General features: G+C 37.2%; 1 pseudogene; it reads right to left on the reverse strand.

Annotated features, from left to right (window-relative positions):
* Nucleotides 1–10,158: 10,158 nt before the first annotated feature.
* LOC139721003 (uncharacterized) lies at nucleotides 10,159–50,097 on the reverse strand (annotated as a pseudogene).
* Nucleotides 50,098–55,902: the final 5,805 nt, after the last annotated feature.

Below are 55,902 nucleotides of genomic sequence, written 5' to 3' on the forward strand. Positions count from 1 at the left end.
ATATATATCGGATTTTAGATGTCTGCCTGACTCAAATGAGCCTCATTTGGTTTGATTCCACAAACAGTTACGATGGCTGGCGCACACTGATCATAGGAACCATTTTGAATGTGCCACATGGTTGCTCAGCTAAAGGATCAACAAATATTGCAGGATACAGTACATACATGGCAGGCAGCAGCTATGAGCAATGTAAGAACTTAAAAGACATTAAACACTAAAACTAACAATACTGCAGATATGTGACCTATTCATTGTATTTTTGTTCTACGATATTTAAGTACTATACGTATGGTTGTCCGTTTGTTCAGTTTTCCTGTTTTGCACATGAATACGCAGTTCTCTGTTAACTTTGTTCAAATCACGATAACTTTCATTCCATGATGCCATGGGAAGCTTTTTTATCTGCTGATAGAAAGGCATTTTTTGTTTCTCTTTAAATCTGGATTCTTGCACTATTTTGCAAACATCATATCGTCGGCTGAGAAAGATAAGGGCGTTCAGTTGCCACTAAACCCATAGTGTTCATGACCACTTAGCGCCCTTCTCATTCTCAACAGACGATATAGTGTAATACTGTACCAGATCTATATTTCTTCATTATCTTTCTTAATGGATGGATATCTGACAAATGACATTGAGTGTCTAAAAGCGAAAAACAATTTTCTACTTAACCCCAACTCCAAAAGTGAATGTTATAGTAAGACTTTTCTTTACGAAGTCATTCTCAGTAGACCAGAGGGAGTCTATGGTCCCAATTTACCTATACATTGTACAATATAAACCAACTAGAAGTTTAAAACTGAAATCTATTCTGTGGACTGAAACATGTACAAAAAAGGCATACCTTGGCTTTGCGTGGGGGGGGGGGGATACATGATGTGTCAGCACTAGTGCACGCTATTGCAAATCACATTTTGCATAATCCATAGAGTATGTAGATTTAAATGACCTTTGTAAATTCCAGTCTAGGAGTCTACCATTATCTCTCATTCAATCGAGTTCATGTATAGCCTAAGAAATACTCAACAAAAACACCCATTGGTGTATTAATGTCACCATCTTGATTATGCTAAACAGATAACACATTTAAGCTTAGTACTCTGGCCTTTACATACACAGAAGTACAACCTTTAAATTGATATTTCATGCTCCTACTGCATAAAACAATGCCACGCTCATCTTTTCTAGATGCTTCTAGTGGAATGAAGACATAAACTTGGAAGAGGCAAATGAAACGGAAGCTACAGTAACTTCACAAATCAGACTTTTGCACACTGACAGCCACAACAATCTGCTTACTATACTGCACTGCAAGGCTGACAATAATGCCAGGCAGTTCTTGATTTTATTTACTACACATTAATGCACACAAATGACTAGGTTGCCTTCAAGATGTTTGTTCATTCGTTTGTTTGTCACAAAAACTACATCATATCGCTTAATGTACATTGCCAAGTCTCAGTGGAGGTAAGTTGCTTCATGTTACTTTGCACTCTGATATGGGCCGAGCATTCAGAGAAAAATGTTAGTCTGAAACCGAGACTATTAATGCTTTACTGGTACCTAGAATTCTTAATAGCATCCCTTTGCTGGACCGCAGCCGATATCATCACAATGCAAAGTTACAAGCTCGGGCTGAAGTTGTTCTAAAATGTTCTCTTTCTACAACAAGAAATTCAAGGCCATAGTGCAGAGATGTATGTACATGTATATTCATGAACAAGGTTTCCAAGAGGCAGTATGTCTCAGCCTGAAACAAATTCCATTTTGTGAATTGATGGTAACAGACGGATGTATTACAGTCAAACCTGTGCATAACAGACACTCCGTGGAAACATTAAAGGTGTCCTTTATACACAGGTGGCTGTTGTACACAGCAGGACAGTCAGCTAGATTTTAACAATATCTGTATGTCACACATTATAGAGCAGAAGGTCTTGAGTGGCCACATACAAATTGTCTTTCCCAGAAACTGATGAGTGTGAGAAAAAAAAAAGAAGAGAAAATCTTAAACTTTTGCTCAATTACTGGTATTCGGATGACCCAAAACAAAGGTTATTTTGTTACATGTAAAATCTCTGGCAACAAGGATAGCATTTGCATGATTAGAGTAGTAACAGACGGGACTCAATTGGAAGTTTCTGGATACTAAACAGTCATGTTGGAGTACAGCTCACAGTAGGCAAATTAGGTGGCCACTGTATGTATTAAAGACTATTAGCACATGACTTCTTTCCAGAAGTTTCATAGTACTTTATACATAGAGCAGGTAAATGCCCAAGACAGGTGGCTACTAGAGGTTCGACCTCATTCAATTTACAGCTTTTACTACATCTAACATGCAAACAAACAACTGCTAATTTTGAGGTCATGTACCACAAGAAAAAACGAAAAGGCTCAATGTGCTTTTTTTATAGAAATTGGAGACTATCTTTAAGCAAAAACTGAAGACACAACTCTTTGCTTATCAAAACCTGCAGGCAGTGAAGATAAACTACATCTACTACAAATGTCTAAGCTGACGTCATCATGAAGCAAATCCATATGACACCCGTAAATGTGTCACATCACAGCAAGAGCCTTTTCACATCGTGAATCTAATCTACGGCAAAGTTGTTATTTTGGTCATCATACAAATATCAGGTACAATTTTTCCCCTCTACAGTATCACTTATGATGAAATAAAGTGGAATCATGACTTTTACAGGACAAGAAGACTCAATCAATCCACAACATATCTTCTTTTTTTAAGCATACTTACAGATATCTCTTCTTTTTTTTTCAGCTTTCAAAACTGTTTTTTTTAAAGCTTTTCAAGGACTTCTTTTCTACTAACTACTGGAACAAAATTAGTTTCCATGGTACCAATCAATGATACTAAAAGAGAGATTGTATAAAAATTTAAAATAAAGATTTTCTACATAAGCACTTTATAAAAACAACAAGCAGCCTCACACTCATACTTTCTTACACATGATTTGAACAAGGATGCATCTTTCAAGCATGATTTGTTTTTGTTTGTTTTTTACGAAAAGAGAAAGGTCACACCTCGCCTAGCAACCGTTTTATATTTTCTGTAGACTGGTGGACACAATTTATTCAAGTCGTTTAAACGATGCACACTTCTGAGAGATGTCATTGGTGATACTCTCATTAGAGTTGCACAGAAAGAAACTAAAACAAACTTCAAAGATTCTTTTTCTTTCTACTGCTACTTTTTTTGTCAAGGAATGCTTCGCACAATAACATGGCCCTTCCTTTAATACTAAAATTGTGTGTAATGAATGAACCTGGATTCATGAAAACTTTAAAATCTACAGGTGGATAATCTTCCTTCTAATATGAATGAAATATGCCTATTATTGATGACCCTTGACCAACCCGTTAACTAATGCAGCATTATAAATAAACTACTCAATGTGACCAATTCATCTGTACAGTAGTGACTCATACAATCGTCATGTACACATAGTTTGATTTCTGCTCTGCTGGCTATCTTCCTGACGGTTCTTCTGAAAAGAGAATAAAACCCAAATATATTATATTACATGGATTGAGTGAATACACTTATATTTAATAGTATAACATGTGAAGTTAGAAGAAAATTGAGTAGACTTCAACTTTTCATGATGTCACGCATGACAATACACAGAAAGTTTTCCTAGCATAATGAAAAAGCACTTGACTATGGGACCTCTTTCAGAAAACATGACTATGGAACCTCTTTCAGAAAGCAGGTGGAATTATGTTTCTCACACGATATGTCAGTACAAAGAGGAGGGAATGTGAACTTTTTCATTAAAAAAAAAAAAAATTTGTGGAATTCTCTTTACATATATTTTCTTCATATTGTTGTTTATGCGATACATCACAAAGTGTTGTAGTCTTCTCAATGGCAGCACAAAACATTAAAAATCCATAACTTTTGAATGTATCGTCTGATTTTTCCTGACACTTCATGTGTTCTATTAAATATTGCTGCAATAACTCAATCCACATAATATATTTGAGTTTCATTCTCCTTTAAATCCTGGTAAACAGAAATCTGCTAGAGGACATAACTTCGGACAGTTGATTCATTCATCCCACAGCATCGACAATCTGATATCATTTTGCTATATAATTGTACGACATGGGGGTAAAGCAATGCCGTAACAAATAACATTCTAATCTGGCAGCTAAGTCCAGTTCTGTGAAACAGAAATGTAACCATGGCTTTCCAAAACAACAAAATAGCCTAGAAAGTGGCTTGAACAATTTATAAATGAGCTTTTCCCTTAAAATTGATAGTTCTTTAAATGGCAGCGCAGGCAAGTACATCTTTTCCTTTTGGGGGGAGCTAAGGAGAAAACATTTACTAAACACACTATATAAATATGACAAAACTGTCTACATAAATCCAGAAATCAAACAACCACAGAGAAGACAAAATTTTGATTATTAAAAACAAATTCACTATGCATAGAAAAAAACAACCCAGAAATTTCCTGGCATCTATCGAATTAGTCTTCAATGATACCAGTTGCAGTGATTCCGCATCACAAATATTTCATAATTAGTCTGTACTGAATAGAGCTTCTCTTCCTACAAGAATATACTTCTACAATATTTCAAGCGATCATAAAATTTCCTACAACACACCACAGACCTTCCTGCTTAGATATGAAGAGACTACACTGTACTTTGTACCAAGATCACAAAAATGAGAAAAAAGATTAAGGCACAAACAACATAAGTAGAATGTCAGAAAAATGAAAAACGTATTTCAAACAAAAGAGAGAAAAGAAAAAACCTACGAAAATAGATAAATATTCCAGCATGTATGTGGTAGATTATCTCAACTGGATTTTCACAGAAATACAAAGAAAGTAAATCTCATTGTCAACATGGAGAATAGTCACACCACTCTTCCTGCCTTTATCAATTAAAATGTACATCCAGTGCCTTGGGTTAATTAGTAAAACGATGTTACACAGTCTCAGAAGTGTGAAAATGTTGAGGAAAAGAACAAAAAATCTTGCAGGTGATGTTGCCTCCCACTTGACCATTCTATTTTACACTCCCCCTCTATTTTTGTAAGATTCATCTGTAAATACCATTCCATTCCCTTTTGTCACAAACATTTTGCGACATGAGAAGAAACCATGGATCGACTTCCCTATAAGTCTCTTCTTTGTTGTGAAAGCAGAGTCTGGCTTTAGACTATAACACAGAATTTGTGGCAATAATAAGAGAAAAAAAGATGATAAACACCTGTGTGATACATCACTTTATACCTATACTTTAATATTTAAAGCACCCTCCAATACAATGCATGTATGAAAGATGCCTCTGTTTGCAGATGAAATTCCTCAGATGCATTTCAAGCTTTCATTTTCAAGATGACGTTCAACATCGATGGGTCGTTAGCTCCAAACGGATGAAGGTATTTATTGTGAGATAACATTATGACTATTTACAGATGACAAAGGGCCTAAAATTTCAGCTTGATGGATCAGGGGGGGCATTTCATGAAGGAACTTGTCGGATAAAGTATCTGACAAGTCAATTATATCAGACAAGTTCAGAGAAATCAGCCAATCAGACTAAAGAATTTCTCAAAACTTGTCGGACATAATTGACTTGTCAGATATTTTATCTGATATGTTCCTTCATGAAATGCCCCCCACATTTACATTCCCTCGTACATATTCCTCAAGGGTAGCAGTTGGGTCGCTGCTAAGTATCAAAGGCAAGCCTGTAACATATACTCTTTGGATGGAAAGAATAACCTCTGTGTTGACAAAATATGCTTTAGAATAGAATACACATAAATGATGACTAAGAAGACACTACTGACTGCCTCAGTAGCATTGTACGTCGTTGATAGATTTGGCCCAGGGCATGTGTATGCGCAAAACAGAAATTGACCCGTTCCATACAGGAACCTGAAAGCCTGTACATGAACTCTATGGGGTTTTCAGAATTCAGTATGGAACGGGTTCAAGGATGCAAAAACAAACCAAAACCTCTCTGTATTTTGTTCAACTCCGGGCTAAATGATGCATTTGGGAACTCAACTCAAATCTGACAATATTCTGAACTTTCCATCTGATGAAACACAAAATACATTCATGAAAAAGAGGTAATTGTCTCATTTCATTACTACAAAACTTGTTATTTCAACACTAATAGGATGGAAAATGAGACATCTTGACACACAGCATATATAGATCATTCAATTTATACTCTTACTACATTTTCATCAGTAAGATAAGAGGCAGCAAAGTAGATATTAAACTCTATTTATGTCACTGTGAATAGCGTTATGCTCTTCCAATGTAATACTCATCACCCACAGCTGTGACAAATCTGTTGTCGACTCTTTCCCGGCTCGTTACTCTTTGACGCTAAAGACATCTAAAATACCACTCCCTGCTCCATTTCACACATCTCATACAAAATACCGCAGAAGTGGAAATTTTGCGAGTAACTTTTTTTTTTGCACTCATACATATATGGGTAAATAAATTGCATGGAATCAAAGCCATAATTTAATATAATTGCATGTTACAAGCAAACATATTCAAACGCTTTTACTTCTGCACTACATTGTAGTTTGATGTCATGCAAAAAATACATCATGAAAATTTCCACTTTTATAGTAGGCCAATTTAAGCAAAGGAAGAGCCTCTGATTTCCTAAAGATTGATTTTGAAAAGGAGTCTAAAGATGTTTTGATTATATAGATCCCACTATGGGGTGTCATTTGTGCTTCCTTCTTTTTGTGTGTGACAAAATGGAATACATGGAGAATGATCTAGAATGTTCAGCCAACACTCTGCATATTCAATCAGCTAAGAATAGTGAACACACTCTTACAAACATGTATGTACTGTAAGAAACACAGCAGCCACAGGGCAGAATTTCCCTCACTGACAGTTATTACACTCAGTTTTGCTTAACCCTTCCTAAGCGAGGGACACTGCAAAGTGTGTACAATGCGACAGGGTTTTTTGTGACCATCGCAACTCAAAGCACGCAAAGGATTAAACAGCAACCATCTACATCACTGTCACATTATGAGCTTCCAAGCACAAAACACTTTGATTTCAATGTGATGTCCCATTGCAACAGTGCCCCACTTACTATAACACCACTCCATTTCATTAATTTTATAGAGGTTCTCAGTAAGATCTCTATGCAATATCTCACTGGCATCCATGGCCATCAGGTTTTCTAAACCAATAATTAGTCACCACATTTGCAAGGCAAGCAAGAACCAAGGTGCTTAATCTTCCAAGGACAGAATCACTTTGAAGCAAATTCTAAGTGCTGTATCATAGACAGTATTAAAGTTCCATTATTTGTTGATACCATACCAGGCCACTGTTTCATGAAAGTTGTCAGTCTCTGACAACCACCAAAGTAACAGTCAGTGACCAGAGCTTCTCAGCCAATCAAAACCAAGGATTTTACTGACACTGTAAGAGACTGACAACACGTCAGGGCTGACAACTTTCATGAAACGATGCCCAGGTGTTAATAATGATCAACAACATGTTTCTGCAGCATGAGAATCAAAGCAAACATCTGCCTTGACAGTGAGTTTGACCATGGTCATATCTCTTTTAACCAAGAAATATGAGAATCAGTTTTCCTGTCCTCCACCGCTTCCCTTCTGCAAAGAATCTCCCAAGTTTTCAAGGTGATACATGCCACCACATGAACTTAAAACAGCTTTAAGGTCTTTAAGGTTCACTTCAAACTTTTGGAAAGAAAAAAATGATTCCTTGAATTATCAGCAATAAGCAGAATGGTAACTGGAGTGAATACCTCTACACCTAGCAAAATATAGGAATCATAATTACTACCAGCATAAATGATTTCATAGCATCACATTAAGTCACTGTGGTACAGGACAAAAGAAGCACCAAAGTAAATACATAAACAAGATCTGGGGAAATTTGAAAAAACTATAGCAACCGTCTCTTTCTCCAGTTCCAAGTAGTACCAATTCAGTTAACTTTGGTTGTGTTTGAGCGCACAAAGAAAACCTACCATACCCATACTCATACCACAGCAGAATGGTTCACAATTTACTTTTGGACTCGATTCATATGACCCGGGGTCATATGTTGTATTAGCAAACCCAATCACTTTGCACGCCTAGGCTACATACAGGCATCGCTGATGAACAGAATCAAATCCTGGCATTACGATGTAGTGCGTGCACTCTTCTCATCCCGACTTTCGGTACGGTCCACTTTTAGACTAGTTTACGATTGAGCACCATCTGCCACAGTAAGGTTCAGTGCATGTATGCCATGCTTTTGGACCACATCTGGAAGTGATCCACTTTTGGACCGGTACAGTACGGGTCTGTTCGTTTGGGGAGTGTTGGAGCGATCCTCTGGCATGGGTATGATACGGTATGGTACACTTTAAATGAGCACTCAAAACACCCCCCTTGACAGAATCTTCGGTGGGTTTTATAAAGTGAGTAGGATCATGAAGGCAATAAATATTCTATTTCCCTCTATAACCCTTGTGACAACAATTCCCATCCTGCAGAAACAACACTACAAAAGTAGCTCTGCCTGAGATGTCTCAAAACAAAAATTGAAAAGAAATTAAAAAATCAGAAAGCATGATGTTTTGACAAGAGTTACATTTTTTTAACAGACATTAATAAAAAAAAAAATGTTATACATACTGTATGTAGGGAGAACACAAACAAATCCTAATAGGAGATAGTCACTGATTATTAATTTACATCATATCACATGATCAGCATGTACTTTGTATCCATGTCATCAGACACATAAAATTACTCTTAAAGATTCTTTCTTTAAACACGCTCCTGCCGGTATCCAAACTCTCTACACATCCAGTATTAAGAAGACTGAGGCATCTCATCTTAGACTAAATTGAGCATCCCACAAGGCAAGCTTATTTGGGTCAAACCTGCCCTCATACATCTTGATACCAGTTCACTGAATCATACATCTTGCCATGAAAGCAAGAAAAAAAAAGAGGCAGCATCTCTCTGTTTCTCCTGAGGGCTGAGCCTCAACACCAGGGCCTAGAGGACACAAGTCTTCAGTGCCTAAACCCAAGACCTTCATGATTCAGTAGTGTGGGGAAACATGGGTGGTCTGATTGAATCAGTTTTCATTCACTGCCCACCGGGGCACACATTCAAAACCAAGAAAAGCGCCCATCAGCCACGTGTCAGCGAATGTGTACATCGAAGTGCATGCTCGTTTGTAACGGCCGACAGCAGTTGAGATTCTTCGGCTGTGTGTGTACTTACATAGATCAGTGATAAAGCTGTACACAATTCATTACGGGAATTCTTCAATATATCCGGACTGGGCTCACCTTTCCCACTCCACGAGTCCCCACACTACAGGATCTTTAACCCGCTGAGGACGAGTCCCGAGTATACTCTGGCAGGTGTCTATGAGAAATGCGTGTTGTAGTAAAATCAGTCCGTCCTCAACGGGTTAATACTGCTCCTTCTTCATGGCTGGTATCATGGTGTGAATGCAAGACAAGATCACAAGAATATCCTCTTCCGGGTCATTGCTCTCTAGGGCAGTGACCTCTTCTTGATGCTGCTTTCAAATGTAGAGAGGACGACACGAAGAGAAGAGATGAAAAGATTCTCCTCAAGACGACGATCTAAAAAAATTGGGACTGGTCATTGAAGCCCTAGATAAAGACAGAATGCTCCTATTTGCATGCTATATTTGTGTGGCAGCTTCAAAAATTTTCCATGGATGAGAGCAGAGTAGAGTAACAGAGGGAAGAGCTGAAAGGAATCTTCTCAAGAAGACCAGAGCATCTCATAGATTGGACTGGTAGTTAAGCGCCGAGTAAAAACGGAATGCTCCAATTTCAACACTCCACTTTGTGTGTAGTAGCTTCAAACATTTTCCGTGGAGGAGAGAACAGAGAAGAACGAAGAGGGAGCCTTCCGGTGCTGGGTCCCTGGATCCATCATCTCGTTTCCTGGACAAAGTTTCCCTACTCCACAGTATTCCCCCTCTCTCTCACATGCATCGATTTAGACATCAGCGTTTCATTCTTAATCCCTTCTCATCCGTCGCAGCGGACGACATACAGGAAGATCACAGAAATATAAGAGTAGTTCACATACATTTTTGTAGGTTAAAGTCCAGATGGTGAAAGCACTTTGGGTCATATGTCTTGGTCCTGAGCATCATTCACTCTTTCCCCGTGCAGCTTGTCATAATTTTTATCCTGGTGGAGCAAAGAGAGAAGGGATGTAGAAAGAAAGATTGTGAATTGGAAGCAGGAATGGGTGGGCAGATGTGCAAAGTGTTTTGTGTATGGATGTAGAAAAAAATTTTGTCGAGTCACATTACAAATCTGGAACATTTCTGAGTAATTCACATACTGTTGACCACACAGTCAAAGACAAATTGCAGCAATATTAAACAATATTTCTATATGTAATCCACAAATGCAGAACATTCTTTTTTTCTTGCTCAAAGGGTGTAATGATTCAATTTACACCAGAGAACTACTCTACTGAGAGTTTTGCTCTAAAGTAACATTATAACCACAATCATGATTATGATTATCACTAGAATATCCATTACAAATCTAATTACTTGTATATGATTTATTATCTTCCACAGTACCACAGTACTTTGTGAGGTACTTCATTAGGCATTTTGCGAGGTATTTGTTTTCATATTACAGAACACAGCATGAAATACTGCCGTATTTCACCGTACATGTGAATGGGCCTATATCAATATCTTTAAACAAAAGAGGTAAATAAACTTGATGCGACTGCATGCACATACTATGCATTAGACACATGGCATAAACATGCAGGATCCCGCTTGAAGAAATGATAAAGTGGCAAGAGTGGTACGAACTGAAAATCAAGTCTTACATCACTATTAGCTTCATCATCTCCAGGATTTTGTAAAACTGGATTCACCTGAGACAGAGACAGAGACAAGTAGCAGAATGGGAAGGAAGAAAAAGAGATAAAATATGACGGTCATGCATTTTGTTATAGAGTTAGTGGTGCTTGTCCTCATCTTCATGAGCAGAATAGAATTGATGGAGTAAATGATAATTGTAATATGACATAATAAATGAGTTCTTTGGGTGAAAATGTCTATGATTTGATCAATGATCATTAATGTGACATCGAATGCTAGAATGAATATTTGTTTTCTTTTATTTAATGATGCCTACGGTGTTCCAAGAAATTGACGGAACCTTCCAGGAAAAATACAATCTCTTGAAACAAAAGACGGTTTTATGTCAGATATACTGCATGTTTTCGGCAGCAAAATTTCATTGTCTCATGAAATCAGCAGAAGTATGGCGAGCTCAAAACAAGTGTTTAGAGTTATAAATGTAACTGCTTCATGAAATATGATATGATGAGTATCAATGTACAAGTATGATGAGTGACATCTGCAGTGACATAGTGAAATTTGATGAGCAAAAGCTAATTAAAGTGTATGCTACATGTTGGGCATATATACTGCATGTGAATACATTGTGTACATGAAACCATGTTAGCGACTAAGCAATGACGAATACAACATTTCAAATTTCAGTTACTTTTTCTTGCTCTATCTTTTAATTCATCATCTCTAATTTACATCATCATCACCGAATGAGTCCTCACTGCACAAAATCACCTGAGAATAAGAAAGGTATCAAACTCTGATCAACTTTCTGGAAAAACATTGACCTTCTGCGATAATATGGAGTTAATATCCTCTGTGCAAATGTATGACAAATGGCAATTCATCGACGTAATTAAGCAATGACCGTTCAGTCTTTACTTGTAGCCATGATTAAAAAAAGAGGAAGCCGTGATTAAACCCTGAATAATTGGTGCTTATCAATACATCGATGAACGTCAAGTTGTTAATCAGTTCAAGCAAAAACAATTTGATGCAAGATTTCATTCATTTGAATATCCTCTGTAGGTAGTTGACGATAGAGTCCTAATGAGGAATTTGAGGGTCTTTTTTTTTAATCTAACCTTGAGATAGCAGCAAATAACATCTCCATGCACAGTTCATCAAGAACAAAAAAAGAAATTAGTGAATGCTACAATCATTGTGTGCAATACACAGATGTGCAGAGGTGATTAGAAAAGGATGCATCAAAGACATTTATGAAAACTCAGACAAACCATTAAAATCATATCAGTGACTCATTTCCACAAAGCCCAATGTGCATGCTCTTGTATTTAGGACTTCTCTTACACAAGAATTAGAACAAACACTAGATTTAGTCTCTCGTTGTTGCTATTCATCAGGTTTTTCTCCCTTTCTTTTTGTCCCTGATCATGCCGCATTTATGATATTAGGGTTATGAACGGATAAAATATATGGATGAAGTTACCTTGACCATGGATGAATTGACTGATGTGTTAAACTCTGTCCTCCTGGTTTCAGTTTTTATCATGACAGTTTGCTTAACATAATTAATGATGCAATGCAAATCAAAACATAAAATGATAATAATAAGGTGTAGAATGCCAAGCAAATTTGGATTATTACACAGAGAAGGAATGCCAGATATTAAACTCACTAGTTTGATGTTTTCTTCATTATCATTTTCCTCTTTCCCATCACCGGCCTCTTCGTCCTCGCCTTCGTCATCCTCTTCTGGCGCTCCTTCTCCGATATCTGTTAAGGTAGCCACAATGGGGTAGAATAGAGAACTATCTCATGACAACAAATCAATGCTTGCAACTGCTTGACAAATTGCCCTGTATTTATGTGCGTAAATAAGCACTGAATTGATCAGTGTTTTAGTAGTAGCCACGATAAAAAAAAAAATCATGGGCGTACATGCTCGAGTACGTACACCCATGATTTTTTTTTCACGGCTACTACTAAAACACTGATCAATTCAGTGCTTATTTACGACGATGCATGGCAATTTGTCAATCAGTTGCAATGAGAACATCTCGAAGGAAGAATTTCATGAATTTGGAAAATCAATGCTTTCCTTTGATGAGAGTTAGCAGTAGAGGCCAAACTTCACAAACTAAGATGTTTTGCACCAAACCTTGAGCACATTAATCAGCAGACATCTGCTAGTGGAGTGAATATCACCACCGAGTGTAACAAAATTAAGACAGAGCTGGGTTTCAGCAAACAGTCAATAAATGTCAAAGGTTTTCCATGTTTTTGCAGCCATCTGCCAGTGAATGGTATTGGTTGGCTTGGTCTCCATCAAATTTTGTGCTGGTTTAAAACAGTCTCTCAGTGGTCTATGAGGGAAGGGGGTTTTGATAGAAAACTTGGCTATCCCTCAATGGTCTCACTAGTCTTTACGTGGTCTCTAAGCGATCTGTCAACAAATGCAACCTTTATGTGTTTTTGGTGATGCTGCTTTCCCCCAAAAATGTGATGGAGATGTCAGTGAGAGATCACGGAGAGTGTAGTGAATAACTAAAAGGAAAACACTAGACTCTTTATGTGCCATGGTGTAAACCCCCTGTATGCCACATAATTCTGAGACATCAATGTATTCATGCTTTGGGGAAACCTTCTTTCTTTTTCAAATCTATGTAACTTTTGATAGATTTTTGTTACTATGGACATGTAATGAGCTTTGCTTTGATGCAAACTGCGTGACAAATCTATGATTGTTTTTCTTTCAAATGACCAGTAGCTACATTATTGTAGAGCCATGACTTCTGCACACAAAATAGTGACAGAAACTTAGATTTTACTAGCAAATCCACTAGGGAACAGTGCTTGATAATCAATGTGAATCACCACATAAAATGCAAGCTACATGTAACAGGATTGGAATCGCGAGAAACATTTTCAACACACTGAGGCATTTAGCGATTTATCGATCTGTTTGGGCGGGTTTGTGCGTTTGAGCAGAATATGAGAACTTGGCACGCCTTCGACTGAGTCGGGTGTGCAAACATGGCACATAAAGAGTTGAATGCTGTTGTGAAGCTAGCCAAGGTATCATCTGGACACGGTACTCCGCATGATAGAATCTTGCTTGCCAAGTTTTGGTCACTCAGTGGTCACTCAACAATCTCCATTTCATGGTAAGGGGCTCCTACAAAACATTTTGCTCATTGTAAGTCAAGTGGAAACATGTTTTATAAATACGAAATGAGGGATGACACTCTTTCCAAGCATTAAAATCTCACCATTGGGATTCGGCATCTGGACTTGAGCATCTCCACCGTTCTCTGCATTTTCTCCATTTCCTATATTGTTATCAGCACCTTGCATGCCAAAGTTCCTGGAAGGAGAGCATGAAGGTGGTGGGTATGTAATTTCAGTCAATGAATTGTTTGTAAAACAGCAGTTAATCATTCATTTATTTAGTAATGCAGTGCAGAATAATGTATCACCTAGACTTTTCCATGAATCAAAATACCTGCCACTGTCAACGAAACTTTATTGTGTGGGTACAAAGCATACCATACATGACATTGGCAAGTTTTTCAAAGAATGAATATTATCATATTCAAGCTGCACATAGATATATTATGACTAGAAGAACAAGGGAGATTCATATATCAAAGACAATGATACGATATAATAAAGATAACTAGCAGATTCCAACCTAATTCTTCTTTGATAAGAATGGTGCAAAACACAAGGCCTAAGATTTATCACATGTGCAAGTTGCTTCAGCAATCACTGAAAAACACTGCCAGAAACAAGGCACGGACAACCAAGGAATCCCTACTGCATGTCCGCTTTAAGGTTTTCGAAATGGCATGTATCAATTGCCCAGAATTACAAACCTATCAATCAAACCAGAAGAGATTGTAATGTGCAGAATATCTCTGTCTATAAAAGACATTTCAACAGTTTCAAATACACCTAATGCAGCACAACAGCAGAGATTGCCCAGTTTTGGTACCAAATATGGAAGCAAAGAAATCTATCCTGTCAATGATGATTTGAATGAGAAAGAGAGAAAGGAAAAAATTAAGGGAAAAAGTGACATCTAAAATCAGTCATGAATTCTCACCTGCCTTCTCCCTGCTGGTTTCCTCTGTTTTCACCTTCTTGCTGTAATCTGAACTGAGCAACCTTGAGTGAAAAAAAAAAGTGCAGGAAAGAAAACACGGACAGTGAAACACAAGAAATAAAGACAGACAGAGGATAATCAAGATAGGAGGGTCAAAGAAGGAGCCCAAAATAATTTCATAATGTCATAATCAAAAAAAAAAATATGATCAAACTAATAAATATCAGCACAAGTACCACTTCTGGTACTAGTGTTCCTTCTCCAATTGTGCTTAAACAGGTTATTTAATGTAAACATGATTTATCAAAAAAAAGAAGTACATATTATGTTATACATGTTCACTCCTATTTCACAACATTTGCTGATACAATATTTAAATGAAGCCTAAAGAAATATATTTTTCATAGGTGACGGGTAAACAAACACCCAGTCACAATGAATAACAAAATGTACTGCACACAGTGTGCCTAAGGCTTTGGTTAGAGGATTTAAATCCTCCTGGTATAAAATGCCAGCAAGTAATATTTGTTTGTGGCCATCATTCGATTTTCTTCTCCTTACCTGTTCTTCCTTGTGCATTCTCTCTTGCTCCTGTATCTGCCTTTCCACGTCGTTTGCTATAAACATTCCTCCATCTGATAGGAAAATAAGAAATGCAGTGATCAGAAAATCACTAATTAACAGGTTTGTTAATCAATCAATCACAAGCATGCACACAGTTTCTACCGGAGGCAATAGGCCTACAACACAACATTAGACTCTTGTTCATATCCTCATTCACTTGATACAGTAGGTCATGTCACAGTTATCAAGGAGTGACAAAGTCATGGAAGGACTCTTTGGTATGTCAAACCAAGTATTAATTAAGCTCCTTTGCATTTTTTTTTTTTTTTTTTGGGGGGTATATTTCATTCTTTTGCTAGACAGTCACATACATGTACAGCACAGAGCCATTTTACTGTTGCCACAAGAAGTGGAAACACAGTCGACCTTGGGTACGTCAGAAAATTGGTTACGTCGAAGAAAAATTCTACATGGCTGAATATAAATATTTGTTGATTGTATTGTGCAAGTCAAAGGATTTTTTTCTGGTCCATTTGGATTCGACCTCCACTCAATGCAAATATCTTTACATGGCAAATATCTTCCCAGGGTGACAATTTTTTTTTCTTTGCATTCAAAATTGATTTAGGAGGCTTTGAGTACATGCCATCTGAAATACGAGGTCCTCTCACCTACTATTAGTGGAAAATTCTCACCTACTATTAGTGGAAAATTGAGCAAAGAAAATGGAATTCCATTGGGATTCAAACCCAAAACCTCCAGATGCTAGCCCGGTGCTCTACCGTCTGAGCTATAGAAAGCCCTAGTTCAGTGTTCGTCCAAGAATCCCTAAATTATCGATGCTCGAATGGTCAGAAGCTATAGCAGTGTGTTTGTGCGTGACACACACGTACACACTTGAACCTGGCATAAACCCGAAGGATAATTCAACTTGTGGATAAATGCGAGGGATCATCGAAGTGATGCAGCTTTTTGGGTATGTAACAAACGAAAGCAGAAAAACTGACTAGAATGAATATCATTTATCAGTGGAAAATTGAGCAAAGAAAATGGGATTCCATCAGGATTCAATTAACATAATTATGGATATAATTATGTTAATTAATTGGAAGCAAGTATCTAGTAAGTACTTTAGTGTCTATTTTTAAATTTCTGCACCACCTGAGATGACAGGGCATATCAATGTGCATGCAAACTTACAATAGGAATCGTTGCATTTTATACCGTAAAAGTGGAAATTTCGGGGTGTAGATATTGTTAGCCATGTCGTGCAACCAGAAAGTAACCAGAAAATAAAAGCATGCAAATATTTTTGCTCGCCGTATGTCCCAGTAATTGATGTCTTGAGTCTGCCGAATTAAAACAGGCAAAATACATCTCACCCAACCGAGTGCAAAAATTATGTGCACGAAACTATCCACTTTTAGAGCATCTAGTGTTTTCGGTCACCTTGAGGTTGATCAAACTGGTTGGCCCCTCCCATCTCCTCGTCCTGTTTCCTCCTCTCCTCTTCATCAATGGAATCTCTGTCCGCCTCCTGTCCCGCATCTCCATCATCAGCATCACCACCATGGGCGTCGCCGTTGCCGCCGTTCCGGCCCCGCCCGGCGACGTCGACGTCAAATGCATGTTGGCCCCGTATCCGCCTCAGCTCCTCTTCCTCCGCCTGCCGCTCCTGCGCCATCCTCCGGGCCTCAATCTCCTCCAGCTGCCTCCCCTCCCCTGCGCCCTCCTCCTCGTCCTCCTCTTCCCGCTGGTCCTGCTCCTGGTCTCGACGCTGTTCCTGCTCTATCCTCCTCTGCTCCTGCTCCTCCTGGTTGCGCTGCATCTGCTCGGCAAAGTTCTGTCCGTCCTCCCCGTCCCGCCCCTGCAGATGGTCATCTGGCCTCTGCGGCTGGAGACCCTCGATCTGGCCATACCTCATGTCCCTCCTGTAGAATAATCATTCATGTGAACAAACCCACCCATACTATGAATCTCAAACTCGTGTGCACCTGTATCAAATCTACTATATATCTCATTGATATTTAGCATGACAGTAAGAATATTCACACGTGATCTGTCCAGACCTCATACACAAGGAATACTCATCAATTTCTACAAACATCAGTCTGAGTTATTGGCCACCGCCCCCTCCAACTTGGTTCCAAGTATATTTTGGCAAAATCCTGAATACACTTGAAGCAGCAAAGTCTTCATAACATTTCTGTCTTGTTTTGTTCACACCTGTCTCTCTCATAAAATGCTCTGTGATCAAAAAAAAAAAACATTATGATTTTCAATTTGGACAAATATCATTACTTTACTGACCTCTCACCTATGTTATAATTTGCAAAATAAACTGTTAATAAGACAGGCCTTATTCTAAGGGTAGGACACTACTATTTCCATTCACCATTACTTCGAGTTTCTCCAAAGGAAAAAGTTCACTTTTTGAGGAATAATTTCATTTCAATATTCAGCTTGAGCTTTGGCTATGTCTTTGCAGAATGCAAATGTTATGACAAGAAGCTCATTCAGAATGACACTCCTGTCTTCACTTCTTCACATCTGACATCTTTCTTGTCCATCAGACATGACAATGTAATTAACCTTTCCCTTGTGCCATGTTTTCTAAAAAGCTAGAATGTCTTTTTGAGGACTCTATCCTTAAAACGGAAACATTTCTTTAGACTTTGTGCCAATAACTTTGACAGTCTGGTCATACATGGCGCCAAAACAAGGGCCTTTGAACATCTAAGTTGTTAAGCAACATATATGATGCTAACTCCCCATCACATTTCATCCTGCAGTACTCGATCTACTTGCCTGGTTGATACCTTATCACTTCTGCAATTGCCGATTAATTGTTATTTCTTTGTGTCATCTCAACCTCAACTACACTGCACACTTTAATATCTTCTTTGTACAGCAGTGTCACTCAAGCAGGCATTCATTCGGTCATACTACACAAAAAATATGTGTATCTACGGATTATCTACAGATTATCATTATCATCAGCATCAGCATCATCAGCATTGTCGTCATCATCATCATCATCATCATCACCATCATCATCACCACCACAATCATATCTGTGTATCAGTGCTGGTTTTACAGCATGAGAACAAACTTACCTCATTCCCTGGCCTTGGGGTCTGATATTTACATGTAGAGGCTTATCATTTTGCATTTGACCAAGGCGATCCTGGAGGACAAATCAAGATAATAAACAAAACGTATCATATACGATCAAGTGAAATCATGCATACGAGCTGCGCTAGACAGGAAACTCATTCTGCCACCTCTCGTCAGTCAGTCACTGTCTCTAAACATGCACCCTGTATGTAGATTTTGACCAATATGGTGTACTTCGACCAGTGCAAATACATTGTATATTGTACATGCTGATCTAGCACTCCTGTAAACGTAGCACTCCTTACAGCTAAGACATGTACCCAAATTCAACTCTGAATGTGGGCATAGTAGTAAATGAAGCATGCAGAAACATTGGAACATTGCCCCTCTTTGTATGTTGATACAAACTTTGAAATTATCAGTCACATTTCACAAGAATGCACTGAACTAAAAAACTGTTCAAACTGAGCGCCTCTCCTCAATCTCCACATTGTGGTTTGTAAAAGATGAATAATGATATCATCGCAGTTAGTCACATGATCTCTTCATACTCTGGCCCTCACATGCCTGTAGGGAGAGTTCTGCAAACCTACCTGTAAGTGGCGCTGTTGCCTTTCCGCTTCCTGGCGGCGCTCCTCCAGGGCCTTCCTGTACCTCTCATTGGCCGCTCTGTCTGCCTCTGATTCCTCCTCCTCGTGATCTCCCTGATTCTGCTGTTGCCATGGTAACACAGGAAGATACAAGGATGTATTTATGTCAGTATGGGGTAGGACAAACATGTGCTTCTAAAGGAAAAATAATGCATTCATTTACATAATTATGAAATCTCTTTGCAATACTGTTTAATGAATTACAGGCCCAATGACTATTCAAGATGATGATTGTTTTATGTGTTTGGCTGTCTCCCACACGATCACTTGTTATATTTCTGTGTCACTTATCTGCAGCAGTTTCCAAGCTGCTCACCCCAGTCATCTTAATTTTTCATCTTTTCTTTCTATATGTGACCGTGCATCACAAAACTAACAAAAAGCTGCACGCCCTGATTTTACGTGGTGACTCAAAATAAGTGAAGTGAGTCAACCTATCTTGGGTTTTATATATTTTCTGAAACAGCAATCATTTGTCTACATAATTCTTAAGTTTGGGATCACAAAACTAATGGGAATATTGTGTTTTTAGCAGTTTTTCTAGAAGACCTTTTTTCCCTTTTAGAATAGAGTGATTAGGTACATGTATGTCATACAGGCCCCTCTTCATTTCTTAAAAATCCTTTACACACTCTTCACTTGTTACTCTAATACCTTTTGAGAGGTTGATGCTAAAGCTTTGAAAGTTGGTATTAGTCATGCCTAGAATTTAATAGAGCACGCTCAATTTCAGCTTAATCTGATAATCCCTTCATTGTTGCTTCTACAGTGTTTTGCATCCTTTTCTCCCCCCCCCCCCCCCCCCCCCCCCCCGATCATTGCACAGCTACAACGGCTTGGTATAAAGATTAAGTGCTTCAATAGACCCTGTACTTCGAATACTCTTTTCTCAGTACACACATACCCAGAATGTGGCTTTCTTTCAAATATTTAGATAGGTTAGAGAGTCCATTTGAATTGAGCTACACAGTACATCACTTTCAAGCTTGAAGTCTGCTCTATCAAAATCTGCCTTTAAAAATTCATGCCTGGTGACTTTTTGTTGATTTTGTGATGCAGGGTCACATGTATTGGATTCAACAGCTTTTCATCTTTTACTAGATAAACAGATTCAACAGCTTTTCCAGTTTTTATTACAATACATATAGATTAAAAACCTTTCCCATTTTTAATATAAATGCTGATTCGATAGCTTTTCCTATTCTATTACAAGCATACAGCTTTTCAGCTTTTCTTCTGTCCACCACAGCACAGTCTCCTCAAAAAATATAGAAACTTTCTCCTCTTTAAGTCTGCTTTCTTTTCTTTTTTTAAACTCAAACAAGATCTTGTTAAGAAATCATCTTGCAGATTGACCACAAACCACTAGTAATAATTTAATAGCATCATCCAAGACCATAAGCCGATGATCACATGGTACAAATACCTCATGGCCCTGGTAGTCTACCGCCCTCTGTTCCACATCTTCCCCATGGTCTGTGTATTGCCTGCTGACCCTGATTAGAAACCATGACACATAAACGAGGTAAGACATTAGCCGCATTAACACACATCCTGGAGTAATTGCAACTGATACGCTAAGACCCTATTCCACCATCATATCACTTTCACTCAAGTCTCTTCCTGACGTCATTATCTCTCGCTTCGTTTCACGTGCATCATTAAGAATTTCACATCTTCATGCACTTCTCTCTCTTATCTCCATGATTTTCCAACCTTCTTCTTCCCAATCTCCTCTATCCTTTCTAGTTCACCTTTCTCCTTCCACCTTCTTCTGAACCATTTACCTGTTCTCACTCTATTCTTCCTTTCAATACAACTGTCCCTGTCTTCTATTCTCAAATCTTCCCTCTCCATTGGTGTAATCCAACTTCCACCTCACCGCTGCCCACTGACTGTCACTACTAGCCTTCCTTACACTCTCCCTATGCCCCTTTCCTCCTCAACTCTCCTCCTTTCTATGGTCTTCTTTCCCCAAACAGCATTCCTCTTGAGGACTGAACATACACATGGTGTTACTGCAACTCTCTCTTCCTCATTTACATCACCATGTAAACTTTCAAACAAGACATCAAATCTCAAATTTCACTCATTAAACCCTTTATGTGTCAATGAGTCAAATGAGCACAAATTTCACACAAAAACCTATGGACAGGAAACTAGAGCAGCACGCAGAGGGTTAAAACGTATTCCCCCCATCCCTTTTACCCCTCACCTGGCCGTTCTCACTGCTGCTCTCCTGGTTAGGGTTCTCCTTGTCGCCCCCTGCCCTGTCCATCGCTGCGTCCCCCTCCTGTTGCTTCGGCTCCGGTTGATCTTCGTCCTTGTGTTTCACCATCAAGTGATTAAAAAAAAAGTGGGTCAATGGCTCACAGTGAAAACAAGTTCTGTCAATGTGTTGATAGGCATCTTATGCCCCCTTTCCCTCCCCTCCCATTAAAAAAAATAAATAAAATGGTTCTTTCCACTATATTTGCTATTGTGAATTGATGGTATAAACATCTGTCTTTCCTTTTTGCCTATGAAACACATTTTTTAGTTCCTGACCATAATTACCAGGCATTATATTAGACACATAAGACCTTCATGTCCAGATTTCACTTTCAAATGGAGAGTACTATTCTGTGATCATTCCACTGACCATCTCATCACTGAATCAAATTCTCTAAAAAGATATTGGACTATCCCAATCTCAGGATGTACGTTGTACCTGCTGATTCTTCTGCTGTGTGTCTTGAGGTTGGTACTTGTCCTGTTGCTGGTAGCCACGCCTGTTGTAAGGGTATTGCTGCTGTTGTTGCTGTGGCATCTGATCCTGTTGCTGTTGCTGCTGCTGTTGCTGCTGCTGCTACAAGGTACACACAGCATTGAAATACACCAACATTGATGTTTATAAGTACTGAAATAGACACATCATCAGCATGCTTAACAAGCCTACTGAAATCAAAATTACGAGCTACTCAGTACTCTGCCTACTGCCAATTATAGGATGACTAAGACATATAATCTGTTACTTTTTTTCCTACACAAACCTACTACAGAATAAAACGATGACTAAAAAAAGAAAACACCCCAAATCAAATTACTTTGTCATCAGCTGCTGCATCGTAATGAAGGGATTATCCTTTTTCTTTTTTATATAAGCACATATTTTGAACAGATAATATCTACATTCATATCTCAAGCAATCTCTTTTTTTGTGTGTGTGTCTCTCATTTTATCCGTCTTGCAATGGACTGTAAATTGTGTGATATGAAACAATGTGAGTACTGCAAAACCTGATATATTCGCGGCATGAATTTTTCGCGAATTGGAACCGACGGCCTTTTTTGCGGCATGAAATTTTGCGAACTGTAGACAAGAACTTTCACGTGCATCTTAATTTCGCGAATCTTGGCGCTCGCGAAATTCGCGAAATTAAAATGCACGCGAAAATTCCCCGTTTTACAGTAACTTGCATATGGCCTTTTTTACGATCAGTGGTGTAACTTTTGTACTCGGAGGGTCAAAATTTCAAACAAAATATTTTTTCATTATTCTGTTTGATTCCTATTTGAAAGTATTCAAATTTTTGAAAAAATAACATTTCAGACCTTAAAGCTGAAGGGTTATTGGTGTAATTTAAGGAAAACCCTGGCACCTGAAGTAAATTTAAGCAAAATTTTGCTTTCATGAATTGCACCATATTGACAAAACTCTGTAGTCAAACTTAACCATGCAAAGTTTATATGGTTAACAACAATATATAGTTTGTGAATCAAAACTATTTGGGGGTTGAATATAAAGTGAATTAAAAAAAAATACATGAGATTTATAAATTTTTGCTGAAAAATACCAATTGACATGTAATTTTTAAGATTTTAACTATTTATTAGAGGGCAGGCCAGATCAAACTCTTACTATAACAAGTCTTTAAGAAGGGTTACCTTCCTATGTAGGTTAAATGAAATTCCAATCATTTCTTTAAAACTTGGATTTTTCACACATGGATGTTTCGGAGGTGACAGTTAACATATTAGAATGTTTCGGAGGTGACATTAATATTAATACTCACTTATTTTGAGAATAAGTGACAATAACACAAAAACTTCTTCTTTATATCAATGTTTTTAATAATTATAACTCGAGAACAAGAAATTAACTCCTGTTTCAAGCAGATAAACCACACAGAACAAGTGTTTTTTTACACTTCATTAATTAGCATGGGTACCGGTAGTTTGCCTTCCATTTGGATGAAGGATGTAAGCTAAATATTGTAATCTGAAGAAACATGGCATTCCATTTTCTACCTTAACTTGAGATGAGGGTGTGAGATCATTTTAGTAATGTTTCTTTGCTCTCTGAACATTTTATTCCACAACACCAGGGAAGAATCACTTCGTTTCGGAGGTGACATTCAATGTTTACATTGTGTTAAAATATTAATTTACAGTAAGAATATGATGGACATAAGCTAGATATTGTATACCAGAAGAAACATGGCATTCCATTTTCTACCTTAAATTGAAATGAGGGTGTAAGATCATTTCAGTAATGTTTCTTTACTCTCAGAATATTTTATTCCACAACACCAGGGAAGAATAACTTTGTTTCGGAGGTGACATTCAATGTTAACATTGTGTTCATGTATTCATATAGTATGTCCCCCCCAAAAAAAATTACAATTAGACTTGTGCATTGATAGCACCCAATATGATTAAATCAACTAAATTCTACTTTGGGGTCTTAAATTATAACATCTTAGCTCTATTTTGCAGAAAGCCCCAGTCAATCTGGTTAAGTGATCTCAGAGAAATGTGGATTGTTATAAAGGATGTCAGGAGTCTGATTCTTCCAAGTTCAGCACTTGGATGCTCTTGGAACTGCATATTAATGTGTAAACACATGCAGAACTTGGAGGGAAGGGATTCCTCACATGCTCTACAAAAATCCTCAATTCTCTTTGAGGGGTTTGAATGGGGTTTTCTGTAAGGCGTGGGCAATGAGTTATAGTTTCAATCCCTTACATTGTATTTTAGATTGATTCACTATCTTTAAAGTTATTGTTGCGGAGGGTACCACTGTAATTTTTTGGCGGGGACATACAGTATGAATACCAAAAGCAAAAATTCTTATTTGACTTGTGTACGTTTTTGTTTGCACATAGTTTTATAAATAGATTAATTCAAGGATGTTCATGAATTCTTCATCATCCTTGATAGCCACCATACAAATGTTATAATACTGGTGAAAGGTGTTTGGTTCATCTGGGATAAATTTTCTATACACCAGATTCATTTAAACTGTTGACATTACTAAAATATATTTTACATATCATTTTGAATTGATTGAAAATTACCTGCAAATCATGCATATTTAACAGCCACTTTTGAGAGTAAAAAGTATATGATAAGAAAAAACATTTTATTGTTTTTGAGGTGACACAACACAGAGACAACCCAACTTATCAGGTGTTAACTATTTAGTGAACATTCATGTCTTTCTTCATGGCTTTAATTTTCAAATATAAGCTCTTTCTTTCAGTTCTTACTTGTTATTTTGTTTGGTTATTCTCTTTCATGATAATGGATACCAGCTCATATTTTGTTTGAGATTGTAATTCATACTAATCTTTAACAGGTTTTTACAGTTTGGTTAAGACAACAGTTTGTGTTTCCCAGCTGAAGAGAGCAGCATAATGCTTTTCTGTGAACTTGAGGGGAAAATTTGTTTTTGTTCAGTAATTTTCCCCATCAACTTCACAGAAGGTCCCGGACACAAACTGGTCTCAAATAAACCTAAAAGGGACCGAAACTGGAAAAGGACAAGTTAACCTCAATAGACATGAGGGTTGAGTAAATATAGCAATATTAGTAAAACACATCGGTGAGAGTTTGAGGAAAGTTAGGCAATCCGTTCCAGAGTTATGGATTTTTAAAGTTTCTGCTCAGTCAAAGCTGAATGAGAAGACTTCTATAGCTTGTGATGTCACATGTGTACAAGGATATAGAGAAAGTATCAAGAAAATTCAACATTCTGTATTTTCACTTTTCTTGCATAACAAAACACATGACTTCTCTCTTTTGGACGGCAGGGTGAATAATATTGCCCTAAAATACATCAGAAGCAAGTTGAAGAAATGTGCACTTTTTTCTAAAAGTAAAGTTTTGTGAAATTCACTTATATTTTCCTTATATCGTTGTATGCATGTGACATCATACACTGTCGTAGTCTTCTCATCCTGCAGTGATTGCGCAGATACTTAAAAAACCCATAACTTTTGAATGGATTGTCCAATTTCCCCCAAACTTTCAATGATATGTTTTACTGTTGAACATTTGCATTCACTCAATCCACATGTATATGAAAGTGGACTTGTCCTTTAAGAAACCATTTTCTTTTCCTTGAAATTCCAGTATTTAAAGCCAAATTCTAAGATAAAACATAATAACAAAACAAGGTAAACACCTCATCAAAAGTACTGAAATAGAACTACAAATCTTGTTTGTTTGTTTTTTATCTTTCCCTTTCCAGTCCTTGGGACTTGTTCCTCTGTTCACTTTAGTTGTCACATAACTTCAATAATCTTAAAAAATACAATGTCATAAACAGTTTGGTTCAACTCGGAAAATGTAATAATTATTGTCATATTAACAAAAAATCACATAATTTTGTTTATGATTACCACATTGTACATGGAAAAACAACAACTATGAATTCAAGAACAAGTTGTGCACCAGCTATAGGCATGTGGCCTTTTTGTGGAGTTTGATTATTTGATGATTTTTTTTTACATTCTTTTTTTTTTTAAGATTGTGGACTAGGGCATGCATGAACTGCCACATGTATTACTTTGGTATCTAGGGAATCCTGGTGAGCTATGTATACAAAAGTCACTTCTGTTGTGATGATTTTGTAGATCTATTAAATGTATTAGAAAATATTAATAGATAGTGAAAAGGAACTGAAGTCTTGCCTTTCACTATCACACAACAATATGGTGTTAACAGACAATGTCACCTCCGAAACACAGGAAAAAGCAACCTACATGGAAAGCTGTGATTGGTAAATCTTCACAACTAAATTGCTTGTTGGAAATCAAGCTTCTAAGATGAAAGCATCTATATGTTTACTTAACTAAAGCAGGAGAAATGATCTTGATTACAATATTATATATACAACAGATGGGTGTATTTTGTGCATTCTCATTGTTAAAAAAAAGTGTAAAAATGTAAATTTGCCCTAAAACGTACAGTCTAGTAATAAAAAAAAGAGTGAGAGTGTGGTAGTTGATTTCTCCACTTTGAGACTTATGTTACTAAAATAAATGAAACCATTGGTGTACATGATATGGTTTCTCCTCAACAGAAATGAACAAAAAATCTTGTTAACAGTGTTTTGTCACCTCCGAAACAGTAATTTTTAGTTTTTATTGAATCTTTATTAATCCCTAGAAAATTCTCACTTCCTGTTGCCATATTACTATTGTCATCCAAAAGAGATTCCTGTCAATTGGACAGAATCAAACAAAATTGCTTTGTCTTCGAGAAATTATCAAATATAATATGCCTGTTGTTTCGGAGGTGACAAGTGTTTCGGAGGTGACAAGTGTTAACGGAAAATTGTAAATTGCTCCGTAATGAAAACAACAGGCTATATTTCTACTACCTTCCTTCAGAGATAATGTGAGGGGATATGTTACATTTTTGCAAATGTAATGTATAACTGATGTCAAGAATAAAAAAATTAAATACATAAATCTGTTGTCTCGGAGGTGACAGAAATGTTAACGGAAAAGTTACATAAATTTATAAACGCTCACCAAAAAATGATAAGTCATTTGAATTTAATAATCTTTGGATCAAAGTTAAGTCAGATTGATTACTATTCTGTTTTGATGGAAATTAGCAAAGTTGAATTTTATAATTGTGAACAAGAGCTAACTCAAAAGAGGGGTTAATTGTTAACGGAAAATGTCACCTCCGAAACATAAAGTTTGGACAATTTCAGTATTTAAAGAAGACAAAGCAGAACCTGGTAAACATAATAGTTCTTAAAGTTGGATACCTGTCTATCACAACAGCAACAAAAATAATGAAAAGGAATAAACAATTTAATATGCTAGCTCAAACAAAAATACTATGTCAGAGTGAGTACACCAAAAGTGTTGGATTTCAAGCATGTAAGTGCCCGCCACATCTGAAAGAAAAAGAGAGGAAAGTTCATTAAGGTACCCAAGGTAGACACTGTGGGTGGTAAGTTTATGAGAAAAAATAATGCATATCTGTCAGTGTATAAGAAAGTTATACACCAATTAGTGCCAATACTGCATTTTACACCACTGATTGTAAAAATGGCCATATATGACTCTCTGAAAATCTACTTGCATATGGGCTTCTTATAAAGAAATATTATCAAACATTCTTGCTTCTTGTAGTTTATGTGAAGCGAAATAAGACACCCTTTAACATCTGTGCTCAGAAATTCCTGACCAAAAATTGACTTACCACTTTAATAGACTGCTACAATCTAATCACTGAGGTACAATCTTTCCTAGGATCATTCCTGCAAGGTCCACTAAGCCAAATTGGTGTTGGTAGTTTTCAGTCATCTTTGACAACAGTGCTTTGCCTTGCTGGTTTCACAATATCAACAGTTCATCAGAATCTACACAATCAATCACTGGCAGAACAATATTGAGGCTCTAGACAATACCGAGACTAGAATTAGGATGTAGTTTAATACAAGGATTCATAGCTCATTCATATCTCCTAAATTGTGAGCCTGAGGTTTGCCAAGATTGCTCACCCCAACAGGTTGCCCGTTCTGATAATATCTCTGGGACAGGAGCTCCTTCTGTCTGCGACTGTCAAAAACCTGTTGTTGTTGTTGTTGTTGCTGTTGCTGCAACTGTTGTTGCTGGTTATCAAATTGTTGCTGCCCGCGGAAGCCAACCGGCACTCTCTGTTGCTGCTGAAGTTGTTTCTGTTGCTCAAGCAGCGCCTGTTGCTGTTGTTGCTGCAACTGGTTTTGTTGGTTGAAGCCAGCATTGCGCACATACTGTTGTTGGCCCACATACTGTTGTCCAAATTGGTCCCTCCTTCCATAGCGGTCTGAAATATGAGTAGGATTACAGGAGAAGAATGATGTCAATGAACTGCAGTGCTGGTAATAACAAATACCGTATATAGGTGAATCTTGATCAGGCTCAGATCATGGACTTCTAAGCAAAAGTTTTACATGGAATGTCTCATGGAAGTATTATAGAATGGGTAGCGAGAATCCTGCGATCTCATTGGTCGAGAGCTATGTGTTGATTTTGTACTGGCCGCATGCTGAGTTACAGTGGTAAACATGTTATCGCGCACTTGTAGCAAGAGTACGCGCACTTGTAACAAAGGTTTGCTCACTAAGCAAGCGTTCGCGCACTCAGTACGAGACACCTATTGGCTAAAAAAATCATGCATTAATTAGTTTTTTTACTGGATGCATGGTTCTGAAGAAAAGCCATGCATCCAGTAAAAACTGATGCATGATTTTCGGGCTTTCGTCTATGGCAAGCCAAAAGGAAATGCATCCAGTAAATTTGTCATCAGGTAACATGATAGAAAAATGGGTTTTTGGCAAGAAAATTACCCATTCTATAACACAGATGATGCACATGTCTTTTCGTGCGTCAGGCGGAATATAGTGTGCATGCGGTAACTATCGAATTTAGCCTAAACCCAAAAGGCAAAGCCGAGTGGGTTAAGCATTTCATAGTTACCTTATGCACACAATTCTGACTGACGCACTCAGACCTGTGCGTCATTTGTATACTGAAACCTCAACACATCATTTGAGTCTGTACATGTGACCCTGCATCACAAAACCAACAAAAAGTCACCAGACATGGATTTTTAGCAAAGGGCAGATTCTGAAAGAGCACTATCTCAGCTTTAAAATGATCGCAATTCAGATGAACTCTCCTAACCTATCTAAATACTGGAAAGAAAGCACACACTCTGGAAAAACTGTGAACTGAGAAAACAGGCTCGGAAGTACAGGGTCTATTCAAGCACTTAATCTCTACCAAAGCCGCGCTAGCTGTGCGATGAATGCGACAAAAAAGAAGAAGATGTAAACCACCGGTGCAACAACAATGAAGGGATTATCAGATTAAGCTGAAATTGAGCATGCTACTAGTATATATGAACACATTCTGTTCATGACAAATGCCAACTTTCAAAGCAGAAGCATTATCCTCTAAAAAATTATGAGTTTGAAAGTGAAGAGTGCGCAAAGGATTTTTAAGAAATGAAAAGGAGCCTCTATTAAAGACATACCTGATCATACTACCCTACAAATAAAGAGCTGTAGAAAAACTGCTGAAATCACACTTTCCCATTCATTTTACGATCCCACACTTACGAATAATGTAGATGAAGAAAAGTTCTTTCAGAAAATATGAAAAACTCAAGACTGACTTGGTTGACCAATGTCACCTTTTTCTTTGAGTCCACACATAAAATCAAGAGGTGCAACTTTTTGTTGGTTTTGTGATGTACTGTCACACTTTAGTACCGGTATAAAGGCAAGGGGGGGGGGGGGGGTGTTTCCATATATTTCATCTTTTACCATCTTTGTTTCCTAAGTAATGTACACAGGAAAACAGTCATTCCAAGATTCCTGACAAAAACTAACTGAATATAGATGTACACATAACAGCATTCCATATTATACTGGAGGAGAATCACGGGCATGAACAAAGAAGCAAGGCCACTCAAAATGATTGGTGCAGAGTCATCAAACATATTAATCAACACTACACACATTGTAACTTTGAATACAGTAGTAGAGACAAAGGTTAGCCTGAACAGTGTGTACACTCTTTTGACACTTCTGATTAACCCACTGAGGATGAGTCCCGAGTATACTTGGGCAGGTGTCTGTGGGAAATGCGTGTTGCAGCAAAATCAGCTCGTACTCGATGGGTTAAAGTATTCTCTGTCTGCTGTATTCCTGTCACTTACACCTTCTTCCCTTAACCCGTTGAGGACGGACTGAATTTGCTACAACACACATTTCCCATAGACACCTGCCCGAGTATACTCGGGACTCGTCCTCAACGGGTTAACCTGTTGAAGATGAACTGATATTGCTATAATACATGTTTTCCACCTAGACAACTGTCCGAGTATAATGGGGCCTAGCCTTCAACAGCTTAATGCATAACCACACCAGTTACCCAACTTAAATGAGGTTTTAAGTGCCACAGATTCAATCTTTTTCCCTCTATTAATTCTCTTCACAATGGCTTGCATAGCTCTATTTGTGCATCCTGCAGCTTGGGTTTATAATCTGTGAGGTGGTCATGAGCCCTTTCACTATTGTTGTCTGCCGTAATTAACCCTGGCTGGACAGTGGGCAGTCCACACAATAGACTCTCGCCCACATCAAGCACATGGTCTAACAATACATGCCATGATTCAACAGCCTGTTCCATGAATGGGAAGTGTTAAGCTTACTATGTAGCAGTACTCCTCAGGGCTTCTTGATAGCAGTGACTTATTCACAAAGCACTGACCAGATTAAATCTCCTGCTTTGCATGGCCAGTAAAGACAGAACTTGTACTTGTGCATTAAACCATACAGATAATGCTCTGTTCAAAACAGTGCTTGCATCAGTGCTTGTGGCATACATCAAAGTTCTTGTAATATCAGTTCCTTTGGGATAATTCTGGACACACAAATCAAGCCTGGTAAGACAAAGAATTTTAGTGCAATGCCACATCGTATTCACATTAGCGCAGAGTAATGTGAAAAAACCCAGAATTTTAGAAGGCAGATCAAAATCAGACCTACAATGTAAAATAATACCCCCAAAATACATATGAATTCAAATGTTTCTCCTGTTTCCATGTAACACTAATATCTATTAAAAACCACACATATGCAAATTAGAGGTGACAATGTAATCACACCACAAGTGTTCCACAAGCATATAACGATGAATGAACATTCACTTGAATTTCTTTTCTTGACATAGAATAAAACAAAAATGCTTCAGGCAGGTTACAATGTATAATGTTACAATGTAAGGCAAGTTACAATGTATCCTTCACATCCTAGTACTCTAGTCTCCTAACAACCCAGTCATAATGACTTGTAGTTGCTAAATTATCAACCCAAAACATAACTTTAATAATTTTGTGGACATACTAGAGGGAGAGTTGTGATGAACATTGTAGTGATATATTCACCTCTTTGTACGTGTATTTGTGTGAATGATTGTAACTAGTATCACTTTTACGAAAAAACAGTTAAAACTGTAAAAGTCAATCACTTTCCTTTTTTTTTCAGTTCAGCTTTAATACATTAAACTTTTACCATCCTATTCATCTAATTCTCTTCTATCCATCCAAGCCATGTTAAATATGATGTGGAATTTCAACGATTTGTTGAATTTTTTTTCTTGTGTGGGTGGGTAGGGGGATCAGTTCGTCAGGTTATGCACCCTGCTCTTAGCAATTAATGTATGAAGTAAGTTCTTTTATGTGTGAGAGTAATAACTCACACACAGGACCTCCACATACAGGTCCTATCCAAGGGAGAGTGTTTTTGACTCTTACTAGAGGGGATGGTATGATTACACACAACATTGCTCAGGCTTAGACTCAGGAATTGAACCCAGGTCCTTTGAATCTGGAGGCTTGCACGCTACCTACTGAGCCAAATCACCACCCTACTGACAGTCACTGATCATGTAACCATAAACTTTGCATACAAGGAATGATTCACCAACTGATCCTACTGTCCCTAACAATACAGGTTTTGAGAGTTAGAGGAATTTCATGGTGCCTTCAAAATAAAGAAATATTCAGAGTTTGTGGCATCGTCGTAAAGAGGAAGGCTGAATTTGAAGGGGTTTATGACGACTGCACAAAGTGATGAGAAGTGGCAATGCCAAAGGAACTGTACATACAAACAATAATATACAAATAATACACAGGTGAGAGTGGGTTAGTGGAGATGTAGCGCACTCGAGGGTATTTACAATTGTGAAACATGCACTACATTGTAAATACACGAGAGTGAGCTGCATCTCCACTAACGTCACGAACTTAAACCTGTGTATTATTTGATTTATAAAATGGGTTGAAAACTAACAGCATTTTTCATGTACCTTTGTGGGTCAATACCAGTCAGCTACATGTAGCACTCACTCAAAAGTCAAGATGTCCGAAGATGTTCGTCCCAAATATTCACGCACATCGCACTCGGAAATCCTATGCACAAGAAAGGCCGGCTGGCAGCCCGAACTAGAAGTTACAGGATTGACAGCGCGTATAGTAGCGCGCGACGCACTTGTAACAACCAGGGAGGAGAGTGCATGTTAGTAAGAAAATCATGAGCGCACACGTGACTCATTTCAGCGCTTCCAATTGGCTACATTCTTGAACCCATTTTACATGAAACACATGAAAACGCTTTCATAAAACAGTCCCCAACAAAATATATAGAATCAACAGTCTCACCTTGTGGTAAATTGTTCGGATCTTGCCTATTTTGTCCAACTAGCTGTTGTTGTTGTTGCTGTTGCTGTTGTTGTAGCTGCTGCTGGCCAAGCTGTGGTTGTTGTGGAAGTTGTTGCTCCCGCCCAGCTTGTCGCTGATCACCAAACGTTATACCACGTCGTGCCATTTGATCAAGTTGTGTCTGCATTCATTACAAACAAACAAACAGAAATATCATCAATGGTGTAATAATAATAATAATTATTATTATTATTATCAATGGTGTCAAATTACTGCCACACCTAACAAAATTTGAACTGTGAGAGTAATTAGGAAAATGCCAGTTTTGTAGAATAAGTTAAGAACAACGTGCATGCCAATCTTACCAGAGTTGCTCTAAAACTTGGAAAGTTGTTTGTTTAACAAGTTTTCAGTTTGTCTGTTTTGGCCCCGATATGCTGCTAACATGGCAACACACATTATGCCCCTCTTAAAACATGTTTTTTGCACATCAACACTTCAAGTCCAACATGTTTGCATAATTTCATTTTAATTGTCTTACAGCTAGAAAAATTGCTGGCTTCATAATCTCCCCCCCCCCCCAAAAAAAAAAAAATACCTTGTTCATCTACACATGGTGACCAGCATATTCACAAATACATTTTATTTTGTTTTTTGGTATCATTCAAAATGCCTAAAACATGTGGACATGGTTTGGTCTACAACCTTCTACAATGGGCTGACCCACTACCTGACCGACCACACAATGATCTGTACATATATACCATTGTCAACTACGGGTAGCACATGCATGAAGGCCTTGAAATGAGGTACTTGTTACCCCCCCCCCCCCCCCCACACACACACACACACACACACTGGAAAAGATCAGTTCCACGCTACATCACAGACAGTTTACACATCTATTTTAGCTTATTACGCTTGGACAATCATACACTTCCTCCATAGGCCAAAGCTGGCTTCAGACCAACCCTCTCATGCTAATACTTTTATGGAGCCCACAAAAGGAGAGCATTTGATGCCAAGAGTGAGCTATGTCAATATATCAATGACATTAATAGTCAAGTTGCCGACAGATATATGAAATCAACCAATCTCAACGCAAACATGAAGTACAGATATCTGCTGAACAATATCTTCTTTTTGATTTTGTATCTTTTCAGGAAATCAGTGTCCTCATACTATTTAAAATCTAGGATACTGTATGCTGGCTCTGGAGTTTCTAAATCATTTCCTCCAAGCTTACATCACCTCGTAAACATTGATAATGCAATTAAAGATTCATTTCTGTTTGTGGAGTATGCAGGGTCTCTTTCATCCTAGAAACTGATGAAACTTGGAACTTTGCAGACACAGAAAATCTGCTACAGCATAGTAAATGCTTTCACATACAAAGGACCACATCTGCAACAATCAGAAATAGGGGCCAGGCATATTTGTAATTTGTATTGCTACCAAAAAAAAAATAAATGAATAAAAAAATAGACCAAAATCTGGCTGTGCTCACCTTGTATTGGTTATTCTTTTGAGATAAATCATCAAGTTGTGCTTGTAGCTGTGCACCGTTTGCCTAAAAGGGAGAGAAAAAAAAGAAGTTCATTTCTTTTCAATCCTCATGTAAACAGGATTTGGAAAGAATATTCATCTTACATTGATCAAGTGTATTGTAAATCATACTCATATGTAACAATATCCTTCTGGGCCTCTTGGAATATAATTTATGCAGGATAATGTTAATGTATTCCCTGATGCGACTTGTGGATTGTATATCATATTTCATACATGAGCCTACAGCATTACTCTTGCCCTGAAAGATGGTAAAATATTGGTGTAGAATATCTCTGGTAGCTTCACCTTTGTGAGGAGTTAGACAGCTGCCTCACTTCACAAGACAATCTGCTGCAAATTTAGTGATCTTCTGTCTTGACTTTTGACCATTGATCCCGTCCTTTCAGGCAATTCTTTGTTTCCTATTTTTTTTTTTTTTTTATCATTCACAAAATGTAAATGTCACTACTAGACATTCCTAGGTAAAGCTACACTGTATGGCCAGAAAATTTTATTCTTAACTGAAGTACATTGTAGTGACATTTGACCTTCACCTCTGGCCTATCATCACTATTATGTTCACGCAAACACAATATTAATTTTGACCCTTCCCTCCAAAATCACATTACTACTTGACATTCCTAGCTGAAGTGATGGCCGGAAATTACACTTCTTTTTTTTTGTAACAGACTAGTGAAATTTGACCATTCTCTTTGATGTATTTTCAACAAAATTTATCTGGGTAAATTGCCTTTTATTTCTACCTTCAATGCGAAATCATATTATCAGTGGAGATTCCATTATGGCGGCAAAATGCCATTTTAGCCAAATGTTAATGACTTTTAATTCATAGCCCTGAAGGATTTTGCCCAGAATCTATTAAATTTGTACATAAAACACACCTTGACCCTATATCAAGAAAACTATTTTTCTCATATCAAGACGATGAGATCTGGGACAGATGTGCTGATAAAAGGACAACTTTAAAACTTAGTCAATGATTTATTGTGACAGTTTTCCCAAATTTTGTTCACTTTTCTGTAAATATTCACAAATCTGTTTTAGTGCTGTGTCATTCCTTTCACTAAGAAATTAAAGGACTGTACAAAATTTCCTGCTGTGCTCAGCTACAAGGCATACAGACCTGGTGAGTGTTGATCTGCTGAACTAAGCCATCAACCTGCTGTGAGAGTTGGTCCTTTTCTGCTTTTGTCAGCTGCATATCATTCTGCAAAAGGAAACAATGAGATCTAAAACATGCATCCAGGTGGACTAGACATGACAAACAGGATCACTCACGACTAAATAGTACATTTACATTACATCAACCCATTGAGGATGGTTTGATTTTGCTACAACACGCATTTCCCATAGACACTTGCCCGAGTATACTCGGGACGCGTCCTAAACGGGTTAAAGAATGGGCATCGGTGCATATAGCAGCATTTTATAAACCAGAGTTATCAATATTTTACCCTTGAAACCCACATTTCCTTGATGTGCATCCCCTTCCCCATAGTACAAGAACAGCAAAATAAATAAATAGATAAAAATAACAATAACAACTTCAAAAAAGAATAATATAAAAGAGTTATTTATCATTTTTGCCTTTGGGCATTCTACCTCAACTTCAGCAAGCACAGAGGCTATTCTGTGAGCAGAAAGCATCACGTTTCAAATGATATCTTATCCCACCAAAAACAGGGAAATTAGACAGACCAGTATACAAAATTTCCTTCAGCCTACAGCTGAAGATGTCATTGCAGATGCTCTTTGCAAGGGAAGGGGCGCAAGAATTGACAATGGACAAGCATAGGGAGGGGGAGGGGGAAGGATGTAGGACAGACCTCTATTTGTCTGAGGTTGAAAACTGCTTGTTGTTGCTGAGACCTGGCCGTCTCAACCGCCTCTTGTGCCTCAGAGAGTTGTGCTGTAGAGTGAAATAGCAGAGAATACATACATACCAAGTCAAAGGAGGTAGAAGTTCTAGCAGATTGGTCTATTCCTACGGTGACAGATGATCACATATTAATACAGATCCGTTAGAAATATGAGCTGTATCAAAGATCAATTTCACTATCAAAGATGCACACAGTATTTGGTACATGCTATGCATTTCTGTCAAGGGAAAGTTTATGCAGTGATTTATGGACCTTCTGCTAATTTTTACCCACATAGTTGTTGCGCTTGAAGTATTACGATAGAGTTTAGATTAAAGAAAGGATACATCTCACCATTTGGAGAAGCATTGAATATCAATTGAAAATATAGTTCCACTATATACAGAGAACTGGAGATTTGCCCCATGGTAATCTGATAAAAAGTATTCTGTTCATGAATTCTACAGTTGAATAATCATTGATGAGTAAAAAAATTCCCATGATCTTCAAATGTTCATCTTTGAAGAAAACAATGTTTGAGACCTCTCACACTAAAAACAAAAATAAAAAAACATACACTCACAAAGGTATACGCCGACAGACAGACACTCAGACACAAAAATAAACATAAACATTGGCATGCAGCACTCAAATACACCCACACATCAAATAAATGACAAAATATATGATCTATGATACATGACTGTCAGAAAGACTAAGGCCTTTGCTGGAGAATCTACAGAACACAATGGCCTTACATTGCAAGAGTTGTATCCGACTGGTGAAGTCCTCCCGTAGCTTAGCAACCGCATCATCATGTTCCTCCCGCTGCTGCTCCGCCTGTCCCTGGAGCTCCCTCGTCATCTCTTTGTGCCTGTCCAGCTCCTCTCGCATATCATCGTACTGTGACTGCATTACAAACGTGAGAGAAAATTACAAAAATGAAGATATGGATCCTGAGCAAATGATTGGCTGAGAGCAGTCATGCAACCAGTCTTTCCATTATGCCCAAAACGCCCAGCAGGAATTAGTTTTTTTGCTAATGATCGGTGCTAATGACTGGTACTAACAACCAGAGATATCATTTTCAAATTTGTGACTTTGTTCATTCAGTTGCGCTTTCCATATTCATGTTCACAGATGCCACAATTGCACGCTTGCAGCAGCGAGTTCTCAATCAGCTACAAATGCGTGCTCAATCACTTACAATCAAGTGCTCAATCACTTATTTACTGTTAACGATTTCAAAGTTTGTGTTTAATGTGTTTTAAACATTTATTCAAACATATTGGCTTTGAGCAATTTTTACGTGTAGCTGACTGGTATTTATCCACGAAGGTAAATGAAAAATTGTTCATAAAACCATTTTATTAACCAAATGATGCATAGATTCAGGTTCTAACATGAGAGGAGACGCAGCTCACCCTCACATATTCACAATGTCATGCAACATGCACGAGGCACATTGTAAATACCCTTGAGTGCATTGTATCTCCTCTAACAAATTCAGACCTGTGAATTATTTGTATAATACTTTCTGACTTTTCCGACAATAATATTGTCGCCTGTCCAGCAGAAGGGCCCTAAGGCTTGCACGCTTGAAATATCACCGACAAAAAAATAAATAAATAAATTACTGTATATGCAGAATATTTCGCGAGGTTTTTATTTTCACAAATTTCACAAGTCAGGTGCTATTTGCGAAATTAAAGACACATAAAAATATTGACTCTGATCCCGATGTGAATGTGACGTACGAGCGTACACTTCTCCGTTCAGTACAGGACTCCATGAGTGCGAATTTAACCACTCGCGAAATTGTTGGAAATTCCCAATTTGCGAAAATTTAGACTTGCGAAATACATGGCATATACAGTAATGGTTACATCACTATGAAAGAGCTTTTGAAACTGTCAGATTATGTCACAATAAATCAAAAATTTCACTTTAGGTTAGAAATTTCATGATATGACCTTTCTGCTAATAGGCAATGATAATCTATTCCATGCCTGTTGGACAATATTAGTTGTTGTTGTTTTTTTTTGCATGCTTTTGTCATTTTAACATTATCTATTTCTTGTTTGATGCTTTTGTTGTTTAAAAATTATTCATTATTTTGTTTGATGTTTTTGTTGTGTCACATTTCATGCCTGCCATATAATTTCTAACAAATTTTGTTCATTTACTACTCTACTTCACATATGGATATTTGTTATTTTCTTGTTTATTTATCATCTTCATTGGTAACTGCACACATTTTTCCTTTATCTACTAATTTAATACTCTATCTGAGCTTTTCCCAATGCATCTATTCATGACTTCTGTTTAATGATATCTCAGAAGAACTGTGTCTGTGGAAATACCAATGCAATGAATTATTCACCTTTCTAAAAATGCTTCTGAAAGAGCAACAAGATTATATAAATTAAAATGATGTTGGTTTTGGCTTAAGGAGAGAAATTCAAACATGGTGTTGGTGCAGTTTCCTAAAATATACCAAAGTACAACTGAGGAGAGCAAGCAAACACTTGCAAACATGATGGATGGAATTTTGTGGTTGCGTGATTTTGCTTCACAGGTATCATTTAGTCTCTCTTGAACAAGTTGGTAATTTGCACTTTGGACAATGTGATAAATGGTGCCACATGTCACAATCTTCAGGCTGATGATGAGGCGCCAGGTACACGTGTGGCCAACAGATGGCCAGGCAGTACAGTACATCTGACACTACCGGCATGTTTAGATTAATCGCCAGCTTTTAATATTAGAGTACTCCGTAGGTCAAAGCAATTAATATGAAGACAATGTTTGCCAATTCTGAAATTATACTGCTGTCATGAATGATAGTACACCTGTTTATTTATTTCTTTTGTCTAGGAATGCATACTTCAATTTCATGCTTACAACCAATCAACAGAATGCATAATTTTCTTTATTAGAGAGGATGGCATTTTGCTTTCTAAGTTTTTGTGTACTTACCCGTAGTAATTTGTGCTGAATATTCAGTGAATTATACCTGTTCTCATGCTCTTGCTGCAAGAAGAAAGAAATACGTGCACAGAAGTAAATAAATTAATGTAAGTAAATGAATAAAGTAAATAAATGATTTATTTATGCAAAAGAAAAAATAACACATGTAACTTAAGTATGACAGAAGTAAGTAAATAAATGAATAAATAAATAAATAAATAAATAAATAAATAAATAAATAAATAAATAATAATAAGAAGAAAAATGGCTACCTGTATAGGGCACAAGTCCACCTTTTGGTGATCATGGCATAAATGAAGTACATGAATAATTTACATGCATAAAAAAAATTAGAGATGAAAGATGATGACAATTAAAATAACATGGTAGGTGTAATACATGTACATTGTACTATACAACATTTTGTAGCATCCACAACACTGGATATTCTAAGTGCTTTCACTGTCTACAGTATATTGATATAATGCTAATACATGTACATTCCATTCTCTCTATCTACATGTACACATGCACTCCTGTCAATCCCCCCCCCCCAACCCATATGATATTCATACATTAGTAATTGTTGTTTTGATTTTCATTATCACTACTACAAGATGTAAAACAATCATTACCATATTAACTGTAATCAATATTGCTTAGTTTCATACAAATAGCACAAAAATTGCCACAATCACAATTGCTCCACCCATTGTGGTAACATACATTGTGTATCCACTTGAATGTGTTTGTTTGTTTGTTTTTTCCTTTGTTTCACAATATTCTCAGAACGAAATGCACCCATCCAAACACTGGCAACAATTAACTATAAATTCAATCTGGCCTGATGTGCAAAGGCATCCCTGAAAATGGGTAATAAATGTACCCCCCCCCCATTATCTTTTAACCACATTGGAGAGGAAATTTTCTCTAGAATATCACAATTTGTAAACATGTAAAACATGTTTAACAGTTAAGTACTGTCAAAACCTAGGAACATTGTCAACTTTGAAAGATCAACCCTCTACTCATTGATGAATTTGAAGAGAAATCATCCCCCCCCAAAAAAAAAAATAAATAAATAAAAAAGAATAAATGAAAATAAACATGAATAACTGGCTCAATTCACTCACCTTAACATCATCCAGTTTTTGTTCGTAGGCTGTACAGAAAGATAAAAAAAAAAAAAAACAAGAAAAGAAATGGAAGAAAGAGAATGTACATCATCACAACACTAAGCCGGACTGCAGGAAATTTGATTTGCATTTGACTATACTATACAGTTTCCTAAAGTCTCTTTGAGTTTCGTGCGTGAGCATGAAACTTATTCATATCCTTTATAGATCCAATGTGGCTAAAAGATAGAAGTGGAGTTATAATATGCTGTGATTAAAGTTTGTAAGCACCTTTCATGAATATCTGTTCAAGTGTGTTCATGGGGTCTCAAACAAAAATGTTGTCCTATCATCATTCAATGCTGTAAAAGTGGATATTTTCGCGCAACTAATTTTTCGCGCTCGGCGAGGTAAGAAGAGTTTCGAATGTTTTTGATTCCGCGGAATCAAGACATCGACTACTGGAACATATGGTAAGCTAAAATATTTGTGTGCTTTTATTTTCGAGCTAGTTTCGAGTTGCGTGAAATGCGTGATAATTTCAACACCGTGAAAATTTCCACTTTTACAGTAATTCAAAACACTATTCACAGCCAATTATAACTATATACTGTGCATATCAATATCTGCAGGCAACCAGATGATGCTCAAGAAATCAAAACAAAACGATGCAGAATTAACAGAACAGTGTCATCTCACCAGGGGATCACATTAAATACACAAAAACCATGAATTTCTGTAGAAATAGGATCTACTTGCACACGAGAGATCATTTCAGCATTTACACAACTCACATTACTTCTTTGTGGTGTGGCATAATTCTATACAAACTGAACATGCGACAGGCACAGTATCAACAAGTTGTATACTAGCATTAGGAAAGCAAACTTGCTCCAATGTGTGCTTGTTGAAATACAAATATGTGTGTACACCTTATATTTCAACCCAAAACCATCACAAAGACTGAAATCTAACTGTATGCTCCATGGATTTACATTTTTACTTCAGAGTTTCCATAAGTTTTGAAAACTGGGTACACTAGAGGGCTTTTTACACTTGCGTTTCTTAACCCTGGACTTTCTCTGACCCAGGACTATCGTTAGTCCCGTACCAATTTTTTCAGCTTTTTACACTTGCCAATTAGTCCCGTACTATCTCTTGTCCGGGGCTAAGGAGAAAACTGACCTTTTTACACTCGTATTTCTTAGCCCCGGACTTTCCAAACCACATGAATATTCATAATTACGCTGTGTACTGTACACGTACACGCACGCACCGGCAGCACTTGATTACCTCGTTTCTGATTAACCAGTGAGGGTCGGACTTCATCTCCGTCGCTTAGCCCAGGATTATTTTTCCGTTCTGTTTACACTCACTTGCTTGGCACCGCAATTGCGGTGCTAACCCCTGCTATTTTGCAGGGCCAGATAGTACCGTACTATCAGTAAAAGCCCACTTTGGCAAAAACGAGTGTAAACAGAAAGTGGGCTAAGGATAGTCCCGTACCAACGGTGGGGCTAAGGCCCCCCCTTAGCCCCACCATTGGTCCGGGGCTAAGCAAAAATTTACAAGTGTAAAAAGCCCTTAGGTGCCTAATACTCGCTTTACTTGGGCATAGATCTTTTCTGTCTTGCTTCGTCAATTTAAAGGTCTTCAACATACAGTGTACTTTACTCTTGAATTTCCTTGTTGGGTCTAAAAACATTGCACCTGGCAACCATCAAAATGCTATCAAAGATTGACAAGTACAGGAGGTCCACCCATGCACACTTCATTTAGGTAATTAACACGTCAAGGTACATCCAGATTTTGCCTTTCAGCACTATTGCTAATGCACATTAGTACAGAAAGTAGTTTATAGCTCGATACATTACACAAATTTCTCTTCACACCCAGCAAGTGGATATAAAGCGAGAAAATCAACAATTTAATGAATAAATTACAGAAACTGATGCTCACAAAAGTTGCCTCACTACTATAGGATCCCAAACAAATGGATGTGTATATAAACAGGTTACACATTTGAGGACAAAATCAACAGGCTGTTACATTTACATACAATGTGCTTTGAATAATATACTGTAGTATACACTTGCAACATGAGAATGACATCATAGAAACTCTTTGTAAGTACTAGCTCCTACAGAAATAATACCATTTAAAGGCCAATAGTATGAAATAGATTAGCAGCTATTTCACATCTAAAACTAGAAAAGCACTCTGAGAGCGCAGACCTCTGCCAAGCATGCAGCTTATTTCCACCACTGATCTTGTTCTTCCACAGAGATATCAGTGATTTCCACCCATACTTCATGCTGAAAGTGTTTATATTTATAATAGTGTGCTAAAAGTCTCCCGATTTCCCAATATAGAAGCCTTAGTTACGTCATAAACCCTCAGCTGCACAGCGCGCCTCGCCCTAGCAGAAACTAGAGCACGCACTTTAGTGCGTGCATGCAAACCTCAAATACGCGCAGCCTGAACTCCCAAGTTCATTGACCCTACTTGCTTAGATATAAAAAATCCTTCATAAATTCCCAAAAAATTCTCAGATCACTACCAAAAGTTAATCGTTTGGTACTTGTGTCATTCTCAACCTTTTCTGCAAGTTTCATCCCAATCCGTTAACTACTTTTTGAGTTATTTTGCACACGGACAAACGAACGAACGAACGAACAAACCAACAGTAATGACAACATAACCTCCCCCCTTGGCGGAGGTAAAAATACAATGACAAAAGGAAACATTAGGTACAATAAATGTAATAAGGGAAATGCAGTTCATGGCAAGAAGAGTGTCAGTACTAACAAACTAGCCAACAAATGACTCATATTTTTGAGAGCAACAACAAGAAGCAGAAATGTTATACAGCCTACCTACATTGCATCATTTGAAGCAAATGTGGCAAGGGATAAGCCTAAAAAGCACAGGTTCATGAATGCACTTTAAAAGGGTATCTGACAAACTCTATTATCATCACACAGCTTAAATAGCAAGCTTCCCTTCTGTTTCTGGTACGGTACCTCGACACAATATGTATTTAAAGGCATTTGTGCAATCTTTCACAAACAGCAAAGAACATGACACTTACCGGTACTGTAAATAAAGTTATATATCTTAGAAGTACAAACCCTCAACTCAAAGACACCAAACATCAGTAATTCACCTTGCATGATTCATTATTATAGTTTACAGCCCAATGTAGCTAGGAAATGATTGCACCATTATAACCCAAAAAGACTAATGAATGACTCATAATATTGGCACCAGGAAATATACTATCTACAAGGCCAAAAATGGAATCAATTACACTACAGTGTAATGTACATGCTTGTATTAAATATATCATAGTAAAGATTTTGTCTGACATTGGAGTTCTCACATACCTGGTAGTCATTTCCTGCACTGCAATATATGTTCATAATATTCATTTACATTTGTGCAATCGTATGTCTATGTTAGAGGCATAATTTACCATTTGCAGATGAAACAAAAACCCAGCATAAGTGCTTTAAAATACTTCCAAAATGTGAGTTTGAGATAAATAACCACTGTAAAATTTTGAATCCGTGTAATGTTAAGTTTATATTGTTAAATAGACAAAATATGAACAATACACGAAAAATGATGCCAGACTTAACCGTCTACAGTTACGGTTTGATAAGAAAAATACTGATTGATCTCCTTATATTTTAGGATTTATTGCGAAAATTTTATATATGCTACGATGTTTTGTGATACAACAGACCTACATATATGCATCAACTGTGATATCTTGAATATTTTTTAAATCACTGTTCCCAAAGGTAAACAGGACCTTTAAGCCAGCTAGCAATTTCAGCACGACAACACATGTGCACATATCAGATTCAAAGGTTTGTAGGCAACATACATGTGTACAGTTTGAACTATGAGGTGTGAGGGTAACATTTACTGACAGATATTAGTTTTATTTTGGGGTGGATTTTTTTTTTTTTTTTTTTGGGGGGGGGGCTGTTTTTCATGTCAATGTTTGTTTCTCTGTAAATGTTTGATGGCCAAGTCCATGAATGCTTTTCAATGCTCTCATGTTTTACAAATCATAATTTGGGATTTGTGAATCTGCATATTGTGCAAGTGCAGATGTCTTTTGATTTGTGTTTATGGAATACAACTTTGTATAAAACATGTACAACAGGATGCAAGTAATAATCACAGAAGAAATTTCACTGAATGTATTCATTCTTATTTCACTTCATCATATACAAAATGTAAATGTTTTAGATTGTGCAGGGCAGTCCCTGGAAGAGCAGTAACAAAAGTGAAAAGGCTACTCTATAAGAAAACAAAAAAGCAATGTGCACTGCACAGTCCTACGGTCAAACAAGACTCCAAATGAAATGTACAGGTACACATTTTGTACATGTACAATTGTAGTTTGTAAAGGAATTTCCTCTCATCAACCACACCAAACACTGGTATGGCTCGTATTGTATTTATCCCTGATTTATTGTAGTATCTTTTAATACCAAAAAGTGACAGGAGTGAGTTTGGTCCAATTTATTTGATTAAATATGTGTGAGAGCATCAAGTGTTTGAACAGTCCTATAAACACCATTGAGGCAATGTCCCATTGTCCACCACACAATACAATAGTCTCCTGCTTCGGTAATTCTTTCAATTTCAATGAAAGAGGTCCTTTATATACAATTTTGTAGATCTAGGTTTCATTTTTCCCCCAAATTATGTTGAGATGACTGAGAAAAGTTTCACGATATGTTCAGAAACACTTAAAGGGGTCACTGTCAAGGGACCCCACACCAATATTAATATGAAACACTAGGGACTGTTTACCGGTACCTTAATGTACAAGTTCACACACATGAATGTCATTTATTCTTTATTTGGGTAACATTTTGTCATGTTTTTGTTTTATTCATCATGGGATGATCAATCAATACCCTTCGTGTATTTGAAGAAATGCATGCACACAGCAAATTACGGAGCACTACAACAAGTAAAAGATAAAGTGAACGGATGGAAAGCCACAAAATCAATGCTACAGCTCCATAATCAAAACCACACAAATTGTATTTCACATCTAAAAAGCTACACTTTCTTGCAGCTTATTCCAAGATCAAAATTAAACAGTATCTACAGTACCCGCATACATTTCTTGCAACACATATTAATTGTTATCTTTCGCAGTCAGTCAGAGAAATTTAATACAACAGCTGCAAAGAACTGTCAGCAAACATGGAAATCAAATTGTCCAACTTGGTAATTCAATGTAAACACTGCACACCAATCAAATATAAATGAAAAATATTTGTCCACATCATGGTGAATATTCCATATTGTGTAGTGCAAAATTGTTGCAATTGATCAATTAAATGTGATAATCTTTACTATTAGTTCACAGTGCCTCAAGTAAAAAATGTGTTAGACTCCTTTACACAGGCTTACATTCCAATAAGCATTCAAAATGTTCATCAAAGTCATGGAGGTACATGTACATTCTATGCATAATATTTTGAACATTACCACAGTGGTCCTTGCTTGCAAGGTGCATTAGTACTACTGTATTTTTAACAGCACTTGCTACTCAAAAGTTGCGATTTAGGAAAGAACAAAAGAAGAATAAAATGCAAGTGTAACTCTTTTTGAGGGCTAATGCAGCCGTTAATTGATGAATAAAGGCTGTGAAATTTTGGTGAAGCTATTTCAGGGAAAGGGTGATGAAGATAGCCTTGGAACTGTGGAGAGAACAGGAACATGAGTGCTGTTAGAGATCTTATCACTGCATGCAGTTGTTTAGAAAAAAAGGATGAAAAAGTCTCATCATGAACTCGAGAACAAACGAGGCAAGCAGCATCAAACAGCTGTAGCTTACTTTCTTTGTTCTTTTTCTGGTCTCCCTTGGCAACTTGTAAGGCCTTCTCTAGTCTTGATCTGTGCTCGTAGACAACTGTTAAGAAAGACGAAAATAGAGATGGGATGTGAAACAGTCCAGAGAGGCAAAGGCAAAAGAAAAAGACAAATAAAGTAACAGTTTATTGTATACTCTAGGGTGTTTTTATTTTTACAAATTTGAGAATCAATCAATATTAGCAAGATTATTTAACGACTAGCAAATGTACTGTACTGCCTGCAGTAACACTAATGAGCTGTTTATTGAATTCGAGGCTGGAAATAATTCAATTTTCTCTAGAAAAGTGATCAATACTTCTTTCTGATTTCATCAATTTGGTTCTCACTCTTCAAATTAGCTGAAGTCCCAATTGGGAAATACAGTTGTACACCCCCACCCCTTCCCAAAAAAATGTATGTACATAAATTATACAATGCATACTGTAGCCGAATATGTTGTACCCTTGCAGTTGGTCTACTATTATGCTCTTTTTTTTTTCTTTCATGCTCTTTAGAATTCGTCACATTAGTGATGTACACATGTATGTCCACAATATCGCTTCATCGTAATGTATTTGAAAGATTTTAATCTCGACTTGAGTGGTCATTACCAATTAAAGATTAAAAAAATCATTTTAACATAGAAACCTGACCTGCCAGAAAGCTATAAATGTACATCGTATGCATCACTCTTTGAAAATCAATTATGACTATAACTAATACACTGTACTTGAAAGTTAAATGATAATTTGGGTGCATGTACTTGTACATTGTAACTTGACCCATGAAGCATTCATCTCTCTCGAATCTTTGATTTGTTTTGAAAGAATTGAAAATTGAGATTTGATTCTAGAGAGAACCCCAGAAACTGCAAAACAAGACATGCCACTATTGAATTTCAGCAATTTCCATGTCAGTACAAATGTATGTAGGTCACCTATTAAACACAACATCCAAAATTGCCTTTCAATTTGGTTTTATGACTGTTCAACATTACTTTTGCAGGAATCTTAGATATTTTTGTATTTAAATGCCATTTATCTCAAATTTGTATGAATGAATATAAATTTCTCAATTCTTGAAGAAATAGGTTCAGTGGTTTCAGCCTGATATCTTTCAATTTAACAAATGAGTATATGCCTACAGGTATACCAACGTGTAAAGTAAAGTAGAAGAGTTCTACACTAGTATGAATTCAGACATGCTTTGTTTGACTTTAAGCACAGTAAAGGGGATGGGGGAACTAGAAACATGCACACTGCCTTTTTAAGTCAAAGTTCAATTGTACTTTCATATTTGCACCACAATGAAAGAACACTTGACCTTCCTATGGTACTTTTTTCAAAAGGCAGCTGGGGAATTAAAGATGTTACCCATATCATTAGCAAGTCGAAAGAATGCGAACTTAAAAATTTAAATGTTAAAGTGGGATTGGACAATCAGTTTAAATTCTCCTTCCCTTTAAATTTGATCTTAACCTAACCTGTACTGTGAGTTTAACCTGACTGTGCAGTCACATGACTAACATACATACGACCCCATCAGGTGACTGACCGACCCCACATGACCCAGACTGATGATTGGGAGACTCGACTTAAAACATGTAAGTTAGTACTACACCACAGACTAGTTCTTGATCACACAAACATCTGTGGAAATTGGGAGCATCAAGCCTCTCCAAATTTGGGCAAGTGTGACTTCTGGAAATCAGATAGCAACTTAAATCCAACTTTTGTAGAATTCCCTTTACAATTTCTCTATTTTATTGCCCTACAGTGATATTACAAAACTGTTGTACTGGTCAGTGGTAGTCTCTTTATCCAACAATTCGACACCAAACAAAAAATTCTTTTGAACGGATGGTCTAATAGTCATCAAACTCCACTGTTGAAGACCTAAGAATTATTGGCTGACAGAGTACACTACGGTGCTTTAGGGTAGAGGATTGGCCACTCGCTGAGACCTAAAACCAGCTTTCATGATCTTCACTACGCATATGATTGCTTGATAAGTCAGTTACAGGTTCCTCATTTGAGATGAATGAAATGAGGCTTGCATGGCCATGAATTTAGATTTACATTTTAACAATTGTCACACGACACTGCATAGTTTAGAACTGTTTCATCTTGAACAAGATAAAGCACTCTGAGAGCGCAGATCTCCGCTAAGCAGCTCATTTTCACCTACATACAGTAACACACATGCTGAAAATTGCCCAATTTTCTTTATAGCTGCCACACAATACAAAATAGTGGGATAACGATAGCGATCCAAATCTCAAGATTTGTATAAAGGGTCTAGTAGGTGTGAGTCCCACTACAAAGCCTTGTGTTTATTTAGTATTACAGTATATACCTCACATACTCCTCTCATTTGATTGATTAAAAGTGGAGTCATGAAAATAGCTGTGCAACATTTTTGATCAAAATGACGTCATGATTTACTGTGCTCGGGGCATAGAATCAACTGTGCCCTGTAAATAGGTTTGGAGACAGGAGCAACCCCGTACACATAATAGATCACTCATATGTATGCACCAATGATACGACCGCCGCGCTGTCGATCAGCATTGATTACGAGTGCTGTAAAAGAGACTAGAATCTACATGTATATTTTCGGTATCTATATTTCGGAATCCATATTTTCGGTATACAAAACAAATAATGACAGCTTGATATTCGGGGCAAAGTTAAAATTATGTAGGCCCTCGGTGATGTAAAAACCATAACTATGTCCTCAGCTTTGCTTCGGGCAAAGTTATGGTTTTCACATCACCTTGGGCCCATAATTTTAACTGTGCCCCTCATAGCAGTCATTGTTTGTATACCAGTGCCGTATTAGGTTCCTGCATGCTGTGCAGCACCTCAAGCAGAGCACACGCAAATATGCGCAGCTTGAACTCTGAAGTTCATCGACCCTACTGATTTGTCGAAAGATTAAAAAATCCTTTGAATTTTTTTTTTAATCCCGCATCACTAGGGGGGCCTACTCAAATTTATCATCCATTCTTTGTGTCATCATAAACTTTTCCTGCAACTTTCATTCAGATCGATTTACAAGTTTTTGAATCATTTTGCACACACACAATCTGAATCAAGGACACTAACGTTAATGGCAATGCCACGGTAAACGTTAACAAACATAACCTCCTTCGGCTTCATAACTCAGTTTACGCCTTGGCGGAGATAATAATATTTAACGAACTTCATGCTGCATTGCAAATCTAACGTTACAGATTCATAGACTGCATCCAACCATTGCTACTTTCAGTTCAATATGACTTCTTGAGTAGGCCTACTTTTCTTACAATGTACGATTCAACTTGATCTTTGGGGTGAGTGGACTGATCACTTGTTGAATGTGATGATGCCTGGCGTACTGGGTACTGCTGAGTGACATACACACAAACAAAAGTGAGATTATTGATGACATTTTATACCTTGAAGTTGGGCTGTAAGCGATTCCTGCTGCTGTTTATGTTTCAAGGCTTGATGTGCAGAGTCTTCTAGTGTCTGTTTCAGTTGGAAATACGTGTAAATGCCGTAGATAAACGCCAGGATGGAGACGGCAAAGAAGATACTCTGCCCAAGTGGGCGGCCGCCGCGCCGGGAGGAAATCATGTTCTCTACCGTTACGGACAACGCTGCCCGCTTGCCGATGTCGAGCTGGTAGGCGGAATGCAGCTGCGAGTACCTGGTATTAGACATGCAGATCACCAGCAAATCGTTGTTCGTCCACGCTCAGCCTGATGACACAAATATTACGCTGAGTTCTGCATATCTTCAGGTGTTTCTGACGCGGCTGGAGCAGCGATAGTACCCCCAATATCTTGATCAGATCCTACCGAAATTGATTCTAGTTGTCCCACGGTACGGTCAGTGCAATTCAGTTTACACGTATACTGTATACGCATTGTACGCGTATTACCTGAATGTGGCTTCATACATGCTCCATTGAGTTTGTGTACACTTGTACTTTTTAATAAGTCGGCATTATACGGAGCATTGCATCCGACCCACAGTTTTTTGTTACATGTCGCCCTCTGCGATAATAGTCCTGACAGTGCACTTTTTATCATCTGAGTGTCCTGTCTTGTTTTGTTTTGACCACTCATATGAAAGGAAAAGGTCGATGACCCTTACCATCTCAATCAATCAATCAATCAATCAAGCAATCCATCCATCCATCCATCCATCCATTCATCCATCCATCCTTCCATTCATCAATCAATCAATCAATCAATCAATCAATCAATCAATCAATCAATCAATCAATCAATCAATCAATCAATCAATCAAACAATCTATCAATATCTATCTGTATAACTCACATACTGTAAATATAATGATAATACCAGTACCTTTATACATCAAACTTTTTCAAAACTGTGCAAAACCTCTGAGGAGTACATTCGCACACTATCAAATAATCTATCTATATCTTTCCATCTATCTGTATATCCTTATTTGATTTAGCCAGTTCTCTCGGCAGAGATTGTCCATGCTCTATCGCATTTACGCTATACTAGTACATTCATTCAGTAATAGCTTAGCAACTTCAAACTTTCACCGTGTGTTTGGGGTCATTTCCAGATTGTTACCAGTGATATTTCCTTTAAACTCCAAAATATTTGAATAGACACCGCAGTGCACGGTCTTTTAAGACCAAGCAACATGAATGATGCCGATGGCCATAATCATCCTGTAGCATATTACATAAGACAAATCTATTCCCAGTGGTGATTCGACAGTATTGGACGTAACCCTGTTAATATGACTCAAAGCAGAGGAAGAAGTGAGTGAAAGGCGCTTAGCCCGAGTATATAAATTAGTATTCAAAACAGTTCTGTACAATCAGTCCGTTTTACATCGTTTGAAAACTGCATATCAATTTACAGTCTGACTTGTCTGAAAGCAAAGAGAATGTCTATAGAATAATAATAGGCCTTGATCATGATCAAGCTAATGATAATGATGATGAGGGTGATGATAAAAAATAATGATAATGATGATGATAAGAACAATAATCATTATCATCCTCTTTAACATCATCATCATCATCTGAGGGCGGTGAGTTGGCTCAGTCGGTATAGCGCGTCTGCCTCACTATGATCCTACCATAAGGGCCCGGGTTCGAACCGAGTCTGGACTGAGCAATGCTGTGTGTAAGCATACCGTCCCCTCTAGCAAGAGGCAAAACACTCTGTCCCTCGGATATGACATAAAATGGAGGTCTCGTGTATGAGAGAGTAACAACTCATGCACGTAAAATATCCCGCTTCATTGATTCATCGCAAAGAGCAGGGTGTTTAACCCGGTGAAGTGGTCCCACCTCACATCCAACAACTGGACCCCATGGGAGACCAGCTCAGTGTAGCTGAATGTGGGCTATCCAGCCATCTTCTCAGATGGAAATGAACAAGCAAGCAAACAAACAAACAAACAAAAAATCTTTATCATGATATATAGTAGCAATACTAGTAGCTTATCGGTGCCCCTGATAATGACCCGAAACTACAAGGCATCAGAAACTTGAACAGGGATTGATTTATTCTTTCTCTTATCAATTTTGATCAATGCATAACATATTTGAACAGACTTTAATTATATATTATATTTAGCAATACGTTTTTCTTTTATGCCTTGAATTGTAATGTGATGATTTTTTGTTTTGTTTTGTGATATGTATTAGATTTGGTTTTGTTGTGAACTATGATAATAAATTCGATTCAATTCTAATTCAGTTGAACCTGAATATAAAAAACGACCAAAGTCTAAATTCGGTTGTCGTATTTGGAGACCCTTTACAAAGTCACACAAAGATAGATGATCAGTCAAATGAATGTTTTATACATTCAATTTGTATGAGTAACATGCCACTAACTGAAAGAAAAACTAAAAAGAAAATAGGAAATTACTTAATGATTTCTATATTTTTCTGCATTTTTTTATGGACTTGTGTCGTTTTTATATTAAGGTATTCAATTCCATTTTAGTTTAACTCATTGAAATTTCCAGCAGTACTACATTCATAAAACATCTGAGTCAGAACTGACCAGGAAAGGGTCCGTTGGGGGTCACACACCGTTCCGGGTCAGAATGACAAGGAATGGGGTCAGATATGACCCCATTCAGAGTCATGAATTGGGTCAGGGTGACCCCATTCCGGGTCTTCATTACCATATTTCAAGTCATTTTTTACCCGGAACGGGGTGTGACCCCAGCAGACCCGGTTCCGTGTCAGTTCTGACCCGGATTTTTTTAGAGTGTATTTCCTCCTTATACAGGACAACCTCCATAATTCCATTGTATAGAAAATGGATTTTCTGTAAGTTTTGACGATGAACAAGGGATTCCTGAGTAGTTGATGAGTGTATAATGGCTAATGTCCCTGTAACGGGATCGATGTGATAATCATATACATCCTGAATTCATTTTCACTCAGAGTTTAGCGGTCGGGGAAACGAGACCCAATTATCTCCCGTTATGTTACGAGATGAATTAACCCTTTCTGTACTTTAAAGGGATAGTACAGTATTGGTGGAGATGAGAATTGGGCTTTTAACTTTCTGCGAGATACCAAGAAAACACTTAGTGCAGAGCATACCATTTTAAGAGGAATTCAAAGTTTATTTGGTGAAAATTGGGTTTGGAATAAATGAAACATCCAAAAACAAAGTAAAACAAAGCGATCGTAATAAAGTGTGGGTCCCACACTTTATTAGAATCGCTCTGTTTTGGATATCTCAGCCATTTCAAAACCAATTTTCATCAAATAAACGTTGAATTCCTCATGGAATTACATGCTATTTCATATTTCATAAGAGGTTTCTCATTATCTCACACACACACACACAAAAAAAATGTCAGAAACCTAAAATTAGGTCTCAACCAAAACTATACGATCACTTTAAATGCCCATTGACACAGAAAACCCCTCAGTGTTGTACCACACACTGTCCACAGTCTCTGGCAGAGAAAGGGTTATAGAAGGATGTTGATCCAAGACTGAGGCTCTGATTGGTCGAGAAACTGGAAAGGAATGGCTACACAGAGCCACACCTAGACATGACATGGCATGTTGTCATGGAATATATGGGGGGAGATAGTATGTATATAAAACGAAGAATACAGAAATAAACTAGGAATGCATTATTTCGCCGTCGAGATTCCTGAAGAAGGAAAACTTTTTATTGGCGAAATAATACATTATAGTTTATTTCTTGATTCTTCGTTATATTGGAGCCAATGCGTGAATTCGCAACATAATATATATATATATATATATATATATATAAAGAGCTTGCTTCCAAAAGGCCCTATCCATTGAAAATGATGGATTTAGCACCTTTTGGAAGCAAGCTCTTCATATAATGATAATAAAAATTATTTAAAAAAAGTAATAATAAGGATAAGATCTCATGATTCACCAAAGGTAGCCACGGCGGAGTCGGGAGTCTTATCCACTATGCCACAGCGCCCTCACTAATGTACAATTGTATTTTTGCTGAGATCATGTAATTTGTTGTTGTTGTTGTTGTTGTTGTTGTTATCATCATTGTTATTGTTTATTTGATTTTATCGATTTTATTTTATTTCTGCATTTTTCACAAAGTATAGACAAACGATTCCAATAGTCATCATATTGATTATAATGATATCCAACACAAAATGAATATGCGATCATGATAATGTACCAATAATGAAATATTGTATAGGTGAATTATAATCATACAGAACAATTGGAAAATCATTGATATTTCAATTGAATTAATACAAACAAAAATGCAGGAGACCGTCATCTAATTTAATGACGGCTTCTGAAAAAGCATATTGCTCATACTTCATTACAAATCATTTAATACATATTAAATTGTATGATCTAACGGAGTAGGGCACCTATATCAGTGCAGTGGGCTATAGGTGCAAGTGTATATGTGCCGTAATGTTGTTTTATGATTGTTAATGCTAGTTAGAAAAAAAAAATCTGTGTAGATAATTTTTCATGTAGAAAATAATATACGTAGGGCTAATGTTTTATAGTGCATTCATTATGTATGGACTTACGAGTCATGTAATGTAACATTGCGGTGAAAAGAATAAAGTGTATCTTGGCAAATATGAAATGATGAAAAGATGAAAAAGCCAAGTGAAGAAGAGAAGAAGTAAACATGCATAATACACACACTCTTACCGCCCCCCCCCCACACACACACATACCCAATCAGTCATCAGATACACTGACTATAACTCGTGAAGGCAGATTCAGTATCTCGTATAAAACATCATACAAAGTCTCTTTGTATTTAAAAAGGTCTTTCCTTTTTTATTTACATTGTAAGTATATGTGCGCCATTGATAAATTTAAAATGGAAAATGATAAACTTTAACTTGAACTTGATGAAGTTTAATATTGAGAAGGATGTGAATTTTTGCAGTCAGCAATATTACACTCCACCTCACATAGCAGGCGATGGCCGTATCATCTCTGTTAAAGTCGATTATTTTGATAACTTATCAAGCTCCTATATTTTGACTACATGGCATTACAGTTTAATATTCATTGTGTATCTTACCCCACTGTCTTCTCACACAGTATCAAAGTGGTAATCCTCTATTGCCAGACAGATTATAAGATAACTATATACCAGTAGTTAACCCCACCAAAAGATATCTTGATAGATATCTTGATAGATATATCTTGATGTCAATTTGTTTGTTTGTTTGTTTGTTTCTGTATTGTTTGCTTGTTTGTTTTCTCAGTTCAAATCTGTTTCTATACATTATTAGGTATGCACAGTCTTATAAACAAGCCATTTAAAGGCTTTCTCATGTGCATTCCATTTTTCATAATTATAGTTGTGTATACTTGGTGCTGATTTGTATAGCATATGAATGTAACAATACCTTGTGTTAACGTTGTTTTGATTTGTATGTTATGTGTTTTTTATCCTTGTGGAATGATGGAAATAAATGAAATGAAATGAAAAAAAAAAAAAACGAAACCGGAATGCTTGAGGATCACATAAACAATAGATCAAATCATGTTATACCATACAATGCTAAAAGATCTTGAGGCATTATAACAACTGCATGCTCATTGTAAGAAGATAAAAGTTACATAGGAAATGAGGTTATACAACTTACTGCGGAGAACTACTGCTAACTACTACGAACATGTGCCCCAAATCTGAAAGCAGACAGCATTCAGATCTTTAAATCTGTACAAGTGTATATATTTTTTGATTACAGGACATAACATAACATTCATTGTCTATCCTCAGTGGCAAGGTGCTAATCCTCCACTGCCAGAGTTATCTACAAAATGTATCAGACAACTACCAGTAGTTAACCTCACCAAAACATCTCTTGATGGATAAAAAGAAACTGGACTACATGAGGAATCCCCTAAACAATGGATTAAATCATTCATACCATATACACTGCTATAGATCACGAGGCACATAGACAATAACTGCACGCCATTCATATTGTAAGCAGACCTGACCTATTAAATGAAGCATGTGAATTATTAAATGTATAGTTATAGAAACGATCTTCCACAAGCCTTCTATATAATCCAGATGTCTACCAAGTTTGGTCAAAGATGAAATATGTATAGTATCAAAGGACCAGAGCTATTGCAACGAACATCAAAG

The sequence above is a fragment of the Diadema antillarum genome, unplaced genomic scaffold (assembly GCF_040938485.1).
Source record: "Diadema antillarum isolate AM-2024a unplaced genomic scaffold, OU_Dant_1.0 scf00000136, whole genome shotgun sequence".
NCBI classification, from domain to species: Eukaryota; Metazoa; Echinodermata; class Echinoidea; order Diadematoida; family Diadematidae; genus Diadema; species Diadema antillarum.